The 72,089-nt window shown below is 44.6% G+C and overlaps 2 non-coding genes across 2 annotated transcripts; both read right to left on the reverse strand.

Moving 5' to 3' along the window:
• Nucleotides 1-20,128: 20,128 nt before the first annotated feature.
• TRNAI-UAU lies at nucleotides 20,129-20,201 on the reverse strand. Its single transcript has one exon. It is a non-coding gene; the product is annotated as a tRNA-Ile (tRNA).
• Nucleotides 20,202-21,769: 1,568 nt separating this feature from the next.
• Nucleotides 21,770-21,842, reverse strand: TRNAI-UAU. Its single transcript has one exon. It is a non-coding gene; the product is annotated as a tRNA-Ile (tRNA).
• Between the last annotated feature and the right edge of the window lie 50,247 nt (nucleotides 21,843-72,089).

Consider the following 72,089-nt stretch of genomic DNA (forward strand, 5'->3'; position numbering starts at 1 on the left):
GGATTTGAAGTGGAACAATCAAAAATTATAGTGGTAAACAACAGATACGGCAAGTATTTACCACTAAGTTGTTGTTATACGTGCGGATTTTGTAGATGGCCACTAGTGTTCCTTGGAAATGCACGGCAATTTCCTAGTCTTCAATCCGAGCAATTCTCTTTTCAGTATCCAATTCTCAGGATATAAGTCAATGTGAGAAGAGACTACAAACCTAGAACGAACAAAGAGAAGATTGGGGAGAAACGAAGAACCCGATTTTGTTTGCTCGCTTGTAATTTTGAGCGGGGCACATGGCTGCGGCGGCGGTGACGATGCCATTTCCCGTGTGTACGACGCACTGACCAGCACGAACAGAGGGACCCTCGTCTCCCTCGAGAGTCAACATCGAGGCAGCGAGGCTGCGTGTGTGGAGGCAAGATCACGATGCTCTGATAGGTTTTTCCGATCCATGGTGAAATGGAAACCGTAGGAATTGGGAACATCAATATGGGCTCGTATTCACTTGGGCCTTTACTACTAATTTCTGATTTTGAGTTGCTCGTTGGCCCATCTGACGAAGCGTTATCTTGTTTGTTGCATCTTCTTGCTTGAGTTGACTGCACAGACTACGACCAGACCTCGAGACTCTCGCTTCAATGGTTTCGCTGATCAAAGTAGTAGTAGGGTGGGTACCATCGGTACCAAAATTTTACCAGGGGCGGCCGACCCTACATGACCCCACGCTCGCGCCGCCCCTGAGCTTGACAACAAGGTGTTGGAGCTAGAGCGAGAAATAGAGTGGGAGCTAGGGTGGGGGTGGACACAGAAGAGAGAGCAGAAGGTATATTTGGCTGATATCCATGTGAACTTGCTTTTGTGAATTTCCTCCTTGTGTTGTTGTTCGCTTTGTCGTGCATCAATAGTTGGCAATACCATATGCCCTGTTTCCAATCCATTTTTCCATCATCGTTCCACAAGGTTAATTAGAATGCACCATTTCCAGCCACAACAGCAATGCTTCAACAAGCGGGTGCGCCACGCTACCCCTCTGGGCATTCATTGTGGCCCCATCAAAACAATGTGGTATGTTGCATTCCACATACCTTGTTTCACATTTTTTATATTTTTTCATCTTCATACCGCAAGGTTAATTAGAATGTACTTTTCCAGTCACCTTGGCAATGCTTCAACAAGGCTTTTAGGGTTTAGGGTTTAGCCAAACGGACCATGTGTCCCTGTGTATGCATCGTTGGCCCCTATACAGCTGGGTCGTCACAACTACCAACCACTGTGGCGCAGCCACCACCATCAAAACACCAGTTGACTTCTAGCAACGAGTTTGGACCTCATGACTCATGAGGTAAATACATTGGTGAGGCTTATGATATTCTGCTATCTCCTCTATTGACATGTAGCTCTGGAACGGGGCATCTTCACTTGTTAAAAATTACTCGCAAGACTCATGAGGTAAAGACATTGGTGAAGCTTATGATGTCATGCCGATGGACCCAACTTGACATGTTTTGTGCATTTTTTTAGTTATGTGTTTTGAAAGCAAAAGAGGGAAACAAACTATATGCACCAAGTTTAAAAATATGTAATCAGCAAGTCTGAAAGCAACCATATTATTATATTCAATTCATTATTTGAGTTTATTCGAATATAATAAGCAACAAAGATGAAATTATCTATTTCTGCTATGTTGTGCTATTTTTGACATGTTGCCTGTTGTCTGTTTTTTCATCATCTTATGGTAAGTTGTTATGATTTCAGACACCCGGGCCAAGCTTCAACAATTGCAGTGGAGCCAGCTCCCATGGGTATTAACAACAACTTTCTGCCCCTAACTCATTTGCCTATGGCGCACACACATGACATGCCAGCTACCAACACGAGTGGATGTAACTCTTACTCTGTACTGGAGCTGCCTATTGGCACATCTTGGCAGCATTCACCTCCTGCGGTGCTGCGTCAGCCAACACCTAGTGAGATAAAAGCAGCACTAAAAAAACCTGTCTTTGGTGACATGTTCCTCTTTTAGACTGTAGACATGGAGTGAATCTCTCATTAACATTACTTCTTTTAAGATAGTCATTCTTGCAAGTAATGCTTGTTTTTTTTCCAACCGGACTCGCTCCCCTTCCCATTAACTGCTTAACGGAAATTCTTGTGTGTTTGTTGCATGTGCAAAACCCTTGTGTGTTTCAAACTGAAATTTAAAGAGGGTTACATAGTGTCAAGACTATGTAAGGTAATATCTCCTCATAGTTTGACATTGTTTCTTGAAACATAAATGTAACCATTTTGCTGAAATGTGAGCATGTAAGGGAAGGTACTAACTTTTCAAAAAAAAAAGAGGAGGAATCTCATCAAAAGGAGCAAATGTTGGAGAAAGGTGTGGTAATTTGATGGGGAGCCTGGAGTAGCATATTGATGAAGATGTGGTGCCCTATTTTCTTGATGTAGGTTATAGGCCAAATGAAGTGTAGATGTTGAACTAAGGAAACTAGTCAATGTTTGATATCCTCTTTCAGTTAATTGTGCTAAAAATCATAATAAAAATATGGTTAATACCAGTAACTTGAAACTTGTGCATTATTTGTTACCATAGAAAAGTTTCGGGAGTTGTGGTTTTAGAGAATAGGTGACATGTGACACGTATTATCACTTCTTTTGTTTCTTTTTCTTTTTTGGAAAAGGAGGTTCAAACCCCCGGCCTCTGCATCAATCGATGCATACGGCCATTTTTATTAATTATTCAACAAAGGTCTAACAAGAACATACATCAAACCATCCTAAGCCACCACTCACACCTACAAAACTCGATAATGTGGAGTGCTCTCACTCCCCATATCTAAAATCGGTGCCGTCATCGATACATCCACATAACGTATCGAAATCCACAAGCGGTGCAACAGACCTAAAGCGTACACCACATGCACACGTTTTAGATGCCGCCATCATCATCAGGCCGCTAACCCATCTTCAGGAGAGAGATCTTTATCATCATTGCCAGTCCGTCCATCCGTCGACGCCACCACGGCTCGTCACTCCAGACGCGAAGATTTTGGAAGATCTATCGTGCGTAGCACCTGCCGACCAGGCATGACACAGCGTAGCACGTGTCGGCCAGGCATGACTTGACATCTCCACCGAAAGCTCCATGCAAGATGATTGATGCCACCACGGCGCCATACAGCGCCACCGCCCTGCGCTCATTCGTCCAGACACAAAGATTCTGGAAGAACTGTCGTGCGTAGCACCTACCAACCAGGCATGACTCAGCGTAGCACCTGTCGGCCAGGCATGACTTGGTAGTTCCACCAAATCTTTGGGCCAGGTGAAGCCGCTCCATCTCCTGTCTCTGTCATCCAGCGCTGCTCCACAAACGATGCTACCAAGAGAGAAACGGCACCGCAATACCGCCATCATCCGATCTAGAAAGTCAGATCTTAGGGTTTCCCCCGAAGAAGTGTCCACCACCAGCAACTATCCAGGACCCACATAGTGCCCACCACCACTCAGCCCTCAAGGTGGCGCCTTCATGAAGGTCACGACGTCAAGGACGCCGCCGCCGCCCACCAGAGTTAGGGTTTTCACGCGAGAGACAGTGAGGTAGGAAGTGGAGGAGCAGACGTAGACCGACGTCTCCAGGAAGAAAACGGCGCCCTTGAGCATCTGTGTGTGGGTACATTTTTGTTGTTGACTAACTAATTGATTTTGCTGTGTAGTGATATTGTTGCCTAGATTTGACTGGATCGATGACTATGCTCAGGTGAGGGTACGTTGTAAACGTTTAATCTCTCTATGTGGGTACTATAGGGAATTTGTTTCTACCCGAACCCAGTCATCTTCTGATAGATAACTTGTGTTTTTTTATTCCTGTACTGCAATACTGGTAGTTGTGTCTCTTTTGTAGTTGGTGTGGTGAGTTGAGGCAATAATAATGGTGTTACTATTGGAATAAAGCAAGACATAAGATTACATCTGAGCCAAGAGAAATAAAAACCTATCCTGTTACTGTGGTCACAACCGGTCAATAGCTTCTGTGCGACGTTTTTGATACGAACTGGCTGCAAACCGGCATCGTTCGCAAGAATGGCTCTGCTGCAACACCTCTGTGTGCACAAATAGCCCAGGCGCGACATGGTCCTTAAGCACAATATCTATCAGGATTAGGTGGAGCCGGGCGGGACCCACAACTTATCCACGTCAGCATGGGACCCAGATGGCGGTGACTACGGTCAAACAGTTTTCCCCTGTGCGCGCATCCTCCCTCTTCTTCTTCTCCGGCGACGAAGTACGGCAACGCCGGCGAGCTCCAGTTCAAAAAAGAAAATTTACAAGCATTTAAAAGCAAATCGACCAAATTCAAACAACATAGATCCATTTTCCCAGCAAATATAGAGCAACATAGATAGTAGTGGTTCGATTAGAAGGGCTCGTCGGAGCAATATTCCAGAGACATACAGGTTCGATTACACTGGCTCCTAAGCTCCTACCTCACCCCTACTAGATCTCCAAAATTGGGCTCACCTGAGCCCCACGGGTGCGACCCCGACGAGGCGGCGGCGCCGGTCAGTCGGAGTCAGAGTCGGAGGCGCCCCACCCCCTGTCGGTGCGGGATTCCTCTATGGCTTGACGGAAGCGGATCTCGTCGAGCTCCTCTTCCCTCTGCCAGTGCGCGGGACCTGCTGGGCCTCGTCCTTGGTGCGCTCCATAAGCTTGGCGATGACGTTGTTGAGGTCGCCGTCGTCGATGTAGTCTTCCGGCAGAAAGCCCTGCTCCTCCCCCTCCCTTTTCGGAGGCGGCAGCGGTGCAGGTGCAATGGCGGAGCTCCCCGCGCCACCCGCGGCAGAGGAGCGTGCCGCTGCCACCATCTGGCGGTCGTACTCCTCCACCTCGCGCCGAGCGAACGCACGCGATGGTGCGAGCCCCCAGTTGGTGTACCTGCGAGTGATGCGCTTCCGAGCAGCGTTGGAAGCAACCCACACCGCTCGTTCTTGGTTAGAGTCAGGCGTCGGCCGCTTCGCCCCATTCCAGTTTCTGCCGCCAGAATGTCCGCCGCGCAAGCTGGAAGTTCCGGCCTCATGATTGTCGCACGGTGGCACTTGATCTGCGGCGACGGGGGCTGGATTGCGTGGTTTTGGTGGTCGCCGGCGGCGAGAGGGGGCGAGAGCGACGCAGATCTAGATGTGAAAATAGCTAGGGTACGACACATTTCACTGTATAAGTAGCTCCGGTGCAACACTGATGTGACGCCCGCTGACTTCGCTGGCCCACGGGTCAGATTGACCGGTCAGCCCCCTGCTCTGTTTCGAACGTTTCGAACATTGTTTTCAGTTGAGCCATCATATTTTCTGCACGTTGCTGAATAGGCATGCCATCCTTCGGGATCCTATTCTTGCGTTTGCACCTCATTGAACTTCTCTTGTTCATGTTTGAAACTTGTTTAAATGTTTGTCAAACTTAGATTTGACCAAGTTTGAAATGAGCATAAAAAATAAAAATATTGGGAAACCAGTGCACATGTTCTTACTATGTCATATACTAACAACTCAAATTGATTTGGCTATTTTAGACATGGTGGACAAAAAAAACTTGTTTAGAAATGGGGTATTTACCCCCTTTGGAGCTAATTTGAAACTCATGTGTGAAGACAAATGGTTTTGAGTGTTGAACTTCAAACTTTCAAAAACCTCACAAAAGCTTCATTTTGGAGAGACTAAGAAGGATCCAGACTTGGTTTGTCATTTTCATGTTTGAAACTTGTTTAAATGTTTGTCAAACTTAGGTTTGACCAAGTTTGAAATGAGCATAAAAATAAAATAAAAAATAAAAATATTGGAAAACCAGTGCACATGTTCTTACTTTTTCATATACTAACAACTCAAATTGATTTGGCAGTTTTAGACATGGTGGACAAAAAACTTGTTTAGAAATGGGGTATTTACCCCCTTTGGAGCTAATTTAAAACTCATGTGTGAAGACAAGTGGTTTTGGGTGTTGAACTTCAAACTTGCAAAAACCTCACAAAAGCTTCATTTTGGAGTGACTAAGAAGGATCCAGGCTTGGTTTGTCATTTTCATGTTTGAAACTTGTTTAAATGTTTGTCAAACTTAGGTTTGACCAAGTTTGAAATGAGCATAAAAAAATCAAAATATTGGAAAACCACTACACATGTTCTTACTTTGTCATATACTAACAACTTAAATTGATTGGCACCAGTTTTCTATTTTTTGATTTTTTTTTTGAATTACTTATGCTCAACCCTAACCTTTGAAAACACTACAACCTCGTTCATGATAGCCAAGTTTGTGAAGGTTTTTTCATGACAAACTCCATAGTCCGGATTTCTTATTTTTACTATGGAGTTAGTCACATAGAATGATGATTGCCACAAGTTTCCTATTTTTTTAATTTTTTTTGAATTACTTATGCTCAACCCTAACCTTTGAAAACCCTACAACCTCGTTCGTGATAGTCAAGTTTGTGAAGGTTTTTTCATGAAAAACTCCATAGTCTAGATTTCTTATTTTTTTCCTATGGAGTTAGTCACATAGAATGATGATTGCCACAAGTTTCCTATTTTTTTGATCTTTTTTTTGAATTACTTATGCTCAACCCTAACGTTCGAAAACCTCTCAAAACCCCATCAAAACCCCCTCAAAACCCCGCACCTATCCGGACCATTGGATCGCCATGAATGGACGGTCTAGATCAGGAAGTAGGGCTACGTTAGCGATTCGTGGGCTGCCCTTTCATTGGTCGGCCCAGCTCCACCGAAACGTTACGCTTCTCCACATCGATTAATTTAAGAATTGTTGTAGTATGTTAACTGAAGAATTATTGCGCTACTAGAGAGTGCATCATTGTCGTGGCCAAGGTCGCGGACGAGGGGGAGGGCTCAAGGACGTCTATTCCATGCGACAAGAGTGAGGGGACGCAGGGGGGACTACTTTGAAGTCCGGGCTAAACAAACTACTTCTCCTGCTAGCAAAACAGAGAAATACCCAATGCATGTAGTTGAAGAATTGTTGGATGAGTTATCTTGTGCTGTTTGGTTTACTAAGCTGGATCTGATCTGAGAGCTGGATGAGTTATCTTTTGATGTTTGGTTTACTAAGATTACATAAAGAAGATCTTATCTGAGAGCTGGTTACCATCAGATAAAATCAGAGCCTTTTTTAAGAAAGCAGACATCATTCGATTTACATCTCACATAAACTACCAGCAGCTAAAAAAAGCTAAAAACCCTCAAAGCAGGCATAACAACAAGGAAAGGTCCTCGGAATTGGGCTCAGATCAACCAACTCGCAAATGAAAACAAGTTCAACTAAGCAAATGTGAGAAGTGAGAGCATTCTCCATTATCAAGTTTGAAGATGTGAGTGGTGATTTTGCATGGCTTGATATATGTTCTTGTCATAACTCCGTGGAATAATTAATAAAGATGACCATATGCATCGATTGATGCAGAGGCCGAGGGTTTAACCTTCTTATTTTCTAAAGAAAAAAATGGTGTGCACAAATTCAGCAGACATTGGTGTCATGTATCTGTTTTAGTAAGATCTGCAATGAGAGTGAAGCAGCCAGAAAATCAAAATAGTAATTGGCACTACTAGCACCACTCGTTGTATGACCCATAATAGTTGTGAAATTCCAACCTTCTGTATACTTATGTCCCGGTTGTGTGAAGAGTTTGATGAAGAAAATATCTGAGGTTTCTCCTTCTACTTTTGGGATCTTGCTTCTGCTAGGTGTAGGCTTGATATTGTATCATACCTTTTTAAGTTTTATAATATCATTGGGATCACCGATTCACCGGTAGGTGAGTTGCTACAAGTTTTTTCTTCATTTTTTCCATCTTTCTCGTCGTCTTTGACTTTGACGATGCTTATCCTCATCGTACCTAGTCCGGTGGCCCGTCGTCCCCGACCATGAGGAAAGGTGCACCATGCGGTGACCCAACGCTCTGATTGGCAAATTATTGCGGTATTGCATATACAAATATATTTTACAACCATTGAAGTGCATCACCGGAGTTCAAAGGCATGAGGGGTAAGGACTTACAAAAGTGGCTTTGGTAGGTATAGTCATGTCCTTCATCTTGTTGGTGTCACAATCCTTGAAGATTTCCATCGATAAGGTTTAGATTATTTTTGGTCCTCACACGCCAAATGATGTACTCGTTCGCCTAACCAGCAATCTGGATCAAATCGACCAAAAACAGAGGGAAACAGAGGCGATGCGGTGATATCTAACTCAACACGGAGGAGAACAGGACGGGTACCAGAACAGGACAGGGCTCTCACCACAACCGCCGACGTCGCCGAGAACGAAATCGCCACCGCTGTTGTCACCCAGAACAAAAGCTCCTCCGCCACCGCTGGCTCACCATCGGGAACGAAGAGAAGGAAGCAACACAGGTTCAGACAGGGATACCCATTCGGACAGGCACGGGGACACGTTTGACCTGATGCACTGACAAATGGTGCCCGTAACTAGATGCACTGTCAAGTAGGGCCCGTGCTTACGTGGATAAGTTGTGGGTTCAGCTCCTAACAGATAATGAGGGCATCAGTTCAGATTAAGGGCCATGTCGTGTGTGGGATATTTCCTCGTTCAGAAATGTCGCACCAAGGTAATTCAGACGAAAGACGTCGCATTCATTCCAATTCACCTCAAAAACGTCGCACATGAGCTATTTGCCCGGTTACAACATAGCTGCCAAGAAAAAACAAGCAAATAGAACCAACCAGCCTTTCCTATAAACTTTTTCAGACAACAAACTGAGGCTGCACCATCACATTGTGATTTTTTTTGCCCACCTGCACTAGCAAACCAATCTCCTTGGATGCGTTGGCCAGAACACCGGAGATTGGGTGTCACCGAGAACTTGGGTGTCACCGAGAACTTGGGGGGATAGATCGAGACAACACCAGCTAGCAGAGAAAACCTACCTGATGAACAAACATATTCTCAAACCCGACAATCACGAGAGGCAGTCATTTTTCTTCCCTACCCCTTGAGAATTACTCGTACATGACATGGTGCTCAGTGGGAAGAGAATCAATCTGCGTTTTCCTTGTTCATTGGGACTCTTTTGCTTTGAACACATGTACATTAGAACTCGAGCAAGTTGAATTGTACTGAATCATCTGTATCCATTAGATACATCTTTGGATCCTATGTCATCTAAGTTGAAACTAAATATTGCCTCTGATTTATAATAAGTGTCACAAGTTTAAACTAATCCTACTTCAAACTTGCACCACTTATTTTAGATCGGAGGGAGTACTAAATTTTTCAAAGAGCAACGATCATATGGCGTCTAAGTCGATGGAAGTAATTAAGCAATCTAGAGAACACCTCGCGCGTTGTTGCGGGAATTAATGTTGGAAATATGAGCAATTTACCAAAGGATTTTATTAAAATAAAATCTAGGATAAATCTAACCATCATAACTAAGACGGAAGAAGGCAAGCAATATAGAGATAAAATGACAGAACACAAGTGCACATATGATCTAGAAAAGAACATATGTGTAACCGTTCTATATAGACAAGATACCATAGGAAGTGATGAGCAGACACGGTACATATCTAGAAGAGATACTATAACAAAAAGTTGCGATAGAAACTGAAACAAGAAGAACATGAGTACGTACTGAGTTGCAGCAACAAGATTGGTGTTGGCGTTGTCATTGGCCATGTTACCAAAGAGGTGGTCGACGTCAGGGAAGTAGTCGTCGTCCGGGAAGAAATCGTCGGTGTCCGTGATGGAAGCCAGTAGTCGCGCTGAGCGCTCCCCAAAAACCTTATGTCCTTCTCCCGTACAGGACTCGAAGAGACGGAGTTTCGGAGGCCTACTGTCCCGACGAACGGTGCACGCCGCAAGACGGTATGAGGAAGAACGTAGCAGCAGCACAGAGAAAGGAACCGGTGGCGAGAGGAACTTCTGATGTGTTTTCTGGAGAGGAGCGACCTCCCTTTTATAGGCGCAGGAGAAGGAGGCGAGAAGCCAGCGACGGGAGCCGAAGAGAGCAACGGGATACGAAACGAACAGACAGCAGCAAAACTGCAGCGTTTGGTTTCAATATCCACTAGAAAAACATTCAGCTTCTCCGAGTGGACTTTTAAATACCAGTCGTGCATGGCAAAAATTTAGTTCGGCTCGGCTCATTCCCGCAACCCGCGGCGCGGCGTGTCGCGTCGTGACGAGGCGAGGCGGGCGGCGGAGGAGGAGGAGCACGCCTGTATGTCTCTCTTGTTCTCAAGCTCATACATGTGTGGAAACATCCTCCCTTATAAGGAGGTCCAACTCCCACTAAACTAGCAATGTGGGACTAAACATTTCCACCTCTTGCCTTGCACAAATAGGCTGCGTGGGCCTCTAGGATTTATTAGGAATTATATATTGGGCTGGCCCAAACAATTGAATAAAATTCCAGCAATCCCCCACCAGATCCGAGAGGCACACAAAATTTGCCTTTAGTTCCAAAACACGGTTTTATATACCGATACTGCAGTGGAGACTGTTAAGTTGAACTTTCACCTAGAACTCTATGCTACACTAGTAAGCAACTTGAACAGTGGACTAGGCCTTGAACTGCAAGTTTTCTGCGAAACTAGATTCACACAAAGGTTTGATCGATACTAGGCTACCGTAGGACTTCCCCGCGGGTGGAGCTTATGTGTCATACTCCGAGACCTTTCATGAGTTTACTAGAGAGCACCCTACTCTCATAGATTGCGACGTTAACAATCAGACTCATATAGGTATGTTCTTCAAAAGATGTTCTGCAGGATAACATCTCTGCTTCAATAAGCCACTTAGAACATATTAAGATGTATATCAACCTGCCATGCAGTTTAGGAAAGTATTGCATCTTCATGGACTGGTATTATTAATGATAAGGATACTTTCCTCTCAGTTGACCAACAGCTTGTCTTCCACATCTAATTCACGGGATCTCCGATCACAAAGAATAGGTTACCACTGTGAACAACTCAAATTGTGGGTCTTATACCCATCTCCCTCGATGCATTTTCTATCACATTACGTGATAGACCCTTAGTAAAAGGATCTGCCAGATTTTTAGATGCTTGGATATAATCCAATGCAATAACTCCAAAGTTTCTCATTTTCCTGACAGATTTTAACCTTCTCTGAATGTGTCTTGATGACTTCATATTATCCTTTGAGCTGCTCACTTTTGTGATCACAGTTTGACTGTCGCAGTTCATAAGGATACCCGGTACAGGTTTCTCAACAACCGGCGAGTCACTCAAGAGCTGGCGAAGCCAATCTGCTTCGACCGTAGTTGTATCTAGTGTTGTGAGTTCTGCTTCCATTGTTGACCTTGTTAAGATCGTTTGCTTGCAAGACTTCCAAGAAACAGCGCCACCTCCATGAGTGAATACATATCCGCTCGTGGCCTTTATCTCATCAGCATCAGAGGTCCAGTTTGAATCACTATACCCTTCAAGCACCTTCGGATGTCGAGTATAGTGAATTCCATAATTTGCAGTGCCTTTCAAATAACACAAAACTCTCTCTAGAGCTTTCCAATGCACATCTCCTGGTTTTGAGACAAACCGACTCAATTTGCTAACAACAAAAGAGATGTCAGGTCTTGTAGCACTGGCTAAGTACATAAGCGAGCCAATAATTTGAGAGTATTTCAATTGGTCTCTAGCAATTTTTCGATTCTTTCGAAGTAGCACGTTCGCATCATATGGTGTGCGAGAGGACTTGCAGTCACTATACCCAAAGCGACTCAAGATCTTTTCCACATAGTGAGATTGAAGCAACGTAATCCCACCATCTTCGTCTCTTAACAACTTGATGTTCAGAATGACATCAGCCACTCCTAAATCCTTCATCTCAAAACAGTGAGATAGGAAATCCTTGACCTCTTTAATAACGTTCAGATTTGTTCCGAAAATTAGTATGTCATCAACATACAAGCAAAGGATAACTCCCTCGCCCCCACCATGGTGATAGTACACACATTTATCAGCTTCGTTTACAACAAAGCCTGCAGTTGTGAGAGTCCTTTCAAACTTCTCATGCCACTGCTTGGGTGCTTGCTTAAGTCCATATAATGACTTCAGCAACTTGCATACTTTCCCTTCCTGACCATCTACTATAAACCCATCTGGTTGTTCCATGTAAATTTCCTGATCCAACTCTCCATTTAGGAAAGCAGTCTTAACATCCATTTGATGAACGAGAAGACCATGTGAGGCGGCTAGTGAAAGTAGTACTCGAATAGTGGTCAGTCGAGCCACGGGTAAGTAAGTATCAAAGAAGTCTTCACCTTCCTTTTGGGTATAACCCTTAGCCACTAGCCGTGCCTTGTAATTTTCGATAGTACCATCAGGCCTAAGCTTCTTCTTGAATACCCATTTGCATCCTATAGGTTTGCACCCATAAGGACGATTAGTGATCTCCCAAGTTTCATTTGCCAAGATGGAATCCATCTCACTACGGACTGCTTCCTTCCAGTAGTCAGCATCTTCAGACGCATAGGCCTCTGAAATAGAACCGGGAGTGTCATCTATGAGATACACAAGAAAATCATCACCAAAGGACTTTGGAGTCCTCTGTCTCTTGCTCCTGGTAGGAGCTTCATTGTTCTCCTCCACAATATTTTTAAAGTGTTCCATCGAAATGATAGGTTCAGTAGCTAATTCATGGTTTGATGAATTAGGCATCTCCTGATTAGATGAGGTAGTTATATCCTTCATGGGAAAGATATCTTCGAAGAAAGTCGCATCATTCGACTCCATGATTGTACCGACATGCATGTCAGATACCTCAGATTTTACAACCAAGAATCTATATCCAATGCTATGAAAAGCATATCCCAGAAAAACACAATCCACAGTTTTTGGTCCTAGCTTGCGGTTCTTTGGGATTGGTACATTGACTTTCGCCAAACAACCCCAGGTTCGTAGATAAGAGAGTTTTAACCTTTTTATTTTCCCATTCCTCGAATGGAGTTATCTCTTTGTTCTTTGTAGGAACTCGATTCAGGACATGACATGCAGTCAATACCGCCTCCCCCCACCATGCCTTGGAGAGACCCGATGTATCTAACATGGCGTTCACCAAATCAGTTAGAGTACGGTTCCTTCTTTCGGATATTCCATTTGATTGAGGTGAATAGGGAGGCGTCCTCTCATGAATTATACCATGTTCCGCACAAAAAGAATCACATTCATTTGAGAAATACTCTCCACCGCGATCGGACCTAAGCCTCTTGATCTTTCGGTCAAGTTGGTTTTCTGCTTCAGCTTTATAGATCTTGAAAAAGTTCAAGGCCTCATCCTTAGACTTCAGAAGAAACACTTGACAGTATCTAGTGGAGTCATCAATTAGTGTCATAAAATATTTCTTTCCACCTTTTGTCAAAATGCCGTTCATTTCACATAGATCTGAATGTATGAGCTCTAGTGGTGCAAGATTTCTCGTTTCGGCAGTCGTATGAGACTTACGAGGTTGTTTGGCTTGCACACAAACTTGACACTTAGATCCCTTGACTGTGTTAAAGCTAGGGATTAAGTTCAATTTGACTAGTCGCGACATGCAACCAAAATTAACATGACAAAGACGTGAATGCCACACATTTGATTCGCTATTGTTGTAAACATGATTAACAACTTTATTGCAAACGTGTGCCAAGGATAAACGGAACAGGCCTCCTGACTCATAGCCTTTACCAACAAAAGTTCCATACTTGGATATTACAAATTTATTAGACTCAAAGACAAGCTTGTAGCCATCTCTACAAAAAAGAGGTTCGCTAACAAGATTTTTATTCACGGAGGGGACATAATGCACGTTCTTCAGCCGCACGACCTTTCCCGCAGTAAACTTCAGATCGACCGTGCCAACACCACGAACAGAAGCAGGTGAACTGTTGCCCATCAGGACGGTGGAAGTCCCTGCGGACTGATAAGATGAAAACATGGAAATATCACCGCATATATGCACATTAGCACCCGTGTCAATCAACCAATCGGGAAAATGACATACTGAAAAAATAGTGGGTAATATACCATACCCAACATCTTCCACGTCAGTGTCAGCAATGACGACATTAGGAGACTTGCCGCCTTTCCCAGGTTGACGCTTGTCATAACGATTAGTGCAGTTAGGAGCCCAATGATCATGATCTCCACACACATGACAAACACCTTTCTTCTTGTCATTCTTCTTCTTCTTGAAGTTGGTGTGATGTACAGCCTTGTTCTTCCCATCGAACTTTGCTTTACCATCAAACTTGCCTTTGTTCTTGAAATTGTGGGGCTGGAAGTTTTTCTTCTACACCAGATTGGCACTAGAACCTCCCTCAATAGCTCGAGCACATGTGTCTTTTGCTCTTGCCTTTTCTTCCACATCAAGAGTACCTATGAGATCCGGATCGGAAAACTCCTGTCTCTTATGCTTCGGTAAGGTAGCAAAGTTCCTCCATGAAGGAGGAATTTTAGTGATGATGCCTCCGACAACAAACTTGTCCGGTAGCAGGCAATTGAAGTGCTCAAGTTCTCTTGCAAATGACTATATCTCGTGAGCTTGCTCAACCACAGAGCGCTCTTCAGTCATCTTGTAGTCATAGAATTGTTCCATGACGTACAACTCAGTGCCAGCATTCGAGACCCCAAACTTGGTCTCGAGTGCATTCCACATATCTTTTCCATTATCAATTGATGCATAAGCATCAACTATGTTCTCACCAAGAACGCTCAAAAGAGCAGCCTTAAACAAGGTATCCATTTTCTGAAAGGCTAGCTCCTGTTGAGCATCATGATCTCCTTCAGGTTTGCCAAGAGTGGCGTCATAGCAGCTCATGGTTTGAAACCATAAAACAGCTCTCACACGCCATCTCTTGTAGTGAACACCCTCAAAAATAGGAGGTTTCATGGAGGCAGCAAAACCACTCGGGGTAAATTGCCTATAATAAGGTTTTTGGATTGTTTGAAATATGAGCAATTTACCAAAGGATTTTATTAAAATAAAAGCTAGGATAAATCTAACCAACATAACTAAGACGGAAGAAGGCAAGCAATATAGAGATGAAATGACAGAAGACAAGTGCACATATGATCTAGAAAAGAACATATGCGTAACCATTCTATATAGACAAGATACCATAGGAAGTGATGAGCAGACACGGTACATATGTAGATGAGATACTATAACAAAAAGTTGCGATAGAAACTGAAACAAGAAGAACATGAGTACGTACTGAGTTGCAGCAACAGGATTGGTGTTGGCGTTGTCATTGGCCATGTTACCAAAGAGGTGGTCGACGTCAGGGAAGTAGTTGTCGTCCAGGAAGAAATCGTCGGTGTCCGTGATGGAAGCCAGTAGTCGCGCTGAGCGCTCCCCAAAAACCTTATCGCCCTTCTCCCGTACAGGACTCGAAGAGACGGAGTTTCGGAGGCCTACTGTCCCAACGAACGGTGCACGCCGCAAGACGGGATGAGGAGAACGTAGCAGCAGCACAAAGAAAGGCACCGGTGGCGAGAGGAACTTCTGATGCGTTTTCTGGAGAAGAGCGACCTCCCTTTTATAGGCGCAGGAGAAGGAGGCGTGAAGCCAGCGACGGGAGCCGAAGAGGCGACGGGATACAAAATGAACAGACAGCAGCGAAAGTGCAGCGTTCGGTTTCAATATCCACTAGCAAAACATTCAACTTCTCCGAGTGGACTTTTAAATACCAGTCATGCGTGGCAAAAATTTAGTTTGGCTCGGCTCATTCCCGCAACCCGCGGCGCAGCGCGTCGCGTCGTGACGAGGCGAGGCGGGCGGCGGAGGAGGAGGAGCACGTGTGTATGTCTCTCTTGTTCTCAAGCTCATACATGTGTGGAAACATCCTCCCTTATAAGGAGGTCCAACTCCCACAAAACTAGCAATGTGGGACTAAACATTTCCACCTCTTACCTTGCACAAATGGGTTGCGTGGGCCTTTAGGATTTATTAGGAATTATATATTGGGCTGGCCCAAACAATTGAATAAAATTCCAGCAATTAATTGATGAAATTTTGGATTGATGATACGAGAACTAAAATTTAAAACGCATATGCTTTATTATGTTTGATTATATATAGTTGTAACAATGTTTCTTAAATATAAGTAGAATATCTTTTTTCACATGCATGGTGCAATGTTGTGGCGCCTCTTTTTTTAAGAAAAAGGGTTCCCCCGCCGCATTTTATATCATGAAGCAAAGCAGTTCGACATAAATGCACTCGCTACTCCAGAACAAGGGGAAGGGCGGAGGAAATCACCATTTCCTTGTCGCCCCCTTCCCCTATCGGCCATCCACGCAACTTTGCCCATCCTCCGTGTAGGCGTTGGCGTGCGGTGGAACGTCGTCATCGGAGCCGGGGGTGGAGGTGGAGGTGGCGACGGCGGCGTCCTCGTCCTCGTCGGAGTTGCAGCGCACGCCGGACAACCTCCACCGCTTCCGGAGTAGAAGGTGGTGGAGGTGAGCGGCTTACTTGACCTGGAGCAGACCGGCCGAAGCGGGAGCGACCGAAACTCCGCGCCTCGCGGGAAGGGCCTACAACGTCACCGGCGCTCCGTCGGCGTGCGACCGGCCTAGAGGATGCAGATCCACCGCTTACGGCGTGCGACTGGCCCGAAGGATGCAGATGCACCGCCGTCGGGGCCGCCTTGGTCCTGCAGCGACCGGCGCAACGCGATGCGGAGGGCCACCTCCTTCACATCGACGTTCGATCTGTCACAGCTGCTTCCGTCGCTCGCCATCGGGTCGGAGAGTGGGGGATTGGAAGTGGATTGGACAAAAAATGAATTGTCGGATGTCTAGGGTTTCCAGATAGGGGTATTTAATGGGTCCGTGATGGGCCGGGCTTACATGGCGGTGGGGTCAACGGTGGGCCAGCCTTGTGAGGCGGGTGTGCCATATTTGGGCTGGATATTAGGGATGCTGGTCAGCCCGGACGTTTAAGGCCGGTTTGAGATGCCCATTTGGGTCAATTTTTGTGAGGAGGCACTGATCGGATGACCTGCCCGGACGTTTGAGGGGTCCGACTGTAGATGCTCTTAGACCGACCCCTTTCTAATCCCATTTACTAGTGGCATGTTTCAGGTAGGGCACACCACTAGTTAGTTAGTTATTAGTGATGTGAGGGAGTGGAACGATAGCACACCACTAATAGCTTTGCTACACTAATCGACTCAGTGTGCCCTTCTCTTCTCCCTCCTTATTTTCTTCCTTCCCTTCCCTTCTTGTTCTTCAAAGGTCCAACTTCCCCGATGATAATTAATTACGGTAATACTAACACTTTTTGTCATCCAACAACGAGCATCAATCGTCCGCTTCCATTGAAAATATGTCAAACAGGTAGCAAACTCATGGGAGGTTTGGGGAGTCTGAATGCTCCGTCGCGTCAGACTCCGCCACACCCAACCCACCCAAAACACCTCTCCCGAAGCCCTTTTACCGCATTCCCTCCATCACCATTGCTCTATATTGCTCTATATTCACACCCACCAAGATCACGACCGTCACTATACCACTCTGATTGTCACCCATGCTTTTTTTCGGACCTTCGGTGCTTCACCCAGACACTTTGTACTTTGCCATTGTTCCACCTCGGATCGAGTCACAACCTAGGTATCGCCTGTTTGTCGTCGCCGTCCATGGCAAGCACCATGCCAACAAATGTTCGACCAAATACCATTTGAGAATTTTTTATGTTCTCATTGTTTAACATGAAGCAAGTATGGTGGTGGCTACTCACTGAGGGAGGGTTCATTGTTGTGCTATGCGTGATTGGCAACAAATGCGGTGTTTGTAGGCATGAAGCAAGGACACGATGTTTTGGCAACATGTGCATTTTTGGTTTCATGAGCACAAGCACACACGCCTTATAATTTGGATTTGATTCACGATCGCAAAGTGAAGTCGCTACTCCATCGGTAGTACACGAAGTATTACGGTGCAATTGCATAAGTGGAAAGAAGATGGCCAATAGGTGCGACAATCATGGTTATCGTAAGTTTTGCTTCTTGTTGCTCTAGGTGTTGGTTAATTCGTTGATTTATTTAATGTTGCAACGTGATGATCATGTCATAGTATAGCATGGAAGCGTTGTTACAATGTGTCAAAGGACAGTGGGCATGCTGTTCACATTGATGCATTGTTGGATGAAACTCAAGGGGCACAACATTCGGTATAATAACATGTGCCGATGAAGAAATTAAAACTCAAGGAAGGCTACTATGGATCGATGAATTTAGAAAAACTAGTTGACCATGCTACCGAAGCTAGGCCGCACCACCGCATCCCAGCCCTGAAGTCAGCCACCGAAGTCCATGCGAGAGAGGAAGGAGATGGTCCTGCCGTCGCCAGCGCCACACGGTCTTCGTCTGGCGGGCATCCTCTAGCCACGACGAGGAGGGGGTGTGCTGGGGAGGAACCGTGCACCGGCGATGGTGCTAGCTCTCTTGTGACACAGGGGGCAAAATGTTTTTTTATTCCGTCTCCAAGAATATGCCAAATTGAAGGAAAGAAAGAAGGACGTGTTGGTTTTAGATTAGTAGTATTCCCTCCGTTTCTAAATATAAATATTTTTAAATATTTTAATAGGAGACTACATATAAAATAAAATAAATAAATATGTACTTTAAAATATGTATATGTACAACCATATATAAAATAATAATGAAATCTTTTAAAAAATATTTATATTTAAAAACTGAGGGAGTACAATTTTATGTTGCAACGTGATGATCATGTCATAGTATAGCATGGAAGCGTTGTTACACTGTGTCAAAGGACGGTGGGCATGCTGTTCATATTGATGCATTGTTGGATGAAACTCAAGGGGCACAACATTCGGTATAATAACATGTGTCGATGAAGAAATTAAAACTCAAGGAAGGCTACTATGGATCGATGAATTTAGAAAAACTAGTTGACCATGCTACCGAAGCTAGGCCGCACCACCGCATCCCAGCCCTGAAGTCAGCCACCGAAGTCCATGCGAGAGAGGAAGGAGATGGTCCTGCCGTCGCCAGCGCCACACGGTCTTCGTCTGGCGGGCATCCTCTAGCCACGACGAGGAGGGGGTGTGCTGGGGAGGAACCGTGCACCGGCGATGGTGCTAGCTCTCTTGTGACACAGGAGGCAAAATGTTTTTTTATTCCGTCTCCAAGAATATGCCAAATTGAAGGAAAGAAAGAAGGACGTGTTGGTTTTAGATTAGTAGTATTCCCTCCATTTCTAAATATAAATATTTTTAAATATTTTAATAAAAGACTACATATAAAATAAAATAAATAAATATGTACTTTAAAATATGTATATGTACAACCATATATAAAATAGTAATGAAATCTTTTAAAAAATATTTATATTTAAAAACTGAGGGAGTACAATTTTACGTGCATACATATAATATAAAAAATAATTTGGTCACGGAGGGGCTTGTAGACTTGAACCCTCAACCTGTCGTTGATAAGAGCGACGTTCTAACCAATTGAGCTGACCCAAACAATTACGTGTACTTTTAAATTATTAAATATTCAAATATGTATTACATGCTTACGTGCATAATTTTAAAAACAATTTGGTCTCACTGGAGCACATGCATAAATCGAGAGAAGGAGTAGCTTCTGGTTTTGGCTTCAATGAAGCTTAGGTGCATATGAATATACGAGTATATAATATAAAAAATAATAAAACCCATATTAAAAAAAGAAGATAAAGTTTTAGATTAGTAGTACAATCTTACGTGCATATACGAGTATATAATTTTAAAAACAATTTGGTCTCACTGGAGCACATGCATAAATCGAGAGAAGGAGTAGCTTCTGGTTTTGGCTTCAATGAAGCTTAGGTGCATATGAATATACGAGTATATAATATAAAAAATAATAAAACCCATATTAAAAAAAGAAGATAAAGTTTTAGATTAGTAGTACAATCTTACGTGCATATACGAGTATATAATATAAAAAATAATTTGGTCTCGGAGGGGCTTGAACCCTCAACCGACGCTCTAACCAATTGAGCTACAAGACCCCGACAATTATGTTTACTTTATTATTATTAAATATTAAAATATGTTTTACAGGCTTACGTGCATAATTGTAGAAAAGAATTGGTCTCGGAGGGGGTCGAACCCTCAACCTGCGGCATATAAGACCGATGCTCTAACCATTGAGCTACGAGACCTCTACATTATTGTGTATTTTTAAATTTTAAATAATATTAAATAGTTACTGCTGTAACTGCTTAACCAATGCTCGTACTAGAGAAACATAGTAAGAGCAGTAGTTAATATTTTTTTGGACAAAGCAGTAGTTTAATTGAATTTAATAAAATAAGATGGTGCAACTAGGCTACAAGACCTCCAAGCTTCTAAGACCAACTTCAACGCACGATCACAAACAAACGTTCGACTTATTCGGATTTTATCCATTTAGATCATGAAAGTGAATAACGGATAGACAAACGTGTTTGACAAGAGCATATGCGCCCAATGATGCTGCATCATTTTGTGAGTTATTCATCCTTAGTCATCGGACACCTAGGAGGGGCGACCACCGCTGGCGTTGATGACGAGCACACAACCGATGTAGCTATTGAGTGAGGTCGAGAGAAAGAAGAGAGCGACCACACGCCCGCCACGCACGTAGCAGCAGCGAAACAAATGGAAGAGGGACGCGCGCAACGCTGGCGGGTGGAAGAGGAACTCCTAGTGGAGTCGTCGAGCAGGCAACTCTTGGTAGCGATGTCTCCGATGATCGCGAGGTCAACGTCCAGTAGCCCTGGCGTCCCCCTGGCTGACTCGTCTCCCGGAGGCCTGGCACCCCGGTAGCTCCCGACATCGGCAACAACTGACCATGCTTGAGCCACGGACTGGGCCGAGGAGAGGACGTGAAAATGTAATTTGAAAACACAAGACCGTCGGTAGTGGTCATTCTTCCTTTTTTTGAGCGAAAAGCATCTAAGCTTTATTGAAATTTAAAAGTTTATATGAATGGAGTTCATATCATGAGGAGCTCCCAACCACATATGTCTTCCGGTTTAGTGGGTGTTCTTGCACACAGGTTGGCGGCAGCTCCTCGTTGAGACAGATTCAACTATTGGGCCGCCATCAAGGTCAGTTTCACGCGGGTTCTTGTTTTTGATAATAATATTTAGATATTACAAAAAAGAAGTTTGGATTTTACATTTTTGTTCGTGTTTGCTAAATATGTTTTCATTTTAATAAAATATTTGAATTTTCACATTTTTTCCAAAAAATGTTCGGAAGCTCTTCAAGAATTAATAAGAATTTAGAAGACAGATTCAACTATTGGACCACTATCGATGTCAGTTCCAGCCGGGTTTTTGTTTTTGAAAATAATATTTAGATATTGCAAAAAAGAAGTTTGGATTTTCAATTTTTGTTCGTGTTTGCAAAATATGTTTTCAATGTTTCCGAAAAAAGTTCAGAAACTCTTCAAGAATTAATAAGAATTTAAAATTGTGTTCACATTTTGAAAATGTTCATAATTTTTTAAAAAGTTTTGAAACTAATTTTTTTGTTCGTATTTCCAAAAATGTGAAGGAGTAGCTTCTGGTTTTGGCTTCAATGAAGCTTAGGTGCATATGAATACACGAGTATATAATATAAAAAATAATAAAACCCATATTAAAAAAAGAAGATAAAGTTTTAGATTAGTAGTACAATCTTTTTAATTATTAAATATTAAAATATGTATTACAGGCTTACGTGCATAATTTTAGAAAAGAATTGGTCTCGAAGGGGGTCGAACCCTCAACCTGCGGCATATAAGACCGATGCTCTAACCATTGAGCTACGAGACCTTTACGTTATTGTGTATTTTTAAATTCTTAAATAATATGAAATAGTTACTGCGGTAACTGCTTAACCAATACTCGTACCGATGCTCTGACCATTGAGCTACGAGACCTCTACAATAATTTTTATTTTTATTTTTGAATCATTAAATATTAAATAGTTACTGCTGGTTAACCAATACTCTCCTACATACAGAGAAACATAGTAAGAGCAATATTTTAAATTATCTTGGACAACACTACCCAACGACGCCGCACCGCAAGACTGAGCTAATCACCATCTATACCTATTAATAAAAGAAATATGTATTCTTAGTCCGTCGTGTTATTTTATAAAAAAGCCCGTGATATTTTTAACATTAAACCCACAATACATATTAAATATTTTTTGAAATGCTCATATCTTCTAAACTGTAACGCCAAATTTAACATATTATATATAGAACGTGATTAGAAAAATATGTAGAATTTGAATATGATGTTATTTTACCTGTTAAACATTTAATAAAAATACTATCTAGGATGCAATCTTAATAAATAATTCATTATTCGCCTTTCTTTCATACCGGTACTAATTCGGATTGGGGATGAACGCGTTAACAAAATCAAGATTGGAGATGAAACTGAAGGTCGCTTGCCCGTTTCTTTGTACGTATTAAATCTACATGCAAGTCGTGTTAAAATAGAAGACCTATGAAATCTTGAACTGCACTTTTGTGGGATAAGACCATCTTTGTTTGTGCCGTAACTATAAATTCTCAGTTTATAGACATTTTTTTTATAAATTAAGAGTGTGTGTTATTTTTCTCTCACGTTGCAATGCACGGGCCTTTTGCTAGTTCTAATAAAAAAATAGTGTTGCTCTACTAATTATGTTATTTAAAAAAAGCATTGCGATGCTGAGGTCAAATCTTCTCTCTTCGTCATTCATGCATGCATGCATGTATGCAATGATGTCATCAGAATTGCTCAAAATGATTGAAATTTAAAAAGTTTTATCTTTGAAACCATTAATTCAACCGATGATCCGTTTTCGTCGTTGACTTTGTTTCTACAAAAACTTTAAAACTAGATCCCGTGTCGACATGTTTTGACAACTTTTTTTTGCTCGGACTTACCATATTTGTTGCACTTACTTGTCATATTAGTAAGTACTAACTTGTCTGATAAAAAATAACTTAATCATCATATTTTTTGGAAATTACGTATTAATATGACATCTCGACATAATCGAATGGGCAAGCACAAACAACTTTTTTGGAACAATAACATGCAAAAATATGACAACTCAACATATTTAAAACCAACGACCACAAGAAATCTTTTTTGTTTTTAGTATTTATTAGTAAATATGACAAGTAGGCATAGTTAAACTAGCAAACATACACAATATTTTTCTGGCAAAGTTGTATGTAAATATGACAAGTTAACATATTTAAATTGGCAAACCAAACTTATGACATGCGTTTATACCATGTATAATGAAAATTGCTATAAGGCAATAATCATTTGTCAAACATGGTCGTCGGGTTTAAACAAGCGTAGTTGTCAAAAATCTATACACACGGTTGCTAAGTTGACAACTAAGTTAATTAAATGTGGCTACTAAGTGTCTCATAATCTAATAACTAAATAATAGTAATCTTGCAATTATCGACGTAAAAAAAGACGTCGAAACATATCAACATGGGATCTAGTTTTGAAGATCTCGTTGTGAGAAAGCTAACGGCGAAAACGGATCGTCAATTGGATTTATAGTTTAAAAGATAAAACTAGTGAAAATTCAACATTAAAAGAATCTTTGTTGATGTGATGCTGGTGTACTAGTTTGCATGCATAGATGTTGTCCTCCTGCCCCATGTAGTCCCTGCTGCTACCTCTAGCATGTAAAACTCTCTTCCCTCCCTAATCCAACGACCCCATGCAGTATTTTTGGATCGGATGGGTCGGTGCACCCGCCGCACGCCAACACAGCCGTGCACACGCTGCAGATTAGAATTTTCCAATTATCTTTTTGAGACAAAGCAGTAGTTTAATTCAATTTAATACAGTAACATGATGCAACTCGGATACATGAGCTCCATGCTTCTAAGGCCAACTCCAACATACGACCACAAACGAACGTCCGATTTATTGGAATTTTATCCGTTCGAATCATGAAAGTGGACAATGAACAGACCGAAGCATCCGACAAGAACATATGTGCCCAATGATGCTGCATTTGGTGAGTTATCCGTCCCTGGCCATGCAACACCTAGCAGGGGCGACCACCGCCGGTGTTGATGACGGGCACGCAGCCGGTGTAGCTACTAAGTGAGGTCGAGAGCGAGAAGAGAGCCAGAAGAGGGCGACCACACACCCGCTATGCTCGCTCGCATTAGCAGTCGGACAAGTGAAAGAGGGACGCGAGCAACGCTGGCGGGTGGAAGAGGGACTCATTGTGGAGTTGATGAGCAGGCAGCTCTTGGTGGAGATGTCCCGGACGACCACGAGGTAGACGTCTAGTAGCACCGGCGGCTGTCTCGTTCCCCGTAGGCCCGACGTCTCGGCGTCTGGCGGCTCCCGACGTCGTACGATGGTGCTTCGTGGCGGCGCGCGGTGGTACTTCGGGGAGAAAGAGAGAAAAAAGGCGGAGAGAGAGAAAGGTGGGATGGGTGGGTGGCCCCCTCATGTTCACATGCAAGCGGACGAGGATGCAACAAACATTTCAAATCTAAATTACAAGCAAATTTGATCTGAAATGGGTCCAAACAAACACAAAAGGACAGAAAAATAAGATGTGTTGCTGCGTTGAGCCGTCGTATTTATTTATTTAGACTTAAATAAACAGGTACATATAAAATGAGATCGCGCCCTGGAGCTGGCCTAACCATACGACAAAGAAACAAACGGGTTATGGAGATTAACACAACTCCGTAGAGCAATCTAAAACAAGTTGATATTTCAGTACATAAATTAATCTCCACATCACACTGGTTCTTGATTGTGTTCGCGAGAGCATATATATAGTTCGAACCTTTTCATGCTGCATCGTTGATGGACTTAACCAAGCACCATCCGCCAGCCAACAATCTTACCCTCCACATCATACTGTTCTTTTCTGCTGGCCATCGTATCTCTTGTGGGAGAGCGATCACAGCCGACCGTTCCCAAGCTTGATGCATGTATGCAATAAAAGACCCAAAGAGAAAATACACGCCGACCAGAGCACTTGACTACCGCCCCAACAACCCTCGTCCGCCGCTTTCCGTGGTCGAGGCTTGTACTGGGTCGAGAGGATCTGGAGGGTGGAGCTGCATCAGCAGATTAAACAACATAGGCTTGGGCAATGTCGAGGGACACCAACCTCCGTGCTATCGACCGTGGGAAGGATTGGGTCGAACCAGGAGCAACAAAGAATTCATGGGTTCCGGCTGGGTAAGCCTCACACCTCTTGAAATGCGTGATCTAACTTGATAATATGGCTAGTATATTTGACCAATGGGCGGATAAATTTCTGCCTGCTTGACTGAATTATTGCCCGCCTAACTGTAGGATTGATCATGCGCTTGCCTTTCGGCTCACAGTTAGAATGGAAACTAGCTACATGCGAGGTACAAAAGCGCGTCATTTCTCTGGATTTTGCTAACCAAAGGTGGTAGAAACTAGAAACAATAATTTTGTTTACATATTTATGCAAATCCCTATGTTCTAATTATCCCTGAGCCAATCCTATGTTGTTGATCTGAGCTATTTCAATAGACGTGAGCAAAATTTTGTGCCACTAACTTGCGATGAGCATCTAGAAACTCTTTTTTGTTTAAACGCCGGCAACCGTTTAGGTAAAATTGAAACCCATGTGTTGCAGCTGCGAAAATAATGGGATAAGGGAAAGGGTGTCACACCAGTTAACTCTTCTAACAGTGAGCGGCCACACACTACTTGTAGGTTCGGACCGGCTAAACCTAATGGTAGTGAAAGCCAGGCCAATGTTGCATTGGATGCAAAAGATGATGAAGAGAAGGAGGAGAACCCTCACATGTCGAGTGAGTGCCTCAAAACGATGACGAGGATGTACCCTGAATTGGTTGATGAATTCAGCAAACAAGCAATGGAGGATGAATACCCAAAGGAGCCACCCGACCCTGCTACATTTGATGACACTGATGATGAAGAGAAGGAGGAGAACTCTCACATGTTGCTTCCAGACGGATACGTTGGTGAGGACATGCCAACAATTGAGTGTATAGGAATGATCCTAAGCTTACTCGTGGAACAATATTTGAATCGACGATGGACTATCGGAATGCGCTGACTACATACTGCATTCTCACTCAAAATGATTTTGTGATTGACAAGAGTGAACCCAGAAGGTTTACAGTTGACTATCCATATGAGAGGTGTAGGTGGAGGTATCATGCCTCCCGTATGCGTAAAAGTCAATTTATTTAGGTATTCAATTTTGCAGACAACATTATTTTAATGATGCTTGATCCCTTCTATTTGATACACTTTTTTCATCGAATCAGGTTAAACAGAACCCACATACGCACACTTGCCCAGCAGGAGGGGGGGGGGAGTCCCAAAGAACAAAATTAGCAAAAACTAGGTGGGTGGTGATAACCCACAAGAACAAAATTAGCAAAAACTAGGTGGGTGGATCGTTTGTAGCCCTTTTTGTTAAGTAAGAGTGTCGAATCCAACGAGGAGCTAAAGGTAGAATTAGTATTATCTCAAGTTCTATCGACCACCGATACAACTCTACGCATGCTAACACTTACTTTAACTAGAACAGGTATGAAATTACTTTGCGGGAAGAAAACTAAAAGTATTTAGTAGGATAAAACTACAAGTAATTTGCAAGATAATAAAAACTAGTTGTTTAGTAGAAAGATTTTTATAACACAAGAGAAAGATTGTCCATAGGCAGTTGAATATAACACGATAGATACTTATCATATGCAATGAGGGAGAGGCATACACTAACACTCTTTTCGTATTTCGATCTCTAGCAAGCATCCGCAACTACTATAGATCATTAAGGTAAAACCCAATCACAGCATTAAACATCAAGAACTCTTTACTCCCAGACGCAAACAACCCCTTTACTCGGGTGTAAACTTCTGTCACTCTAGCTATCCACTATAACCGAATCATGAACGTATTGCAACACCCTCCAGCGGGAATCCCCCACGTGTGCGTGGCACAGAAGTCACCTTAGAACAACACCATGTTACCATATAACTCATATCAATCACACCATACCAGAATTAACCCATAGGACAAAATAAATCTAATCAAACATCATAGAATATCCATACATCATTGAATAATAATATAAGAGGTTTTATGCCGCTTCAAAGAGGGGGGAGAGTTGGTGGTGACGGCGGCGAAGTTGTTGGTGTAGATTGTCGTCACGATGGTTGCGCCGACGGCGTTTCGGTGCCACGGAGAGAGAGGGGGAGAGAGCGCCCCTTCTTCTTCTTCTTCTTCTTCCTTGGTCGCCCACCTAGATGGAAGGAGAGTTTCCCCTCTAGTCCATGGACTCCATGGCTCCCGGAGGGCAGGTGCCCCTCCTCGAGTGGATCTCTCTCTCTCTCTCTGTTTCTTTCCTGTTTTCGCTACTATTTTCTGACCCCTTCACCGTTTATTAAATATCCGGAGATCCGTAACTCCTATTGGGCTGAAATTTTGAGGGGGCTTTGATGACGCACAAGTATAGGGGATCAATCGTAGTCCTTTCGATAAGTAAGAGTGTCGAACCCAACGAGGAGCAAAAGGATTTGACAAGTGGTTTTCAGCAAGGTAAAATGTGCAAGCACTCAAATTGTCGGTAACAAGTGATTGTGTGGTGAGATGATTCGTAGCAAGCAACAAGTAACAAAAGTAGCAACGGTGCAGCAAAGTGGCCCAATCCCTTTTGTAGCAAGGGACAAGCCTGGACAAAGTCTTATAGGAGGAAAAACGCTCCCGAGGACACACGGGAATTTCTGTCATGCTAGTTTCATCATGTTCATATGATTCGCGTTCGTTACTTTGATAGTTTGATATGTGGGTGGACTGGCGCTTGGGTACTGCCCTTACTTGGACAAGCATCCCACTTATGATTAACCCCTCTCGCAAGTATCCGCAACTACGAAAGAAGAATTAAGACAAAGTCTAACCATAGCATTAAACTAGTGGATCCAAATCAGCCCCTTACGAAGCAACGCATAAACTAGGGTTTAAGCTTCTGTCACTCTAGCAACCCATCATCTACTTACTACTTCCCAATGCCTTCCTCTAGGCCCAAATAATGGTGAAGTGTTATGTAGTCGACGTTCACATAACACCACTAGAGGAAAAACAACATACAACATATCAAATTACCGAACGAATACCAAATTCACATGACTACTATTAGCATGACTTATCCCATGTCCTCAGGAACCGAAGTAACTACTCACAAAGCATAGTCATATTCATGACCAGAGAGGTAATGAGTAGCATCAAGGATCTGAACATAAACTCTTCCACCAAGTAATCCAACTAGCATCAACTACAAAGAGTAATCAACACTACTAGCAACCTTACAAGTACCAATCGGAGTCGCGAGACGGAGATTGGTTACAAGTGATGAACTAGGGTTTGGAGATGAGATGGTGCTGATGAAGATGTTGATGGTGAAGAGTCACCTCCGATGAGAGGAGTGTTGGTGATGACGATGGCGACGATTTCCCCCTTCGGGAGGGAAGTTTTCCCGGCAGGATCGTCCTGTCGGAGCTCTAGATTGGTTCTGCTCAAGTTCCACCTCGTGGCGGCGGCGAAACCACGAAAAAGCTCCTCCTTGATTTTTTTGGACGAAACCCTTCATATAGAAAAAGAGGGGTCCAGTGGGCCAGCAGGTTGCCCACAAGCCCTCATGGCGCGGCCTGGGGGGGGGGGTGGCCGCGCCGTGCAGTCTTGTGGCGACCTGCACACGCCCCTCTGGCACTTCTTCGGCCTAGTATTTTTTATAAATCCGGAAAAAATCCTCGTTCATTTTTATGGCGTTTGGAATTGCGCAGAATATGTATCTCAACTTTGCTCCACTTTCAGGCCAGAATTCCAGTTGCCGGCATTCTCCCTCTTCATGTAAATCTTGCAAAATAAGAGAGAAAAGGCATAAGAATTGTACCGTGAAGTGAAATAACAGCCAAAGAAGCGATACATATCAACATGAAAACATGATGCAAAATGGACGTATCAACTCCCCCAAGCTTAGACCTCGCTTGTCCTCAAGCGAAAGCCTAGCTCAATAAATATGTCCACATGTTTAGGGAGAGAGGTCTCGACAAAACAAGATACAAACATGCATGCATCATGATCAAGATAATAACATCAATACCAACATATAATCTCTCATGCTAAAGTGATAATTCCTTCACAAAGTAAAGCATGGATCAAGAACCTTACCGAGAAGTAACAACCGATAGCCTTTAGTCATTGAAGCAATTGCAATTTATCACAACATGAGAAAGAGTCAAATAAGAGCTTGTAAAGCAAATCCACATACTCAATCATATTTTCATTCTCTACAATTGCTACAACTCACGTGGTACTCATGAGATCAAACTTTCAGCTGAACACAGAGAAAGATAGGGGCTTATAGTTTCGCCTCCCAACCATTTACCTCAAGGGTAATGTCAACAATAATAATTCATGAATACTTACCTCCAAGTTGACATATGAATATAGATCTTTCCCAAGCATATGACGTTAGCCAAGGCAAAGGCGAAATAAGGAATTGGTGAGGATCACCATGACTCTTTCAAGGGAAAAAAGTAAAGGTACAAGATAGACCCTTCGCAGAGGGAAGCAGAGGTTGTCATGCGCTTTTGAGGTTCGGGTGCGTGTCCTCTTAGTGCGGAGGAACGTCAATTTATATTGCCTCCTGTGATAAAGAACTTTATTATGCAGTCTGTCGCTTTTATGTCTTCCTCATCACAGGTTCGTATAAAGCTTATTTTCCACACACTAATAGATCATACATATTAGAGAGCAATTTTTATTGCTTGCACCGATGACAACTTACTTGAGGGATCTTATTCAATCCATAGGTAGGTATGGTGGACACTCATGGCAAAACTGGTTTGAAGGTTTATGGATGCACAAGTAGTATCTCTACTTGGTGCGGGAGGTTTTGGCTAATATGAGGTGGAAGCAATCGTCACATGCTAAGGGATCTCTAATCATATAACATTGTTCAAAGCCAAGCAAACACAATTCATTACGTTGTCTTCCTTGTCCAACATCTACTTCTAGGCATGTAATAGTTTAGTGAGTGTTCACAATCATAGATGGTGTCAGAGATGATATACTTATATGTGAACCTCTCCTTCTTTATCACTTCCTATTACTTGCAACAGTGACCAAGGTCTACGTTTGCCTACCCTCAACAAGTTTCAATCCTCATCCATTTTATATGTGAAGCCATCACTTCCCATAGGATCATTACATGATCTTTCATGCTTTTGTTCTATTCTCACTCTTTTGATCATGGCAAGAGGCAAAGCCCTTCAACTAAGACACTCTTTATTATATGGCTCACGAGCTCGAATACATCGCGGGTGACACAAAGCAAAACTGAAGACTAAAACACTAAGACTTTTAATCTACTAGAGAAAAATAAAATTGAAAAGGAAAACTAAAACAAAGGTAAAGGCAAAAGATGTGATGGTGATACGATACCGGGGCAGCTCCCCCAAGCTTGGCACAAGCCAAGGGGATTGCCCATGCCAATGCCCAGTTATCTTCCTTTGGTGGTGATGGTGGAGGAGTTGTTGAAGAGGTCTTGATCTTGTTTAATTTCCACTTGAGCATAAAATTCTGCTCCCTCAGATCATCATTTTCCTCTTCAAGCTTCAACACCCTTTGGCATAATTCCTGCTTACTCTCCTGCAAGAAACGAGAAGGGATAAACAAAGTCTTAGACTTATTCCTTGAGTCAGGGAGGCTCGACTTCTTGAACTCCACATGAGTGTGCCCAGGTTGAGGTAGAGGAGCCTCCTCTTCATCGGAACTTGTTTGTTCCTTCCCCTTCGGATCATAATCTTCTTCCTCATCAGTTGTCCAGCCATAAGGATCCAAGTACCCATAGACCTTGGGGTTAGCAAGGTAATCAGCCACATAGCTCCCCCCTCTGAATCCCGAGAAGACATCTTGACCTAGATCTGCGGCAGAAAACAGGCTCGAAACGAAAAACAGAGGAAATTTGCGTGATGCAGGGGTCAGACCAAACAGAAGTATATATAATGATTTTTTCCAAACCAGAAGGAGTACCCCGCATGAAAACGGAGTCCGGGAGGCGCACGAGGTGGCCACAAGCCCTCATGGCGCGGCCAGGGGGTGGACCCGCGCCGTGCAGGCTTGTCGCCTCCTCGTGCACTTTCCGGACTACTTCCAAATTTTTTATTTTTTTCAAATATTCTAAAACGGAGAAAATTTCCTACTGGAAAAGTTTTGGACTCTGTTTTCTTACCGAATCACATACCTCTTCGTTTTTGGAGTCTGAAACAGGCTGATAAACATCCCTTAGGTATTCCTCCGGAGTTATGGTATTGATGATATTGCTTTCATCATTTATGGGAATACATGAGATATAATGCTTGATTCTCTGCCCATTTACCACTCTCGGACAATTACCTTCCGTGTTGTTGATCTTGATAGCACCGGAACGATATACTTCCTCAACAACATAGGGACCTTCCCATTTGGAGAGAAGCTTGCCTGCAAAGAATCTTAAACGAGAGTTATATAGCAAGACATAATCACCTACATTGAAATCACGCTTTTGTATCCTCTTATCATGCCACCTCTTAACCTTCTCTTTGAACAGTTTGGCATTCTCATATGCCTGAGTTCTCCACTCATCAAGCGAGCTAATATCAAATAACCTCTTCTCACCGGCAAGTTTGACATCAAAGTTGAGCTCTTTGATTGCCCAATAAGCTTTATGCTCTAGCTCAAGAGGTAAATGACATGCTTTACCGTACACCATTTTGTACAGAGACATGCCCATGGGATTCTTATAGGCAGTTCTATAAGCCCACAGTGCATCATCGAGCTTCTTAGACCAATTCTTTCTAGATCTGTTGACAGTCTTTTGCAGAATCACTTTAATCTCTCTATTATTTAGCTCTACTTGACCACTGGACTGAGGGTGATAGGGGGACGCAATTCTATGGTTGACATCGTACTTAGCAAGCGTTTTACGGAAAGCACCATGAATGAAGTGTGAACCACCGTCGGTCATTAGATATCTAGGGACTCCAAATCTAGGGAAGATAACTTCTTTCAGTATCCTGATAGAGGTGTTGTGATCAGCACTACTAGTGGGGATAGCTTCTACCCACTTAGTGACGTAATCAACAACAACTAAGATGTGAGTATACCCATTGGATTTTGGAAAAGGTCCCATAAAATCAAAGCCCCAAACATCAAATGGTTCAATGACAAGTGAATAGTTCATAGGAATTTCCTGATGTTTGCTAATATTACCTATTCTTTGACATTCGTCACAAGACAAGAAAAACTTACGGGCATCCTTGAAGAGAGTGGGCCAATAGAAACCTGATTGCAATACCTTGTGTACAGTTCTATCTCCCGCATGGTGTCCTCCGTAGGCCTCAGAGTGACACTTCTGTAGGATCTGTCCCTCTTCATGTTCAGGTACACAACATCTAATAACACCATCTACTCCTTCCTTATAAAGGCGAGGATCATCCCAAAAGTAATGTCTCAAGTCAAAGAAGAATTTCTTCTTTTGCTGGTACGTGAAGGTAGGTGGTATGTATTTGGCAACGATATATTTTGCATAATCAGCATACCACGATGCACTATGTGAAGCATTGATGACATTCAGTTGCTCAATGGGAAAGCTGTCGTCAATAGGTTGTGGGTCATCAAGAACGTTCTCCAACCTAGACAAGTTATCAACACCCTTTCTGTCGACAACGTGCAAATCAAACTCTTGTAGCAAGAGAACCCATCTAATAAGTCTAGGTTTAGCGTCTTTCTTCTCCATGAGGTACTTAATAGCAGCATGATCAGTGTGAATAGTGACTTTGGAATCAACTATGTAAGACCTGAACTTTTCACATGCAAACACGACTGCTAAAAATTCCTTCTCCGTAGTGGCATAGTTTCTCTGGGCACTGTCTAGAGTTTTACTAGCGTAGTGAATAACATTCAACTTCTTATCGACTCTTTGCCCTAGAACAACACCAACATCATAATCACTAGCGTCACACATGATCTCAAAAGGTAGGTTCCAATCAGGTGGTTGAACAATAGGTGCAGTTATCAAAGCCCTCTTAAGTATTTTGAAGGCTTCCTCACAATCATCGTCAAAGACAAAAGGAATATCCTTTTGCAAGAGATTGGTAAGAGGCCTAGAAATCTTAGAGAAGTCTTTAATGAACCTTCTATAGAAACCAGCATGACCAAGGAAACTTCTTATACCTTTGATATATGTGGGGTATGGCATTTTCTCGATTGCATCAACCTTAGCCTTATCGGCTTCAATACCTCTTTCAAAAATTTTATGTCCTAAGACGATGCCTTCATTAACCATAAAGTGGCACTTCTCCCAATTCAAGACAAGATTGGTGTCTTTACATCTCTACAAGACTCGATCAAGGTTGCTGAGGCAATCATCAAAGGAAGACCCGTAAGAGGAGAAGTCATCCATGAAAACCTCAACAATATTTTCACAAAAGTCAGAGAATATAACCATCATACATCTTTGAAAGGTGGCAGGTGCATTACATAAGCCAAAATGCATACGTCTATAAGCAAAGGTACCGAAAGGGTAGGTGAAAGTGGTTTTCTCCTGATCAGATTGTGCAACTGGTATTTGGGAGAAACCAGAATAATCGTGTAGAAAGCAAAAGTGCGTGTGTTTGGACAGCCTTTCTAGCATTTGGTCGATAAAAGGCAAAGGGTAATGATCTTTCCTAGTGGCTTTATTCAATTTCCTAAAATCAATCACCATCCTATAGCCAGTAATAATCCTCTCTGGGATCAATTCATCCTTATCATTAGGGACAACGGTAATGCCTCCCTTCTGAAGGACGCAATGCACCGGACTCACCCAATCACTATGAGTAACATGATAGATGATACCTGCTTCCAGGAGCTTTAGTATTTATTTTCTTACTACTTCTTTCATCTTAGGATTTAATCTCCTTTGATGATCAGCAACTGGTTTGAAATCAGGATCAGTTTTAATCTTGTGCTGGCATAGAGTAGGACTAATGCCCTTAAGATCATCAAGAGTATATCCAATAGCAGCACGGTGCTTCCTCAGAGTTAGTTTTAATCTTGTGCTGGCATAGAGTAGGACTAATGCCCTTAAGATCATCAAGAGTATATCCAATAGCAGCACGGTGCTTCCTCAGAGTTTTTAGTAACTTCTTTTCTTCATGCTGTGAGAGGCTAGCACTAATAATAACAGGATATATCTCATTTTCATCAAGGTAGGCATACTTAAGAGTATTAGGCAACTGTTTAAGCTCGAACACAGGATCACCCTTTGGTGGGGGTGGATCCCCAAGCAGTTCAACAGGCAAGTTATTCTTAAGGATAGGATATTGTTCTAAGACAACTCTATCTATCTCATCCCTTTCATCCATATGCATATCATTTTCATGCTCAAGCAAGTATTGCTCTAAGGGATCAGTAGGAGGCACGGCAATAGAGGCTAAGGCAATAGTTTCATCCCTACTAGGCAACTCCTTTTCATGAGGTTGTCTACCAAACTTAGAGAAATTGAACTCATGTGACACACCTTCAAAGCCAACAGTGACAGTTTGCTTCTCACAATCAATATGAGCATTGACAGTATTGAGAAAAGGTCTACCAAATATGATGGGACAAAAGCTATCTGGTGCGGTAGCAAGAACGAGGAAATCAGCAGGATACTTCGTTTTACCACACAAGACTTCAACATCCCTAACAATTCTCACAGGCCAGATAGTATCTCTATTGGCAAGCCGAATAGTGACATCAATAGGCTCTATCTCAACAGGTGCAATCTCATCTTTGATTTCATCGTATAAGGATTGAGGTATTGCACTAACACTAGCACCCACGTCACATAAGCCATGATAACAATGATCTCCTATCTTAACAGAAACCACAGGCATGCCAACAACAGGCCTATGTTTGTATCTAACGTGAAGTTTAGCAATTCTAGCAGCATCTTCACAGAAGTGAATATTATGTCCCTCAACATCATCGGACAGAAGATCTTTGATAATAGCAATGCTAGGTTCAACTCTAATTTGCTCAGGGGGTGTAGGTGTTCTAATGTAGCCTCTATGTATCGCAGTTGAAGCTTTAGAATGATCCTTTATCCTAATAGGGAAAGGTGGTTTCTCAATGTAAGCACTGGGAACAACATGATCATTATAGGCAATGACTTTCTCTTCAACTGGAGTGGGTTTAACTACATTGACTTATAAAGGAGGATGATATTTAAACCACTTCTCTTTGGGGAGATCAATATGAGAAGCAAAGGATTCACACAATGAAGCTATTATCTCAGAGTCAAGTCCATACTTAGCGCTAAAATCACTAAAGATATTTGTCTCAACAAAGGATTTAACGCAATCAAACGTGAAATTCATACCTGACTCCTTACCTTCTTCAAGCTCCCAATCTTCAGAGTTGCGTTTAATTCTCTCCAATAAATTCCATTTGAAGTCAATATCTCTCTTCATAAAAGAACCGGTACAAGAAGTGTCAAGCATGGTGCGATCATCATCAGGAAGCCGAGCATAGAAGTTCTGAATGATAATTTCTATCGAGAGCTCATGATTGGGGCATGAATATAGCATTGGTTTAAGCCTCCCCCAAGCTTGAGCGATGCTTTCTTTGTCACGAGGCCAAAAATTGTAAATATAATTTCGACCACAATGTACTAAATGCATAGGATAAAACTTTTGATGAAATTCCAATTTTAACCGATTGTAGTCCCATGATCCAGTATCATCACATAGCCTATACCATGTCAACGCCTTATCCTTCAAAGATAAATTAAAGGCCTTCTTCTTGACCTCATCCTCGGGCAAACCTGCAAGCTTAAATAAACCACAAACTTCATCTACATAGATTAGATGCAAGTCTGGATGTGATGTTCCATCTCCTGTAAAAGGATTAGCCAGCAGTTTCTCAAGCATACCCAAACAAAATTCAAAGAAAATATTTTCAGTAGGTGCAGAAGGTTGAGGAGCAACTATTTGTGCTTCCGTTCGAGGTGAAGATACCCCAAACAAGCCCCTCAAAGGATTAGTAACCATAGTGACAAGTGACAATAAATTTCAGCACACTATATGAATGTTTCCTTACCAAGTTCCACTTACCAAAGGCGCTTCACTCCCCGGCAACAGCGCCAGAAAAGAGTCTTGATGACCCACAAGTATAGGGGATCAATCGTAGTCCTTTCGATAAGTAAGAGTGTCGAACCCAACGAGGAGCAGAAGGATTTGACAAGTGGTTTTCAGCAAGGTAAAATCTGCAGGCACTGAAATTGTCGGTAACAAGTGATTGTGTGGTGAGATGATTTGTAGCAAGCAACAAGTAACAAAAGTAGCAACGGTGCAGAAAAGTTGCCCAATCCCTTTTGTAGCAAGGGTCAAGCCTGGAAAAAGTCTTATAGGAGGAAAAACGCTCCCGAGGACACACGGGAATTTCTGTCATGCTAGTTTCATCATGTTCATATGATTCGCGTTCGTTACTTTGATAGTTTGATATGTGGGTGGACCGGCGCTTGGGTACTGCCCTTACTTGGAAAAGCATCCCACTTATAATTAACCCCTCTCACAAGCATCCGCAACTACGAAAGAAGAATTAAGACAAAGTCTAACCATAGCATTAAACTAGTGGATCCAAATCAGCCCCTTACGAAGCAACACATAAACTAGGGTTTGAGCTTCTGTCACTCTAGCAACCCATCATCTACTTACTACTTCGCAATGCCTTCCTCTAGGCCCAAATAATGGTGAAGTGTTATGTAGTCGACGTTCACATAACACCACTAGAGGAAAAACAACATACAACATATCAAATTAACGAACGAATACCAAATTCACATGACTACTGTTAGCATGACTTATCCCATGTCCTCAGGAACCAAAGTAACTACTCACAAAGCATAGTCATATTCATGACCAGAGAGGTAATGAGTAGCATCAACGATCTGAACATAAACTCTTCCACCAAGTAATCCAACTAGCATCAACTACAAAGAGTAATCAACACTACTAGCAACCTTACAAGTACCAATCGGAGTCGCGAGACGGAGATTGGTTACAAGTGATGAACTAGGGTTTGGAGATGAGATGGTGCTGATGAAGATGTTGATGGTGACGAGTCACCTCCGATGAGAGGAGTGTTGGTGATGACGATCGCGGCGATTTCCCCCTCCGGGAGGGAAGTTTCCCCGGCAGGATCGTCCTGCCAGAGCTCTAGATTGGTTCTGCTCAAGTTCCGCCTCGTGGCGGCAGCGAAACCACGAAAAAGATCCTCCTTGATTTTTTTCTGGACGAAACCCTTCATATAGCAAAAGAGGGGGGCTAGTGGGCTAGCAGGTTGCCCACAAGCCCTCATGGCGCGGCCTAGGGGGTCGTCGGGCCGTGCAGACTTCTGGCCACCTGCACGCGCCCCTCTGGCACTTCTTCGGCCCAGTATTTTTTATAAATCCGGAAAAAAATCCTCGTTGATTTTTACGGCGTTTGGAGTTGCACAGAATAGGTATCTCAACTTTGCTCCACTTTCAGGCCAGAATTCCAGTTGCCGACATTCTCCCTCTTCATGTAAACCTTGCAAAAGAAGAGAGAAAAGGCATAAGAATTGTACCGTGAAGTGAAATAACAGCCAAAGAAGCGATAAATATCAACATGAAAACATGATGCAAAATGGACGTATCAGGCTTTATCAGGAAATTATCTTTCTTACAGCGAAAGAAGGGCCCCAACGGATTTATGGGGTGGTCCCAAGCCATCAGGGTGCGACCACCCTCCTAGCCGTGCCCTATAGGCTTGCGATTACCTCGGGCACCGCCTTGTGTTTATTCTTCTTCCCAAAATCCACATATATTTCAAAATAAATGCATGTAAAGTTTTATCATGTTTGGACTCCGTTGGCATTTTTGCAAAACCTGCAAAAGAATAGGAATTAACAGTAGGCAGTGGATCAGTAAGTTAGTCCCAAAAATATTATATAATGTTGCCAAAGTATATGAAAGTTTTAGAGTATTGACATGAAACAATCAAAAATTATAGATACGAGGGAGATGTATCAACATCCCCAAGCTTAATTCCTGCTCATCCTTGAGTAAGTAAATGATAAAAACGATAATTTTTGATGTGGAATGCTACCTAACATAATCTTGAAGAAATGTCTAATCATGTCATGAATATTAAGATGTGATTCAAGGCAATAGTCTATCATCCATACTCAGGTTTACTAGCAAACAATCATGTCCTTTCAGAATAACAATGCTAAAGAACACTACCGCTACAATTTCATATAGCCTGTCACACTTAGTCTTCCTAGCATAAAGTATAAATCATTAGCACCCCGGTGTCAAACCAAGCAATTGGATAGTACTTTTTAACGCGCTTCAACATTTTATACGTCACTCAGTACATGAGCGTGAACCACATACATAGAATATATGTGGAATACAGTATGGTGATAGGTTTGAAAGGAGTAAAAGTGGAGAAGAAAGTCTTGCACCAATAGACGGACCAACGGGCTATGGAGATGCACATCAATCGATATCAGTGCGAGGAGTAGGGATTTCCATGCAATGGATGCACTAGAGCTATAAGTGTATGAAAGCTCAACATAAGCTAAGTAGGTGTGCATCCAACTTGCTTGCTCATGAAGACCTCGGGCATTTGAGGAAGCCCATCGTCGGAATATACAAGCCAAGTTCTATAATGAAATCTTGCCACTAGCATATGAAAATGAGAACTCAGGAGACTCTCTATATGAAGAACATGGTGCTACTGTGAAGCACGAGTGTGGAAAAAGATAGTAACATTGCCCCTTCTCTCTTTTCATATTTTTCATTTTTATTTTATTTTATCTTTTTTTTCTCTTTTTTTAACTCTACCTATGTTGTCTCAATATAGCCGGTCCCAAGCCCGGGTAAAGGAGGAGGGTTGTGATAGGCTTGACGCGCCAACATCAAAACTCAGCCACTCTTATGGACATGAAACCCAAAAGATTTTTGTTGGGGTGTAACCCTCTCAGCGACGCGCCACATTGGAGCCCGGGTGTAGTGGAAAATGGACAAGGGCCGGCCCGTAACCACCCAGGTGGCGCGCCGTATCATGATCTGGATACGATGGAAAGTGAACAAGGAACGGGTCGTCGCATCCTTAGTGGCGCAATACATCGGCGCTCGGGTGTAGTGGAAAATGAGAAACGGTCTCGAATTTACTTGACGAGTGCGAAGGGTAAGGAAGCTAGTCGAGCCTAGGAGGATTCACTTAGGTAGCTGGAACGTAGGGTCTCTGACATGTAAGCCTCGGGAAATAGTTGATACAGTAGTAAGGAGAAGCATTGATATCCTTTGCGTCCAAGAGACCAAATGGAGGGGACAGAAGGCGAAGGAGGTGGAGGGTACCGTCTTCAAGTTGTGATACATGCGAACGGTTGCAAACAAAAATGGAGTAGGCATTTTGATCAGCAAGAGCCTCAAGTATGAAGTGGTAGACGTCAAGAGACGTGAGGAACATATTATCCTGGTCAAGCTCGTAGTTGGGGACTTAGTTCTCAATGTTATCAGCGCGTATGCCCCGCAAGTAGGCCACACTGAGAACACCAAGAGGGAGTTCTGGGAAGGCTTGGAGGACATGGTTAAGAGTGTACCGATTGGCGAGAGGCTCTTTGTCGTGGTTTTGTCACGATAGATGTCCTCGTGAACGGACTTAGTGGTGAGGCCATCATCGCGGTGTGGCGACTCGAAGGGGTTGATTGGGGACGAGAAACAGATTTACCCAGGTCCGGGCTCTCCAATGGAGGTAAAATCCTACGTCATGCTTTTGTGTCTATATTGATGAGAATCTCGATTACAAGGATGCCGAATCGCTAACCTAGCTCTCGAGGTTTCTTACTTGATCTTTTTGGCTCGGGGGCTCCCCTTTATATATAGGTAGAGGCCCCAAGTTTACAGCAGAGTCCAGGTCAAACTAACACTCGTGACCTACTACAAATCCATCACATATTTATTCCCAAGTTACGAAATCTTCTAGCGTCTTCTGCCCATTCGGTCTTAAGTCGCCATCTTTTCATGTTGGGACCTAAGGCGCTTTGAGTCACAGCCCCTGGCGGCCCACCTTATAGCCGCTCCTTTATAGTTTGACCTGGCCCCATAGGGAGGGTTACATCCTGGGATTATATCCCCGACATTAGGCCCTAGGTTGACTTGAACTTGTTCATGCCAAGCTATCTTGATCACGTAATGAGCCGGCAATACTGTTGTTTTCTCAATTCCTTCAACTGTCGGCTTGTTGCTTCTGCTGTCCGTTCATGACGTCACGAGTGAAAACAATTTAACGCCGTCACGATGTCATCACAACTGGTCCTCTGCATGCCTTTTTGTCCCGGAAATCGAGGCGTCGTTCCTTCAATGTTTTTACTGTGACTCCCCTATTCCCGCGCCTCGCAGTTTTCATTTCTAATGTCATAAATACGGGTGGAGGGTCCATTCCTTCCATTTTTACCCCTTCCCGTCTTCTTATTATTCCTCTGGGTTGGACACTCGGTCATGCCATTGCTTTTGCTTCCTTTCAACAACTGCCTTGCGCTGCCGCGATTCCTCATCTCCTCCTCGATTTATTCAAGTTGCTTTGACATCTCCATTGATCGACGATGTATGTTACCTTTATTTCTTCATAGATTCTTTGTCTGAACTTTGCTCTAGGGTTCGTCGGAGACCTTGAGGGTTCCTCATTTCTGTCCATTGGTACTCCTATCTTGCTCATGTTTCGAATCTTTCCTTTCCATCGAAATGGGATAATGGGCACGAACGACTTCCTCTCTCCCATATCATATTTCGGTCGTTGTCTAAATTTTTGTGATGTGGGCCAACTGCCATCGCTATGCTTTTAAGTTTACTAATTATTTTCCTTTTCCAAATATCCTCTAGATCCACGGTTGTAGCAACGTTGATAGGAAATTGTTTCTCTTGTACCCAAAAGAATCAGAAAGAACGTTGCCTGGCGAAAGATGCCTTTTAGTGTCACTGCCTTGTACAAATGATCTTAATCCGCCACATGTAGATGTTTCCAGCTTATCTTTGCGGCGACTCTTGTATTAAAAATGTCCATTCTGTCTTATTTTTTACCATAACATGGATGTTTTTGTAATCTTGTGACTGATGTCCTGGCGTGTCATTATGTCGAAAACATCCATCTGCGATTGGGTGCCTTCACAAGTTTCAGAAGAGCTTCTCTAGGGTTATGTAGATCAAGGTTTATTGTCTTCCAAGGAAGTAATCAGATGGTGGGTTCCTCAAGGGGCGACACGCCCAAAACCTAATGAAGGAGAAGTTGTGGTTTTTTACAAATCATCTTCTCAGAGTTTTTTCTCATCCCGGGTCAAAGTTCTTCCGGGATGTGCTGAACTTTCTTCACCTTCATCCACAAGATTTGGCCCCTAACTAAATATCAAACTTATGCCAATCTTAAGTTTTATGTGAGGTGTATTTGCAAATGGAACCCACCGTTCCACTCTTTATAGAATTCTTTTATCTCAACCGCTAGACTGAGTGCATGGATGGCCCCAGCCAAGAACTGGGTGCTATTTCAATTCAAAGGCTCAACAATGACGGCTTTCCTTCTGCTGCCCTGCCAAGTCACCCCAAAGGGTGGAACAAGACTTGGTTCTATTCCCAAAATACTGCCCGAGTAGATGAACATCCCTTGCCAGGTTATAAACCAACTCGCCTTCCAATGGATTTTGAACTTCGAGGCCAAATTTCTCAAGAAGAACGTGACAAGTTTGCCTTTGTTTTCCAAAAATTGGCGACTGTCCGTTCTCAGGGTATGACCCGTTGTTGGGCATCCTCGATGATACTCCCGCTGAGCCATCGAAACGCTCTTATGTGCAAGCATTCTGGTCATATAGAAGACCCTCAGAGATACCGTACAGTGATTTTGACAGATGATGATGTAAATAAGGTTGTGAAGAAACTGCTTGGAGAAAGTCAAGCAGTCTGTGACCAAGTCAGCTTGAAACCCTTCAATGCTCTGAACCCGGCTCCTCAAGTAAGAAACTTAACTCATCACCTGATTGTATTTAAAATAAATTCTTCAATCTTTTGAATACCTTTTCTTTTATTTTATATTGCATTCTTCTTATTCGTTTTGGAAGAGGAAAAGGAAAGTCCCGGCTAGCAAATCTAAAGCCATCCCTCCCAAGAAAAGGGTTAAGGTGGCTGCTACTACTTCAACCTTTCGAGGTGAGTCTCCGTTAGACAGTGTATCTAACCAGTCAGATATCCAGAAACTTCAAGATGAGGTGCCTCATAGTCCAACTCCATCTCATCCCCAAGCTGGTCTTTTTAAACAACCTCTCAATCCTGCTGACTTAAATTATGAGGAATCCCTCCCCTCATCTGATGACTCATCTTCTTTGAAGTTGCATACTTTTGTCACTAATCAAGGGTAAGTTTTCCCTATTTTCGTAGCATATGTTTGCTTGTTAGTGTTTCTGTAATTTTTTCCGGCCTCCTTGTTTTGTAGAGCCAGGGCCAAGACATGGAAGCTTGGCAAATCTTCTATTACTCCCGAGCCATAAAATCTGGACACGGCGGCTTCCACAGCCTCCGGGCGAGTTGAAAATAATCAAGAGATTCAAGTTGATCTATCTCAGCCTGAGGTAGAAAAAACCATTGCTTCATCTCCGGGTGGTGAACTTGACTCGACAATTCCTCAACAACCTTCAAAAGATGTCCCTTGTGATGCAAAAAAAAAGTGGTTATCCTTGGGTCAAGCTGTGTTGCCCCTATGCCTTCTGATGTATTATCAAAACAACCCATGAAAGAAGAGACTGTCCCATCTAATAAAGGGCAAGCTAAACTAAAGTCTCTGCACCATGATGCTCTTGATGTTGAAGAATTGTACACTGGCTATCTTGAGCATCTTTCTTTAAGCCGACAATTGCAAGCTGGCCTTGTAAATACAATAAAAATGAAGTATCAGGTAAGCTATTTATTTCATATTTATACTCTTCTGTAGCCCCCAAGGGCCGACTCATCTCTTTGAGATGGGTCGGGTTTTGTCTTTTTTGAAGATGATTTTCGACCTGTAGCCCCCAATGGCCGGCTCATCTCCTTGAGATGAGTCGGGTTTTGTAATTTTTGAAGATGATTTTTTACCTGTAGCCCCCAAGGGCTGGCTCATCTCCTTGAGATGATTCGGGTAAAAAAAGAGATCGACTTTCAAGGCTCAAGCTTGCTTCAAAGAAGCGGGTATGATAACCCATGGTTTATTGTTGCTTTCAATATGCCGGCTCTCACGTGACATACCAATGTTCTAACTTTACTGATTTAGGGTCCACAATAGATTGATCAGTCAAGAGTACATGGAGTCACCTGATCGGAGTCGCCAAAACATACCGGCGGGTTTAAACCATTTTGTGGCGTCTTTGCCGATCAAGAGGGTGAGAAAGCTAAACTCGATGAGTTAGAAGCCCTCAAGTGACCTATGATCAAATAGATAGGACTGTCATAGGATTGCAGAAGACAATGTTGTTACTGCTAGACAACCCGGGGACAGGTAGCCCCCAGATAAGCCGACTTAATTCCATTGATCATGATAGTTTATTTGGACTTTGTAGCTCCATGTTATGTAAATAATAAAGGCTCATGCTCAATTTACGGCTAAAATACGAGCTTATTAGATCCAACATATCATGGAAGTAATTAAAATTTTTGGGGGAGGTACAAGAAATAATGAGCGAGTGGCTCTATGTATAATAAGGCCGTAGATGAGCAATATTCCAAGACCGGGTTGTTTCTGCTTGTGAAGTATTCTTACCATGTCATAAATCGATCAGGTAATATGAACCGTTGTTGAGATGTTTGCTGATGATAAACAATCCTTCCCAGGGTGGTGATGGTTTATGCATCCCTGTTTGATCATGGATGTGTCTGAGAACGAAGTCGCCCTCTTGAAAGGTGCGGCTTTTAACCCTACAACTGTGGTAACGACACATTTCTTGTTGGTATATGGCTGACCTAGCTGCTGCTTGTCTCGCTCCTCCTCTAATGCATCCAAAGAGTCTTGTCTCACCTGTTCATTGTCAGCCTCAACATAAGTGGTGACTCTAGGGCAGTCATGTCTGATGTCACTTGGTAGCACCGCCTCAGCACCATAAACCAGGAAAAAGGCGCATAACCATTGGACCTATTCAGAGTTGTATTAATGCTCCAAGGAACTGGGGGGATCTCTTCAACCCAACAACCCAGAGTGTGTTGCAACGGGACCATGCGCTGGGGTTTTATCCCTCTTAGAATTTCTTGATTTGCCCTTTCAGCTTGCCTGTTAGATTGTGGATGTGCCAAAACTGCTAAGTCAAGCTAGATGTGTTCCTTCTGACAGAATTGCTCCATGCCCCCTTCGACAAGTTGGTACCATTATCCGTGATGATGCTACGGGGATAGCCAAAACGGTAAATTAGCTTCTTCAAGAATTTTACCGTTGTTTCCGTGTCACTATTAATGACGGGTTCCGCCTCAACCCACTTGGTGAACTTATCAACCGCCACCAGTAGGTGGGTCTTTTTATCTGGAGACATCTTGAATGAACCGACCATATCAATCCCCCAGACCGCGAACGGCCATGTGATTGGGATCATGCCAACTCTTGAGCCGGTACTTGAGCGTGTCGCGCAAACTTCTGACACCCATCACACTTCCGCACAAGGTCTTCTGCGTCTGCATGAGCCGTTAACCAGTAAAACCCATGTCAAAAATCCTTTGCTACCAAAGATCTCAAGCCAGCGTGATGCCCACAATCACCGGCTTGTATTTCCCTTAGAATTTTGTGCCCTTCTTTGGGAGAGATGCATCGTTGAAAGACACCAGTATTACTCCGCCGATGTAACTTGCCTCTGTTGATGGTCATTGATTTAGACCGACGAACTATTTGGCGGGCTTTAACCTCTTTGGTCGGGAGTTCTCGTCATGTGAGATATGCTAAATATGGCACTGTCCAATCTGGGGTCGCGCGAAGAGCCGCCACCAGTTGCAATTCTAGATCTGGAATCGCTAAGTCCTCTTCCGATGGCAATTTCACTCAGGGATTATGAAGAACATCCAGGAAATCATTGGGAGGGACCGGCTTCTGCTGAGATCCAAGATGTGACACGGTGTCTGCCGCCTCATTGAGCCGACGATCTATATGATTGACTTGGAATCCATGAAAGTAACCCGCCACGTTGATGACTTTTCATCGATAGGCCGCCATCAAAGGATCTTTGGAGTCCTAGGTCCCTCAAACCTGCTGTGCCACCAAGTCTGAGTCGCCCAGACATCTGACCCGGCTAAGGCTCATTTCCTTAGCATCCTTAACCCTTGTAAGAGGGCCTCATATTCAGCCGCATTATTGGTGTAAGGAAACATGAGCCGTAGATTATAGCAGAATTTGTCACCTTGTGGAGAGGTTAACATGACCCCAGCCCCGGATCCTTCCAACAACTTGGACCAATCAAAGTGTAGGGTCTAGTATGTATTGTCTGGCCTGTCCTCTGGCATTTGCAACTTTGTCTAGTCACTGATAAAATCTACCAGCGCCTGGGATTTGATGGCCGTTCGAGGCATGTACTTCACCTGATGCGGACCAAGCTCAGTCGCCCACTTAGCAATCCGTCGAGTCGCCTCTCGATTTTGTATCATATCACCAAGGGGTGGTGAGCAAACCACCGTGATTGGGTGCTATTGAAAACAGTGTTTCAACTTCTGGCTAGCCATAAAGACCCTGAAGACAACTTTTTGCCAATGTGGGTATCGTTGCTTGGATATGGTCAGGACCTCACTAACGAAATAAACCGGCCGCTGGACGGGGTATTCCTTTCCTTCCTCCTTCCATTCGATAATAATTGCAACACTTACCGCCTTACAATTTGCAGCAATGTACAAGAGCATGGGCTCTTTGTTAGTTGGGGCAGCTAGAACCGGCGGTTCAGCCAACTGCTTCTTAAGTGCATCGAAGACTTCAATAGCCGTCTCAGTCCAAATAAAGTTGTCCGTTTTCCTCAACAACTGATAGAGAGGTATCACCTTATCCCCTAGGTGACTTATAAACCGGCTCAATGTTGCGATCCGTCCCACCAAGCGTTGGACCTGGTTTATGTTAGCTGGCTTGCCCAGCGATGTTACCGCCTTGATCTTGTCAGGATTGGCCTCAATGCCTCTTTCAAAAACTAAGAAACCCAGTAGTTTGCCAGCAGCGTTTGATAACCCACAAGTATAGGGGATCGCAACCGTTTTTGAGGGTAGAGTATTCAACACAAATTTGTTGATTCGACACAAGGGGAAGCAAAAGAATATTCTCGAGTATTAGCAGTTGAGTTGTCAATTAAACCACACCTGAAATACTTAGTATCTTCAGCAAAGTATCAGTAGCAAAGTAGTGTGATAGCAACAATAGAAATGGTAACAGTAGCTGCAGTGACAACAGTAGCGGTAACAATAGCAACAGTGACAGCAGTACCGGTAATGTAACGTAGCAAGAACCAATAGGAAAAACTCGTAGGCATTGGATCGGTGATGGATAATTATGCCGGATGACATTCATCATGCATCAGTTATAACATGGGGAGATATGTAATTAGCTCCAGTTCGTCAATGTAATGTAGGCATGTATTCCGTATATAGTCATACGTGCTTATGAAAAGAACTTGCATGACATCTATTGTCCATCCCTCCCGTGGCAGCGGGGTCCTAATGGAAACTACGGGATATTAAGGTTCTCCTTTTAATAAAGAACCGGAACAAAGCATTAGCACTTAGTGAATACATGAACTCCTCATACTATGGTCATCTCCGGGAGTGGTTCCGGCTATTGTCACTCTGGGGTTGCCGGGTCATAACACATAGTAGGTGATTACAACTTGCAAGGTAGGATCAAGAACACACATATATTGATGAAAATATAATAGGTTCAGATCTGAAATCATGGCACTCGGGCCCTAGTGACAAGCATTAAGCATAGCAAAGTAGTAGCAACATCAATCTCAGAACATTGTGGATACTAGGGATCAATCCCCATCAAAACTAACTCAACTACTTGATAGATCTCATCCAACCCATCACCGTCCAGCAAGCCTACAATGAGATTACTCACAAACGGTGAAGAGCATCATGGAATTGGCAATGAAGGAAGGTTGGTGACGACGACGGTGACGATCTCCCCTCTCCGGAGCCCAAAACGGACTCTAGATCTGCCCTCCAGAGGAAGAACAGATGGTGGCGGCGTCTCCGTATCGTAAAACGCGATGAACTCTTCTCCCTGATTTTTTTCTGGATGAAAGGGACTAAATAGAGCTGGAGTTGGAGGCGGCGGAGCCCGAGGGCCCCACAAGCCAGCTAGGCGCGACCAAGGGGGGCGCCTCCTAGGCTTGTGGGCTCCTCGCTCCACGCCTCTAGTTGATTCTTGCGCCAGTATTTTTTATATATTCCACAAAAAATCCTCGTAAATTTCCAGGTCATTCCAAGAACTTTTATTTCTGCGCAAAAACAACACCATGGCAATTCTGCTGAAAACAATGTTAGTCTGGGTTAGTTCCATTCAAATCATGCAAATTAGAGTCCAAAACAAGGGCAAAAGAGTTTGGAAAAGTAGATACGATGGAGACGTATCAACTCCCCCAAGCTTAAAGCCTTGCTTGCCCTCAAGCAATTCAGTTGACAAGCTGAAAGAGACAAAAGAAAAACTTTTACGAACTATGTTTGATCTTGTTGCTATAATTATGTCTAACTCATATTCAGATTTTCAGCAAGATCATAAGCTAACCACATAAGCAATGACATTTAGGTCTCATGGTAAACTCATATCAATGGCATAATCAACTAGCGAGCAATAATAATAAGTTTAAAACTTCAACACTTCAATCAAAACAAATATGAAGCAATATGAACAGATGGTATCTCGCTAGCTCTTTCTAAGACCGCAAAACATAAATGCAGAGCACCTTCAAAGACCAAGGGCTGACTGAACATTGTAATTCATGGCAAAGAAGATCCAGTCACAGTCATACTCAATAACAATTAAAAGCAAAGCATAGAAATGATGGAGGTGCTATCTAATTGGTACTTTTTGAAAGAAGAGGATGACTCAACAGAAACATAAATAGATAGGCCCTTCGCAGAGGGAAGCATTGATTTGCACAGGTGCCAGAGCTCAAGCTTTTAAAACAGAGATAAATAATTTTGGGTGGCATGCTTTCATTGTCAACGCGATGACCAAGAGTTTTCACCATCTTCCATGCTACACATACTATAGGCGGTTCCCAAACAGAAAAGTAAAGTTTTGACTCCCCCACCTCCGATCAATCACACTCCATGACTAGCCGAATACTCGGGTGCCGTCCATACCAACAACAATCCAGGGGGAGTTTTGTTTGCAATTATCTTTTTGATTTGAGCATGGAACTGGGCATTCCAATTACCGACCCCTTTCTTGTCAGTGATAGTGAATAAACACTTATCGAGGATAACACGCCTAGCTTGGAAGATACTGATCGCCCCTTGTCACCACATGAGCGGTTCGGGCATGCAAAACAGATTATTACTTGAAGGTTTAGAGAGTGGCACATGCAAATTTACATGGAACGGTAGGTAGATACCACATATAGGTAGGTATGGTGGACTCATATGGAACAACTTTGGGTTTATGGAAGTGGATGCACAAGCAGTATTCCCGCTTAGTACAAGTGAAGGCTAGCAAAAGACTGGGAAGCGACCAACTAGAGAGCGACAAAAGTCATCAAAATGCATTGAAATTAACCAACATTGAGTGCAAGCATGAGTAGGACATAAATCACCATAAACATGAATATCATAGAGGCTATGTTGATTTTGTTTCAACTACATGCGTAAACATGCGCCAAGTCAAGCCACTTGAATAATTCAAAGGAGGATACCATCCTATCATAATACATCATAATCATCTTCAAATTCATGTTGGCATCCAAGCAAACCATTATAAGCTCCTAGCTAATTAAGCATGGCATCATAAACTATGATCTCTAAGTTGTCATTGCAAACATGTTTCTCTCACAACAAAGCTGAATTAGGAACGATGAGCTAGTCATATTTAGAAAAACAAAATAGATCGAGTTCATACCAGCTTTTCCAGGCTCAGTCACTTCATCATATATCGTCATTATTGCCTTTCACTTGCACGACTGAATGATGTGAACAATAATCAGATTGTTCGTGCATTGGACTAAGGTGGAATCTGCAAGCAAACACAAAGGAGAAGACAAAGTAATATGGCTCTTTGACAGATAAACAGATATGCATGCGAGAGCCACTAAACATTGTAACCATGGTCTTCTACCTTGACCCAAAGAAAAAGAAAACTATTTACACGGGAAAGCTCCCAACAAGCAAAAGAAGAACATGAAATCTTTTTGGGTTTTCTCAAACTAAACACACGAGAAGAAAGCGAGAAAAAGAAATAAACTAGCATGGATGATACAGTGGCAAGGTGTGAACACCGACTATCAAAGTGGAAGTGTGATCATGAATGTAAAGTCGGTGAGAAACGCGTACTCCCCCAAGCTTAGGCTTTTGGCCTAAGTTGGTCTACTACCATGGTTGGTCCGGGCGATATCCAAAATCATAATGGGGGTTGTACGTGAGCGCGGCAGCTACCGCCTGAATAGCTGCTTCACGGAGGCGAGCAACCTTTGCCTCCCTCTAATACTCCTGTGCCTCTCCTTTGGTTATGTAATATCTCCGTTTTACCTGAAAGTCAAAGAAGGCAGGAGCAGGAAGGGTAATATGGAAAACACGTTGTCGGTTAAATATTAACCGGTATAGGAGGGATTCATTATCCCTCTCAAGGAACTGATAGCGTGTCATAGTGGCACGATCAAGGAAAGCTGTATGGAGCGGGGGATCTCCTTCGCAGATGGGTACTCCAAGAAAATTTGCTATGCGAGTGGCATAGATCCCACCAAAGAAATCCCCTTCATTAGTATTATTATTTAGCCTCCTCGCGATTATAGCTCCCAAGTTGAAACTTCTATCACCCGTTACTGCGCTCTTAAGAATACTAAGGTCAGGTGCGCAGAGGTGACAATGCTCAATCTTGCCGTTAATGCATCTACCTATGAAGAGGGAAAAGTAATGCAAGGCAGGAAAATGAATGCTCCCCATGGTAGCCTGCGTAATATCTCTAGTTTCTCTGACAGTTATACTAGAGATAAAATCTCTAACCGAAGACTTAGGAGGATCATTGAGACTACCCCAATCAGGTATCTTGCAAATTCTATTGAAATCCTCTAAATCCATGGTATACGATTTGTCATACAGATCTAACAGTATGGATGTGTCACGGCCAGCTGAAAATTTGAATCTACGAATAAAAGAGGCAGTGAGAGTAGTATACTGTTCACATTTATCGGAGATGAATTATTCGAGCCCGGCGTTGTGAACAAATGTATCAAACTCGTCTTGGAAACCTGCATCAATCATGAATTCATCAGAAGGCCATTCACATGGTTGTACCTGTGCGTTCCTCGGTTGGTAAGGATCGGGCTCCCGAATCGCGAGACGGGGACCCCTTTTGCTTGAGGAACCACCATGATAGTTTCTCCTGAACATCTTCTTTTTCTGAAATTTTCAGTGACTCAAAAGAAAAGTGAACAAGGCTCAACGAAACTCATAGCAACTACTCCTACAAGTGCCTAGAGGCCATATCATGCATCAAAACTACTTGGGACCAACTAAAATTAGCATGCAAAGCTCAAGAACAGGGTCACCAAGGCAGCAAAAATACGCTACGAATAAGGCACTAGAGCAAAAACTAATTGGACCAATGGAGGAGTCACATACCAAGGAACAATTCCTCCAAAACAGTTTGGTGAATGGGGCTTTGCACAAGGAGATCGAAAAACGCAGCAAGAAGAGCAAGAACACGAGTTTGAGCTGTGGAATGATTTTTTCTGGAGGTAGGAGAAGGAGATGGGAGCTAGAATAAGTGAAGGGGGGCCACATGGTGTCACACCCTGTTTTTCACCACCAATGTTTTAAGTTGCAAAAATCAGGGCTTGTTAAAACTTTTTCTAATGATGTTGTGAATGCTATGAATGCCTTGTATGAATGTATGCTTGTTTGCTTGTTGATCCAAACCCATGGAAAATTTATTTATTTTTAAAAATGAATTTCCAAAACTCTTTTCTTTGACATCAGATCACCTCTACCTTGCTTGAGTTACACTACTAGCTCATGATGCCTAGTAGCACTCCCAACCAAAGTTGGTGATCTGAACTCAGATACTATTATTATTTACCAAAAACATTATTTAATGATTTAAAACATTATTTTTCTATTTTAAATGCATGTCTGTTTCTAAGGCCAGGAATGATATTCCCACAAGGAAAAATGCTTCTCTGCCTTAGAAAATTCTGAGTAAAATCATGGAAACTCAAAAGGACATATATTTTCCATATATACGATTTTCAGCCCTATTTTATATTATAATTATTTGAGTAAAACCCTGAAAATCATTCCTGTCTCTTTTAACCTTTTGAGATATTTCCAAAGGAAATATTCTCAATAAAATCCCATTAAATTACAGGAGCCTCCCCAAGCCATATTTGGTGCCCACATAAAATCTCACCTTGATCCAAGGTGGGGAAGGTCACCAAATGAGCCTAAAACCATCTCTGTCCAGAATAGAGTTGGAACAACTCTACATAGCAAGGTTTGTCCAATGGGGCTGAAACTTTGCAGGGGTGTATGGCACCTCAAATGAGGACTCCACACCAAAAATGAGATTTGCTAGACTCTGTTTAGTCACACTCCATTTGGAGAGGACAGATCTGGCCACTTTGATCCATTTTCAAGTTTACAAAGCTAAACTTGTTCAATGGAGCTGAAAATTGGTGGAAACCCCTACTTTAACCCCAAGACAAAACCTGTTAAGTTGCAGTTCCAGTGGTGGAGTGGAAGCACCGCAAACCACTGTAGAACACCTTCTGACAGGAAGGTAAAAACCCACCTAGCCATTGTTTTACCCAATGTCAGAGCCTCAAACTTGGTGTATTAGTGCCCCAGACCAACCTAAACACCCAGTTAATTGGCCCCTCCCCAATTCAAAGCACAAGTGACAAGAACCCCAATTTGTGCCACAGATCAGGGCTGACAACACTAGTGAAACCTGTCCCCCTTGACCAGCCAGTGCTCTCACTAGCACACAACGGCTAAATACACTCCCAGAAACACCCAGGACATGAGGGACACGTCTGATGTGCCCCAGAGCGCGCCAGCATGCCGTCGCGTGCCAAAACTGCGCTCTGGACGCGCTACAGGGAGCAACCGAGAAGGGGACGACGCTCCCGGCCGGTTCCAACCTCCCCCGAAGTGTCCAAGACCTCCCCCGACAACCCCTCAGTGTAAAGCAGCCGCCAGGGACCCTCCTCCCCCGCGCTAGAGCTCGGGCGATGCGTGTCCGCGCGCACCCTACTCGGCCGAGCATGCACGGACGCTGCAGCTCGACCCCACGCCTTCTCCCTCTGCGGCCGATGCTTTAGAGCATCCTAAACCACGTCCAGAGACCGTGGTTTCGCAGCCAGCTCCGCATTGTGCACGCACGCGCACCGCGGTGAGTCACTGGCGCACCGAATCGGCTCACCGTCGCGAGCCTATAAATAGGCCTCGCCAGCTCCTCAGCACCCCTCCAGCAGCCTCTGCACGACAACTAGCCCCCCTAGCCACCCAATCGAGCTCGCAGAGCCCCGGTGCTCGAGATCGACCGAGGTCCCTCCGCCTCGGAGCTCCGGTCGATCTCCGGCTACACGCCGGCTCCTGCGACACTCGACCCACCAGAGCACTCCCCTCGACACCAGGAACCTTCCCCCAACAGCCCCGAGCTTTTCTGTGCCCCTAGCTACCAGTTCAACCACATCCCGAAACCCCTCCGCCACGGCCACCTCGTCGCCGGCGCTGTCCCGACCACCTGCAGGTAGGCGGAGGCACGCTGAACCCATTCCTGCCCTTAGCTAGGCCCATGGATGATGGTAGCCTCGCCGGAGTTCATCTCCTCCTCTCTGGCCGGAGGTAGGGGAAGAACCCGACAGGTGGGCTCCACCTGTCGGCGTCCTGGAACTGCCCCGCGCGCAGCCACAGCCGCTGATCCCAGGGGTCCGCACGTCAGGTTCAAACCTGGCGCGCGCGCGCCTGGCAGCGTGCTGACTGGCTGGGCCGGCCTGCTTCCCAGGCCAGGCTTTGGCCTTTTTCTTTTATTTTTAAACCTGAGACTAAAATAATTTTTGTAAAAATAACTACCCAGTGGAAAAATATAATTCTTCCACTGATATTTTTCTAAAAATGAGTAGTATTTGATTCTGCCATTGTTAATAATATAAAGGCATTAAAAGCAATAGTTTGCTCCTGTTTTGTAATTATTACAAATGCTTAGCTAGTAAAAACTAAGAGAAGATATTTTTCAAAATAACAACCTGAATTTAGCCAAGTTTTGCAACATTTTCAAAAGTGATTTGTTATCTATTTTTGTGTCAGCTATTTCTTATTTATTCTATTCTCGACGATAGAATTACCGAGTGACGAAGGATTCGGAGCGGAAGACCTCGAAGACCCTGGATACTTAGCTGACCAAGGCAAGCAGCCCTTTCACCATGACTTGAGCATATGAATTGATGCATGCTAGAATAGCAAGTACTTTTCCGTTGCATGTGATCACAGTGTTGGTTCATCATTGGTGTGATGGTACCGAAGGCTTCTTCGAAGCACTTGCATGATGGTGATGTTATACATATGGCTCCTCAGAGCACAAGCATGATGAGCTTGACCCTACCATCTATGAGGATCATGCTACTATCATGTTGACTAGTAGAGTTAGAAAACCATTGCATTGAGCTTGACCCTACCCCTTGAAGGTCATGCTAATACCATGTTGACAAGTAATAGTATATTATCATGAGCATGATGATGAGTTAAAACAAAGGTTTATGAAAACCCCGTCGGGTGCCACTAATGCCTGAGGGTGATGATGAGTTGGTGGTCACTTTTGGTGAAGTGATGCACTGGTGTTTTGTGTGAGTATGGTTTCGGAACTGGGATTAGATTTATGATGTGTCGACCGTCCCAACCTTACCAGTACGACCACGTTACCCCTTTATGGGACGGGGCTTTGTTGATTACTCTGGTCGGTGAGCCACATTACTAGTGGCGGGAGTGATTGTCGTCACTCTCGTGATGGGCTCGTGCCAGGTAGGACGACTATGCCATTATTATGAGTTCCAGGCACACCGTTGGTCCCCGCATGGTTGATACTATCCAGAGTCGGTGCTCGTAAGACGTACAACATGTGGGCTGGGTACCAATCGAGTGGACCTCTTTGTCTAGTATCGTCAAGGGAAAGATGATGATCGGGTACTTACCTCGGGTATATGTGATATGCCACGAGTCGTGGATGACACGGAAGTTTCCCGGATCTCGTGGGTCCAGCGTACTACCTCTGCAGAGTGTCAAATTATTCGAATAGCCGTGTCCACGGTCAAGGACAGTTGGGTAATCCTACTTAAACTACGTCCAGCGTTTCCGCATAAACCAAGTGTGAGTGAGTGTGTGTGTGTGGTGTTAAAAAGGTGTTAACATAATGATAATATGACCAAGTTCGGTGACTTGGCATATAGGGTAAACCCGGATGGTTTAGCCCTCAGTTGTTACATTGAGGTTATGACAAGTCCGATGACTTGGCATATAGGGTGAACCCGGTTGGTTCAGCCCTTAGCAGATATGTTGATATCTGTAACCTGTTCTTCAAGAGTAATTCTTTAACTTGATGCATATTCATGATCATACCACCCAGATGAGTTACACTAGAAATGCATGATATTGTCATCCTTCATTTTCATTATTCATATCATGGGCTGTTTGCGAGTACATTCAAAGGACACATTGGCTTGCCACTGGTTATATTATTGACCAGACAAGGAAGGACCGGAGTTTGGCGATGAGTACGTCTTGGGAGACGGACCTGTGATCTAGGACGCTTCCAAGTCAGAATGCCTGTCGGTGTAGGCTTGATGGCATGGGCACCCGCTTAGCCCTTATGAGTTTCTGCTACCCGTTGTACCCGTTTTATTTGGCCTTAGGCCCTGTTTGTGAACCTGACCCTTCGGTCATTTGATGTAATATTCGGTATTTGGATGTAAGACTCTATTATGCAGTATCTGTGTTCAGTGAGCATTGATCCTTGGGATCACTGGGCACGGCGATCTCGACTTACCAGTCGGGGTCCCCACACATGGGGCCCACAAGCCTGGTACGCACGACGAGGGGGGGGGTGCCCGCGCCTCCTGGGCTTGTGGCCCACTGGTGCATCCCCCTGACTAGCTCTCCGTCTCAGAATTTTTCAAAAATTCCAGAAAAAATCATACTTGATTTTCAGGGCAATTGAAGAACTTTTATTTTCGGGACACTTTTCTAAGGGACGCAAAAAGCAGAAAACAAGAAAAATTAAAGCTAAATCTATCATTTTTCTTCGAAGCAACCGAAGGTAAAGGTTTGGAATAGAGGGTTGTGACTCCTAGATTCATCCATATCATGGTCATCAAAAGAAATCTGTCAATGAGGTTGATCAAGTCTCCTTGACAAACTTTTTCGAATCGCATAAAACCGGAGAATTTTAGAATAGTCACTAGGTTACCTCAATGGGGATGTGCATATCCCCAACAAGCAAATCATACTTCATCTTAACAGTACGTATAGGGCATTCGAAGCCCCCAATAAGAATCGATGAAGTTTTTTCAATAGCATTGATGCAATGTACTCGATATTGTTTCTTCGAGAAGTGCACCATATACTCATTACCATTGACATGGAAAGAGACATTGCCTTTGTTGCAATCAATAAAAACCCCTGCAGTGTTTAAAAAGAGTCTTCCAAGGATGACCGCCATGGCATCATCCTCGGGAATATCCAGAATAACAAAGTCTGTTAAGATAGTAACGTTAGCAACCACAACACGCACATCCTCAGAAATGCCGATAGGAAAAGCAGTTGATTTGTCGACCATTTGCAAGGAGATTTCAGTGGGTGTCAACTTCTCCAATTCAAGTCTACGATAGAGAGAGAGGCATAACACTAACACGAGCTCTAAGATCGCATAAAGCAGTTCTAACTTAGTTTCCTTTAATGGAGCAAGATATAGTGGGCACTCCGGGATCACCTAGTTTCTTAGGAGTTCCACCCTTGAAGGTGTAATTAGCGAGCATGGTGGAAATCTCAACCTCAGGTATCCTCCTCTTATTAGTAACAATATCCTTCATGTACTTAGCATAAGGAGACATTTTGAGCATATCTGTCAAACGCATTTGCAGAAAGACAGGTCTAATCATTTCAACAAAGCGCTCAAAATCCTCCTCATCCTTTATCTTGGATGGTTTGGGAGGAAAGGGCATGGGTTTCTGAACCCATGGCTCCTAGCAATGAAGTCGTTCTTATCATATCTCCTATTCTTAGGTTGTGGGTTATCAAGATCAACAGGTTCAATCTCCACATCCTTATCATTGCTAGGTTGAGCATCATCATGAACACCACTATCGATATTATCACTAGGATCATGTTCATCACCAGATTGTGTTTCGGCATCAGAAAGAGAGACATCATTTGGATTCTCGGGTGTAACAGCAGCAGGGTTGCTAGCACGCAAGTTCCTATCATCTTTCTTTTTCTTCCTAGGATGACTAGGTGCATCAATGCTAAGTCCTTGAGAATCGTGTTCAATTCTCTTAGGATGACCCTCGGGATAGAAAGGTTCCTGGGTCATTCTACCGCCTCTAGTGACGACTCTAACATAATTGTCATTCAACTCATTGAGCAAGTCATTTTGAGCCTTAAGTACTTGTTCTACCTGAGTGGTGACCATAGAGGCATGTTTACTCAAAAGCTTAAGGTCATTGACATTTCTATCCACACAAGCACTTAAATGACTAAGCATGCGAGCATTCTGTTTCAATTGTCTACTGACATAATCATTGAAACTTTGTTGTTTGGCAACAAAGTTATCAAATTCATCTAAGCATAAGCTAGCAGGTTTATCAAAAGGAATATCACTCACATTGAATCTACGAAGAGAATTTACCTCTACTACCTGTGTCGGCTTATCAAGACCATGGATCTCTTCGATAGGTGGTAGATTTTTGACATCTTCAGATTTAATGCCTTTCTCTTGCATAGATTTCTTAGCTTCTTGCATATCTTCAGGACTGAGGAATAGGATACCTATTTTCTTCGGAGTTGGCTTCAGAGGTGGTTTGGGAATAGTCCAAGCATTCTCATTGCACAAGATATTATTCAATAGAATCTCAGCTTGTTCTACAGTTCGTTCCCTGAAAACACAACCAGCACAACTATCTAGGTTGTCCCTAGAAGCATCGGTTAGTCCATTATAGAAGATATCAAGTATTTCATTCTTCTCAAGAGGGTGATCAGGCAAAGCATTCAGTAGCTGGACAAGCCTCCCCCAAGCTTGTGGGAGACTCTCTTCTTCAACTTGCACAAAGTTATATATATCCTGCAAGGCAGCTTGTTTCTTATGGGCAGGAAAATATTTTTCAGAGAAGTAGTAGATCATATCCTGGGGACTACGCACACAACCAGGAGCAAGAGAAGTGAACCAAGTCTTAGCATCATCCTTTAGCGAGAAAGGAAACAGCTTAAGGATATAGTAGTGGCGGATCTTTTCCTCACTCGTGAATAGGGTGGCTATATCGTGCATCTTAGTAAGATGTGCTACAACCGTTTCAGACTCATAACCATGAAAAGGATCAGATTCGACCAAAGTGATTAACTCATGATCGACAGAGAATTCATAATCCTTATCGGTCACAAAGATAGGCGAAGTAGCAAACTTAGGGTCGCATTTCATCCTAGCGTTCAGAGATTTTTCTTTCTACTTGCGCAGTAATTTCTCAAGATCATTGCTATCCTTACAAGCAAGAAAGTCCTCAGCTATCTCTCCCTCCATAACATAACCCTCAGGTATATCAGGCAATTCATATCTAGGAGAGCTAGTTCTAACAGGTGACATAGCAGGTTCAACTTCAATAATCTCAGCAGTTTCAGAAGTATCATCACATTCAACAACAACTCTAGCAATTTGTGTATCAAGGAATGCACCTAGTGGCAAAGCAGTATCAAGCAAAGCATCATCACAAGAATCATGGATAGCAGAAGTAGCATCATCAAGCATAGGCGACATATCAAATTTTCTAGCAGGAGGTGGTGTCGCAAACTTACTCATAACTGAAGGTGAATCAAGTGCAGAGCTAGATGGCAGTTCCTTACCTGTCCTCGTAGTTGAGGGCAAGACTTTAGTTTTGTATCTCTGGGATTCCTCATAGTGATCAACAGACGTAAATCCCAAGTGGCTCAGAGAATAGATCTAGGCCTCCCCGTCAATGGCGCCAGAAAATAGTCTTGATAACCCACAAGTATATGGGATCACAACAGTTTTCGAGGGTAGAGTATTCAACCCAAATTTTTTGATTCGACACAAGGGGAAGCAAAAGAATATTCTCGAGTATTAACAGTTGAGTTGTCAATTCAACCACACCTGAAAGACTTAGTATCTGCAGCAAAGTATCAGTAGCAAAGTAGTGTGATAGCAACAGTAGCAACGATAACAGTAGCAGCAGTGACAGCAGTAGCGGTAACAATAGCGGCAGTGACAGAAGTAGCGGCAAAGTAACATAGCAAGAACGAGTAGGAAAAACTCGTAGGCATTGGATCGGTGATGGATAATTATGCCGAATGACATTCATCATGCAACAATTATAACATGGGGAGATATGTAACTAGCTCCAGTTCGTCAATGTAATGTAGGCATGTATTCTGTATATAGTCATACGTGCTTATGAAAAGAACTTGCATGACATCTATTGTCCATCCCTCCCGTGGCATTGGGGTCCTAATGGAAACTACGAGATATTAATGTTCTCCTTTTAATAGAGAACCGGAACAAAGCATTAACACTTAGTGAATACATGAACTCCTCATACTATTGTCATCTTCGGGAGTGGTTCCGGCTATTGTCACTCCGGGGTTGCCGGTTCATAACACATAGTAGGTGGCTACAACTTGCAAGGTAGGATCAAGAACACACATATATTGATGAAAATATAATAGGTTCAGATCTGAAATCATGGAACTCGGGCCCTAGTGACAAGCATTAAGCATAGCAAAGTAGTAGCAACATCAATCTCAGAACATAGTGGATACTAGGGATCAATCCCCATCAAAACTAACTCGATTACATGATAGATCTCATCCAACCCATCACCGTCCAGCAAGCCTACGATGATATTACTCACGAACGGTGAAGAGCATCATGGAATTGGTGATGAAGGAAGGTTCGTGATGACGACAGTGACGATCTCCCCTCTCCGGAGCCCAGAACGGACTCCAGATCTGTCCTCTAGAGGAAGAATAGGTGGTGGCGGCGCCTACGTATCGTAAAACGCGATGAAATCTTCTCCCTTATTTTTTTCTGGACGAAAGGGACTAAATAGAGCTGGAGTTGGAGGCGGCGGAGCCCCAAGGGCCCCACAAGCCTGCTAGGCGTGGACAGGGGGGCGCGCCTCCTCGGCTTGTGGGCTCCTCGCTCCACGCCTCGGTTGATTCTTGCGCCAGTATTTTTTATATTTTCCACAAAATATCCTCGTAAGTTTCTAGGTCATTCCGAGAACTTTTATTTCTGCGCAAAAACAACACCATGGCAATTCTGCTGAAAACAGCGTTAGTCCGGGTTAGTTCCATTCAAATCATGCAAATTAGAGTCCAAAACAAGGGCAAAAGAGTTTGGAAAAGTAGATACGAGGGAGACGTATGAGGGACCCCGAAAACGCACTTTGCCGGGTTCAACTTCATCTGGTACGTACACTCAAAGGTTATCAAACGTTTCTTTGAGATCTTCCAAGAGTGTTTCCTTTTTCCTAGACTTCACCACAATGTCATCAACATGATCATGAGCATTGTGCCCAATCTGTGAGTGAAGGCAATTCTGTACACATCGCTCGTAAGTCCCCCCTGCGATTTTCAGCCCAAACGGCATAGAAACATAGCAGAAAGCACCAAAGGTGTTATGAAAGCCGTTTTCTCCTGATCCTCCTTGGCCATTTTGATCTGATGATAGCCTGAATATGCATCTAAATAGCACAATAATTTGCAACCCACCGTAGAGTCAATAATCTGATCGACGCACAGGAGGGCAAAAGGATCTTTAGGACAATCTTTGTTGAGATCCGTGTATTCAACACACATGCGCCAGGTGCCATTTTTCTTCAAAATGAGCACTGGGTAAGCGAGTATTCAGGATGAAATACTTCAATGATGAACCCGACAGGTAGGAGCCGGGCTACCTCTTCCCCAATAGCCTTACATATTTCATCGTTAAAACTGCGGAGGTATTGGCGTACTGGTTTCATCTTCGGATCCACATTAAGATGGTGCTCAGTGAGTTCCCTCGGTACTCCAAGCATGTTAGAAGGCTTCCATGCAAATATGTCCAGATTCTCATGGATGAACTCGATGAGCATGCTTTCCTATTTAGGATCCAAGACCGTACCAATAGTGAACTGCTTGGATGAATCACCTGGGAAGAAATCAATCTGCTTAGTATCTTCAGCCGACTTAAACTTGAGAGGCTCTTCGGACTCAACAGTTGGCTTTTTGAGGGGACTCATATTAGCCGGGTCAACATTAGCCGTATAAATTTTTAACTCCTTGGCGGCACATGCCGACTCTGCATAGGCTGCATCCCCTTCTTCACACTCTTGAGCCGTCATTCTATCTCCCTTCACTCTGATAGGGCCGTTGGGACCCGCCATATTGAGCTTGAGGTAAACATAATAAGGTCGAGCCATGAAACATGCATAAGCCAGTCTTCCGAAGAGAGCGTGATATGGTTTTCGTATCTTCACCACTTCAAAAGTCAAGGGTTCGACCCTATAGTTGTGTTCGTCTCCAAAGACAACATCAAGCGTGATGCGCTCAACTGGATATGGCGACTTACTGGCGGTGACGGGGTTATACTTAAGGCGTAGGCCTACAGACCCGTTTTCGTAGGCCCCACCTAAGTACCCGTAAGGACATCCGTTTCCTACAAGTCATCGTGATGATCTCGACCTCACTTGGTCATCGTGCTCTCACTTGGCGCTGTGTGGTCACCCGGCCTGCTTTGCAGCAATTGGACGCTCCCCAGCATTCGGTCGGTAGCAAGGCACGGACAATGAAGGGTTTGCAACGACCAAGGACTTAATCACCTACGTGAAGGCCCATGAAGAACCGCGTTACGTGTAAAGTGACAATTAAAGCCATCATTTCTAGTAAATCCCTTAGTTATTAGCATTTATTGCCTTGTAATGGTTCTCAGCCGGTCGTGGTAGCCACTATATAAGCCACTCTCGAGCACCGTCTCAAGGTTCAGCACTTGTAATCTTTTACACCCCCATAAGAAAACACCAGCCTCAGGGATCGAGGCGTAGGGCTATTACCACTTCTGAGTGGGGCTAGAACTCGTAAATCCGAGTGCATCTGCTGCGCCTAGCTAGACTTTTCCCCTTAGTTTGTACCCCTGGTACTACTGTCAGGATCATTCCCACGACAGTTGGCGCCCACCATGGGGCAGCGCTTCTAGCAAATTCAGGGTAGTTGGAGATTTTCCACACTTTCGCCATCATGCTGATACTCGGCGGAGAGATCCTCTTCGGTTCCCCCAGTTTCGTCATCGACGATTCGGCGTGGCTGCAGGATGCGCCACTGGACACCGACGCCCTCCCCACATGAGTTTTGTCGCACTTCAATACAGTAGTGCACGCAGGGCCTGTTTGGTTCATGACTAACTTTGCCACAACTAACCTTAGGCAAAGTGTGGCTGCCACAAAAAGTGTGGCTAACAAAATGGACACCACAAGTGTGAGAAGATTTGGCAAAAAATTGAGTGTATGACATGTGGACCATATAACTAGAAAAGTGTGGCAAGCCACAAGTGTGGCAATGAACCAAACACATGCCTAAGGTATTGTGGCATGACTAAGGTTAGGCGTGGCAACCTTAGGCTGGGAACCAAACATCCCCGTAGTCCTGATTAGGCAACCATTGGTGCCGTATCACCCGGCATCGCTATGACTCGCTGCCGTCCGCCGCAAGCGCTCTGGGAGCTCGCAGATGCAATGTTGGATCAAGCATGCTATGGACAACCAGGCCATTTCCGGACAGGTGGCTATCCTCAGTTCGAATGAGCCCACCGTCAGCCTCTTCCCTTTGTCGAGCGAGGAGTCACTCGGCGACTCCGACTGCGACAGCAGCAGGGGTGCAACCGAGATTCTGATGGCCGACACAAACAGGGGAAACAATCCCGACCACGCTTGTGAGAAATCTCTCGGGCGTGACGGCAGGAGCGTCGCCACGGTGACATCCACCACCATATTCCGGAGCCGCTCACCGAGCAACAACCTGGAAACTACAGTGGAGGAGCGACCAGGTCCTTCGCACCCCATCACCGGGAATACACCATAGGAGATCGCTTTGGAGAACGCATGCTTGGCCACCTTGGCCAAGCGCGAGCACCTCGAGCGGCTCCAATGCTCACTCGATGCTCGGGCTGCGAGAGACCAGCCAAGCTCTAGACATAGGCAGTTGTTTCCGAACGACCACTCACGACACATCGAAGTGATGCTGACACCTCAGCTAAACCTAACTGCTGCCAATTGGATTGCTGATTCCATTCAGCCGAGTGATAGCGCGACCGGAGAAGGCATTCGACAGATCCAACCTCTACTGAAGACGACCCTTCAACAAAACTCTCCAGTCTCACAGTCGCGACATCGCGTTCATAGAAAGTCCATCCAAGCGGACACCGTGCAGTGAGCTCATAGCCCACACATGCACAAGCGACACCCAAGGTATCCTCCTCTTCTGAGAGGCCCGTAGGGAGAATGGCGGCAAGGTCATTTGGACCGAAGCAGGTCACCCCCTCAGGGGAGTGGCTCACTCGGTCATCATCCTCACGACAGCAGGCCAAGCCCGAATCAGCGGCGGGGTCACAAGGGTGACGACTACCAGGCCCCCGAGTTCAACGCTCGATCCATCATCACGCAGCAGGTGATCGATCGATCATGAGCAGGTCAGGGAGTGTCCAGCCTCGAGTGCTTCGGTCGATAGATCCGAGAGACCGAAATCCCCTCCAACTACCGGTTGTCCATGGGGATCGGCAAATTCAATGGCGAGTCGAAGCTAGAGACCTAGCTAGAAGAATACTGAGTGGCCGTACACATCAGCGGCAGCGACGACTACATCGCAATGAAGCACTTGCCCCTCATGTTGGAGGGGTCCACAAGGGCATGGCTCAACCAGCTGCCCCCCAGCAGCATCCATAGCTGGGGTGATCTCGCCCGAGTGTTTTTCAAGACATTCGAGGGCACGTACAAACGCCCAGGCGGATTGATGGAGTTGCAGCATTGCGTCCAAAAGACCAACGAGACTCTCAGGGAGTACATTCAGCGGTGGACCACTCTCCACAATACCGTTGAAAACGTCACTGAGCACGAGTCCGTGTGCGCTTTCAAAGCGGGCACTCGGTACCGAGAGTTTATCCTCAAGTTCGGTCGATCAGGAGACCTGTCTCTCGGTAGGGCTATGGATATCACCAATCGGTACGCGAATGGCGAGGAAGAAGACCGCCTCCGCAGGGGCAAGGGCCGAGCCTGCAAGGCCCCTTAGTCGAGCAACACTAGGAAGAAACAAAAGCGAAATGGCGACCCATCGTGTAAAGCCGAAGTAGCTGCAGTCCTAGGACAGGGCCAAGGGAAATCCAAGAAGAAGAAGGATTGTGTTGGAAAGAACAAAGCCGAGTCAAAGAGCACTTTGCTGGACTAGCCATGTCCGATCCATTCTCGCAAAGACGAGGAAGGGTAAACTATCCCGACAAAACACACAGCTCACGACTGCCGTCTACCCAACGGATGCCTCCGACTATCCAAACATTCAGGCGACCCTCATGATCTTCACCGACGTGGAGAGCAAGAGCCGATTGAAATTCATCAATCGGGAGGGGAACATGGCAGCTCCGGCTGTCACAAAGTACCTCGACTGGGCAAAAACGCCCGTCACCTTCGACCTATCTGATCACCCGACTAGCATAGCCACCCCCGGGAGGCAGGCACTGGTGGTCAACCCCGTAGTCAACGGTTACCGACTGCGGAAAGTCCTTATGGACGGAGGCAGTGGCCTCAATACCATCTATGTGGACACTCTCAAGGCCATGGACATCCCGTTGTCCTGGCTGAGCAAGAGCAACATGCAGTTCCAATGGGTCATCCTCGGGAAGAAAGCCGAGTCACTCGGCCAGATAAGTCTGAACGTGATATTCAACAACGAGATTTTTTTTGCAAAGAGAGGTTGACTTCGAGGTGGTCGACTTTCGCATCCCCTATCACGCCATCTTGGGTAGGCCCGCGTACACACGTTTCATGGCACACCCATGTTACGTGTATCTTAAACTTAAGATGCCAGGTCCGAAGGGTGTGATCATGGTGACTGGCGATCAGAAAGTTGCTGAAGAGTGCCTCGAGCAAGGCTCTAAGATCGCCAACGAGCAGGTCCTTGCAGCCGAGCTAGATTGGTACAAGAGGGCAGTGGACGTTGCAGATCTGCTAAAGTCAAAGCGGCGAGCTACTGAAGATCCTTGCAGCCGAGCTTTTCAGTCGGCTCGCGAGACGAAGCAGGTTCACATCCACCCTACCGATCTGAGTGCGTGTGCGACCAATATCTTCACTTCACTTGGAGAAAAGTAGGAAGCCGAGCTCATCCAGTTCCTCCATGAGAACTGGGACATCTTCGCATGGAAGCATGCTGACATGCCGGGGCTCCCGAGGGAGCTGGCTGAGCATCGCCTACGAGCGAACCCGAAGATCAAGCCCGTCAAGGAACACCTGCGCCACTTCTCCGTGGAGAAGCACAAGGCAATTGGTGAGGAGATAGCTCGGCTCCTAGCTGTAGAGTTCATCTGCGAGGTCTACCACTCCAAGTGGTTGGCCAACGTGGTCCTGGTGCCAAAGAAGAACAATACACTCCAAATGTGTATTGACTTCAAGCACCTCAATTGGGCCTCCCCGAAGGACCACTTCCCTTTGCCTCGCATAGATCAAATCGTGGATTCTACTGCCGGATGTGAACGCCTGTAATTCCTGGATGCTTACTCTGGGTACCACCAAATCCGAATGTATGGACCGGATGAAATAAAAACAGCTTTCATCACCCCATTCGGGTGTTTTTGCTACATCACGATAGCATTCGGTCTAAAAACAATGGGGCTACGTTCCAACGTATGATTCAGAAATGTTTGCAGAGAAAAATCAGTCAAAATATCGAAGCGTACATGGACGACATTGTGTCAAGTCCAGGAAAAGTTTCGACCTTCTGGCTGACCTTGCCGAAACCTTCGCCAACCTTTGACGCTTCGGGATCGAGCTCAACCCGTTCGAGTGCACCTTCGGTGTACCGGCTGGTAAGTTACTTGGTTTTCTCATTTCCGAGCGAGGGAATGATGCTAACGCCGGCAAGATCGGAGCCATCATCCACATGAGACGGCCAGAGCGTATTCATGATGTGTAAAGGCTTATGGGCTGCCTCGCGGCCCTCAGTCAGTTTATCTCGTGACTCGGTGAGAAGGCCTTACCTCTCTACCGACTGATGAAGAAATCCAATAGGTTCAAGTGGACTGATGAGGTGCAGGTCGCATTCGACCAACTCAAGGCCCCACTTTCCACCCAGCCAGTGTTGGCTGCTCCGTGCAGCCACGAGCCTTTGCTCTTGTACATTGCTGCCACTAGCCAAGTGGTTAGCACCGTACTCACCGTGGAACGGGAAGAATTAGACAAAGCTCACAACGTACAAAGACCAGTATACTACATTTCCAAACTATTGACCCCTTTAAAACAATGGTACCCGCACTATTATAAGTTGGTTTATGAGATCTACCTGACCATGAAGAAGGTGGTCCACTACTTCCAAGACCATTCGGTCATAGTCATCAACGACGCCCCTAGCAGAAATTCTGCACAATTGGGACGCTACTGGCCGAGTGGCCAAATGGGCGATTGAACTTCTACCGGTGCAGATCAAGTTTGAAGCCAAGAAAGCAATCAAGTCTCAGGCCCTAGCAGATTTCCTTGCCCAGTGGGTAGAGCAAGAGCAGCCTGCTCCAGTCATCCCTGAGTATTGGACTATGTTCTTCAATGGATCCAAGATGCTCCATGGCTCGGGGGCTGGGGTGGTTCTCATTTCCCCCACAGGAGACCGACAGAACTACGAGCTCCAAATTCACTTTGATTCGTCCAACAATGAGTCCGAGTACAAGGCCCTCCTGTACGGGCTCCGCATGGCCATCTTACTCGGTATCCGCCGATTGATGGTTTACAGCGACTCAGACCTCGTCATCAACCAAGTCATGAAGGAATGGGACATTCGAAGCCTAGCTATGACAGCCTACTGCAACACCGTCAGGAAGCTGGAGAAGAACTTTGAAGGATTGGAATTACACCATGTGCCCCGAGCCAAGAACCAAGCAGCTCACGACTTTGCAAATATCGGGTCCACTCAAAGGATTGTTCCAAAGGGTGTATTCCTCGAACACCTACGTGCCCCTCGGTTAAGGAGGACCCTTTCACCAAGGAGCCCCCACTAGCAATCGGTCTGTTCAATCCAACTAAGATTGATGTCCCGGCCGTGGTCGACCTCATCCACAAGATGCTGGTCATCACTCCCGAGCGGACACAACCTTATTTAGCTTACTTGCTCCGGCAAGAGCTTCCCGAGGACGAGGAGGAAGCCCGCTAGATTGTTCGGCGGTCTAAAGCTTTCAAAGTACCTGGGTACAAATTATACAAAAAGAGTGCCACGCGAGTCAGCTAGAAGTGCATCTCTCCGGAGGAAGGGCTTCAAATCCTGCATAAGATCCACTTGGGAACCTACAACCACCATGCGTCCTCTCGGACCTTGGTGTCAAAGGCCTTCCGAGCGAGTTTTTATTGGCCCCGTGCCAAGCAAGAGGCAAAGGACATGGTGGACTTCTGCGTCGGATGCCAGTTCTAGAAAAACCAGTCGCACAAGCCTGCATCCACGCTGAAGACGATCCCACTCACTTGGCCATTCGCCGTATGGGGCCTCGACATGGTCGGTCCTCTGCGCACCGGGTCGAGTGGATTCACTCACTTATTGGTTGTGGTGGATAAGTTCACCCAGTGGGTCGGAGCCAAGCCCATCAAAAGCTTGGACTCGGCAACTGTCGTCAGTTTATTTCTGCAGATCATCTTCCGATTCGGAGTCCCCCACGACATCATCACTGACAACGGGTCCAACTTCGACTCGGATGAATTCCGCGAGTTCTGCTACTCCCAGGGCACTCGGGTTAACTATGCCTTTGTGGCACACCCGCAGTCGAATGGACAAGCCGAGCGGGTGAATGGCATGATACTCCAAGGCCCGAAGCCCCGACTGATGAGGGATCTCACATATGCTGCTGGCGCCTAGGTCGAGGAGTTTCCATTTGTCTCTGGGGCATGCGAACGACTCCAAATCGCTCCACCGGGCGAACTCCCTTCTTCTTGGTGTATGGCTCAGAAGCAGTTCTGGCGAGTGACCTGCATCACAACTCCCCCTGAGTGGAGCAGTACAATGAAGCCAAAGCTAAAGAAGCGCGCCAACATAACCTTGATCTTCTAGAGGAAGAGAGGCAGCCAGCCTTCATTCGATCCATGATGTACCAGCAGGAACTTCGACGCTACCATGAGAGACAAGTCATGGGTCGAGCGCTTCAAGAGGGGGATCTGGTCCTCTGAGTGGACCAACAGAAACCCCACAAGTTGGCGCCTCAGTGGCAAGGGACATACGACATCTCCAAAGTTCTGCACAATGGGGCTTAGCGACAATATAACATCGACAATGACAAGGAGGAACCCAGAGCTTGGAACGCGGACCTGCTCCGCAAGTTCTACACATAGAACTTTCTTCATTCCTGTAATGAATCCGAATGAATAGAAGAATAAAGTGCTCACTTTTTTCGACTATCTTCGAATACTTCACTCCGGTGAAACACCCCCCAATGGGCGTAAAACCTTAACCGTGAATCTATCTTCGTTTAAGGTGAATCCTGCCTCGAGTGGAGACAACCTCTTCACTCGGGGGCTTAGCTGCGGACCAGCTTTCGCCTAAGTCAAATTGGTTCCAAACGAAGTCGTGATCGTCGTTCGGATACCTTGATGGATAGGACCATCAACGAGATTGCAAGAACTATCATCTCGGTAGCGAACCTGTTTTGCCTAAGGTGAACCCTACCCCGAGTGATTGTCGAAATGTCCACACTCGGGGTCTTAGCTGCGAACCAGTTTTTGCCTAAGTTAGAGGGGTTCCGAATGTAGGCAAGACCTCTATTCGGGCGCCAAGAGGAACATGACGATCATTTCTTGGTAGCGAACCTATTTTTCCTAATGTGAACCCTGCTCCGACAGATCGTGGTAAACCTCCACACTCGGGGGCTTAGCCGCGAACCAGTTTTCGCCCAAGTTAGAGCGGTTCCGAATGAAGGCAAGACCTCCAATCGGACGCCAAGATGAGTAGAATAATAATGCCGTAGCAGCGATTCCGCTTTCGCCTAGGGAAAATCCTTCCTCGAGTGAAGACGTCCTCTTCACTCGAGGGCTTAGCAGCGAACCAGCTTTCTCCTAAGTCAAATGGTTCCGAATGAAGTCATGATCCTCATTCGGGTACCTTGGTCGACAAGACTGCTACTTCTTGAGCTTGCGTTGGTTTTTCCCTTGAAGAGGAAAGGGTGATGCAGCAAAGTAGAGATAAGTATTTCCCTCAGTTTGAGAACCAAGGTATCAATCCATTAGGAGTATCAAGATGAGGCACCAATGAACCTGCGCAAAAACAAACAAACTTGCACCCAACGCGATAAAGGGGTTGTCAATCCCTTCACGATTACTTGCAAGGTGAGATCTGATAGTGATAGAAGGTAAATATAAATAGAAGTGTAGCAAGGTATTTTTGGTGTTTTTGTATGTAGAGCTGAATATACAATGTGTAAAATAGACCCGGGGGCCATAGTGTTCACTAGAGGCTTCTCTCATGATAGCAAGTATTACGGTGGGTGAACGAATTACTGTTGAGCAATTGATAGAATCGCGCAAAGTCATGAAGATATCTAAGGCAATGATCATACATATAGGCATCACGTCCGAGACAAGTAGACCGATACTTTCTGCATCTACTACTATTACTCCACACATCGACCGCTATCCAGCATGCATCTAGTGTATTAAGTTCGTAATACACAGAGTAACGCCTTAAGCAAGATGACATGATGTAGAGGGATAAATTCATGCAATATGATATAAACCCCATCTTTTTACCCTTGATGGCAACAACACGATGCGTGCCTCGCTACCCCTTTTGTCACTAGGTGAGGACACCGCACGGTATGAACCCAAAACCAAGCACTTCTCCCATTGCAAGAACTATATATCAAGTTGGCAAAACGAAACCCATAACTCGAAGAGAATTACAAGGATACGAAATCATGAATATAAGAAATCGGAGGAGACTCAAATAATATTCATAGATAATCTGATCATAAATCCACAATTCATCGGATCTCGACAAACACACCGCAAAAGAAAGTTACATCAGATAGATCTCCAAGAAGATCATGGAGAACTTTGTATTGAAGATCCAAGAGAGAGAAGAAGTCATCTACCTACTAGCTATGGACCCGAAGGTCTGTGGTGAACTACTCACGCATCATCGGAGAGGCAATAGTGTTGATGAAGAAGCCCTCCGTGTCCGGATCCCCCTCTATCAGGGCACCACAACGGTCTCAGATGGGATCTCGCAGAGACAGAAGCTTGCGGCGGTGGAAAAGTATTTTCGTGGCTCTCTCTGTAGGTTTCGAGATTTTTGGGAATTTATAGGCGAAAGAGGTAGGGAAAAGGAGGCAAGGGGGGCCCAGGAGCCTGCTAGGCGCCCCCCTAGGGCGGGCCTAGGGGGCTCCTGACCTCCCACGAGACGTCCTACCTTGGTTCTCAAGTCTTCTCGGTATCTTCTGTTATGGAAAAAATCATCCCGCAGGTTTTATTCCGTTTGGACTCCGTTTAATATTCTTTTCTGAAAAAGGTCAAAAACATGGAAAAAACAGAAACTCGCACTAGGCACTGAGTTAATAGGTTAGTCCCGAAAAATGATATAAAATGGCATATAAATGCATATAAGACATCCCAAGTTGATAATATAATAGCATGGAACCATCACAAATTATCGATACATTGGAGACGTATCAAGGACCATAAGCGAGTTCGCAAGAGCTATCATCTCGGTAGCGAACCTATTTCGCCTAAAGTGAACCCTACCCCGAGTGATCATGGAAACCTCCACACTCGGGGGCTTAGCCGTGAACCAGTTTTTGCCTAAGTTAGAGGGGTTCCGAATGTAGGAAAGACCTCCATTCGGGCGCCAAGATGAACATGACGATCATTTCTTGGTAGTGAACCTGCTTTGCCTAAGGTGAACCCTACCCCGAGTGATCGTGCGAAACCCCACACTCAAGGGCTTAGCCGCGAACCAGCCTTCGCCTAAGTCAAAGGGGTTCCGAGTGAGAGGCACGAGCTCCATTCGGGGTGCCAAGATGAATAGGACAATCATCCCAAGCTGCGATTCCGCTGTCGCCAAGGGAAAAACGAGCTCGAGTGAGGACAATCTCCACACTCAGAGGCTTAACCACGAACCAGCTCTCATCTAAGTCACAAACATACCCGAGTGAGGATAACCTCCACACTCGGGGACTTGAGCACGAACCCACATTCGTTCAAGTATAAACAACCCCAAACAAAAGCAAATTAGAGCAGATGAAATATGAGACAATTTGTCGGGGGGATAACCCCGGGGTAGGATCATTGAGCCTACTCCTTTGCCTTCAACCAAGAAGGAACAACAAGAACCATTCTGCAAAGACCAAGTCCCCCTGGCCGACTAGGAAGTACTTACCGGCTGGGGGCGAGACGGCCAACTCTCTGGCCGGTCAGGAAGCACCTGCCGGTTAGAGGTGAGACGGCTACCTCCCCCTGGTCGCCTAGGCCAAGCCTGCCGACTAGGGGCGAGGCGGCCGAGCCCAGGCCGACTAGTCGAGCGACTAGCCGGCTAGGGAGCACAAGTCACATCAGACCATAGGTCATGACGAGACCCTACGGTTAAAGGTGGCTACGTGTCAGCAAAGGTACTGGATTAGGGTGCAGGGCGGGTACAAGCGTCGACGGCCACACTGCTGACCTCCTCCGTCTCCGATCCATCACTCTGCATAGTGTCGGCCCGTCGAACTCCCACTCCATTACTGCACTCGGCGTGGGAACAGTGGAGACGACCGTACTGCCTGCCCATGACGATCCTCACTAGACGATGCCAGATGTACCACACGTGCCATGCGTCGACCTTACGTGAGAGCCTTATTGGCTAGCTTGTGGGTCCCACAGCCAGACGGGATCTCGCAGCCGGCGGGCTCCACCAACGATAAGACAAGACCCCGTGGGCCCCTTGGCTAGCCGGCGAGGCTGCCAGTCAGGCCCCACTCTTGTACCTTTTATCCATATCGTAGGTCGGTGGGTTCGTCTATAAAACCCCCCGGCCCCCTCCATGCAGAGGGTCGGTCAACTCAGCACACACACACCACATAGGAGAGGCAGATGCGAGCCGGCAGCTCCTTCTTACTCCTCCGCAATACAACTCCAGGAGCACTTAATTGGTAGTCCCATTCATACATCATACACTCCGGCAGGATTAGGGGTGTTATCTCTAGGGAGAGCCCTGAACCTGGGTATATCGTGTGTTCCATGCTTGTATCATCCTCACTCCCAGCGCCCTCCGGTGCCACTTCGGTTCCCACCATCTTTAGCCTACCCATGGCTTATGTTGTGAGTAAACACCGACAC

The sequence above is a fragment of the Hordeum vulgare genome, chromosome 2H (genome assembly GCF_904849725.1).
Source record: "Hordeum vulgare subsp. vulgare chromosome 2H, MorexV3_pseudomolecules_assembly, whole genome shotgun sequence".
Classification (NCBI taxonomy): Eukaryota; Viridiplantae; Streptophyta; class Magnoliopsida; order Poales; family Poaceae; genus Hordeum; species Hordeum vulgare.